The sequence below is a fragment of the Lactuca sativa genome, chromosome 3 (genome assembly GCF_002870075.4).
Source record: "Lactuca sativa cultivar Salinas chromosome 3, Lsat_Salinas_v11, whole genome shotgun sequence".
Taxonomy (NCBI): Eukaryota; Viridiplantae; Streptophyta; class Magnoliopsida; order Asterales; family Asteraceae; genus Lactuca; species Lactuca sativa.
Window position 1 is genome coordinate 6,574,033 of NC_056625.2, and position 72,089 is coordinate 6,646,121.

The following is a 72,089-nucleotide window of genomic DNA, read 5'->3' on the forward strand; positions in this document are numbered from 1 at the left end:
TGTTCTTGGTTAGTCGATCAACGATGACCCATATCACATCAACTCCGTGCGCCGTCCGAGGTAACTTCGTAATGAAGTCCATGGTAATATCCTCTCATTTCCACACATGGATATCCAACACCTGCATCTTTCCGTGAGGTCTCTGGTGTTTGGCCTTGACCTTCCTGCAGGTCAAGTACCTCTCGACATGCCAGACTACATCGTGCTTTATGTAGAGCCACCGGTAATCAGGATGAAGATCTCTATACATCTTCGTATCCTCGGGATGGATGAAAAATCTGGATTTGTGCGCCTCCTCCATCAGGATTTGTCGCACACCGCTCGCGTACAAAACCCACACTCTACGATGGAGTGTCAATAGCTCGTGACTATCATAGTTGAAGGAGGAAATCTGACCCACGATACGCTCACTCTTCCGGTGTTCCTCCTTCATAGCCTCCTGCTGAGCCTCCCGAATCTGCTCCAAAAGCGGAGTCGCTATTGCCATCCTCAAGCAGATGTCTCTGATCGGGGCTGTGAATGCCTTGCGGCTAAGTGCATTGGCCACAACATTGGCCTTCCATGGGTGGTAGAGGATCTCGCAATCGTAATCCTTCTCCACGTCCAACCATCGTCGCTATCTCATGTTCAGATTTAGCTAGTCCATCAAGTACCTCAAACTCTTGTGAAACGTGTAAATAGTACAACGGACCCCATAGAGGTAGTGTCGCCAAATATTGAGGGAAAAAACAACCACCCCTAACTCCAGGTCGTGCGCCGGGTAATTCGCCTCGTGCGGCTTCAACTGCCTCGAGGCGTAAGTGATGACGTGCCCTCTCTGCATCAACGGTGCGCCCAAACCAGAGATAGACGCGTCACAGTATACTACGGAATCTTCAACGCCCTCTGATAGGGATAATATCGGCGCCTCGCACAACTTCTGCCTCAAAGTCTCGAAAGCCGCCTGCTGCTCAGGCCCCTAGCAGAAAGTCAACGACTTCTTGGTCAGTCGGGTCAGTGAAACAACAATCTTAGAGAAATCCTAGATGAATCTCTGATAATAACCCGCCAAACCAAGGAAACTTCGAATCTCGGATGGAGACCTCAGAACCTCCCATCTCATCACGACCTCAACCTTTGCCAGATCGACCAATATACCGTTCTGGTTGACGAGATAACCCAAAAACTGCACCTCGCGCAACCAAAACTCGTACTTGGAGAACTTTGCGAAAAGTCTCTCCCTCCTCAACGTGTCCAGCACATCCCTGAGGTGTTCCTCGTGCTACTCCTGCGTCTTGGAGTAAACCAAGATGTCATCAATAAAGACTATCACACACCGATCCAGCATCGTTCTGCATATGCGGTTCATGAGATCCATGAACGCGGCAGGAGCATCGGTGAGTCCAAACGACATTACCACGAACTCGTAATAATCATATCGAGTCCAGAAGGCTGTCTTCTGTACATCCTCGTCTCTGACTCTCATCTTATGGTAGCCTGATCGCAGATCAATCTTGGAAAACCAAGATGCTCCTTGAAGCTGGTCGAAGTGATCGTCAATCCTCGGGAGTGGGTAACGATTCTTCACCGTTACCTTATTCAACTCCGGGTAGTCTATACACATCTGGTGGGATCCGTCCTTCTTCTTCACAAATAGAATCGGGGCTCCCCAAGGTGAACTGTTTGGCTTGATAAATCCATTGTCTAAAAGCTCCTGCAGCTGTGTAGACAACTCCTGCATCTCGGGAGAAGCCAACCGATATGGCGTCTTGGCTATCGGAGCCACACCTAGAACTAGGTCAATCCTGAACTCCACATGTCTCTTTGGAGGTATCCCTGGCAAATTCTCTAGGAACACATCCGGATACTCCCGCACAACTGACACATCGCTAACGGTCGCCTTATTCTCCTCCCGGGTATCCATAATGTAGGCGACAAAACTTGTACATCCCTGATGAAGGTAATGTCTGGCTTTCGTTGCTGAGCACATGACCAGTCCACACTGCGGTCTTTCACCCTGAATCACCAGCTCTCCCCCACTTAGGGTCCTGACCCGAACCAACTGCTAACAAATAGATAAAAATAAATCAAATGGATACAATGAAATATTATTAAAGATAAAAAGAATTGATTGTTCAAACCTTTAAACTATATTTACCACTCAATATATATCAAGCGATCAATAATAACGAACAAAAAAAAATACAATATAATGATGTTTAATTATTTTAACTACTTAATCAAATAGTTATAAGCTCATATCCATATCTACTATAATAAATGAAGGTTTTTTTTTGCCACATGTCATCTTCTCATTCATTTGGACACATGTCATTTTCTAACATTTTTAAATTTTCTATTTTCCACTTGTCATTTTATTGTATTTTTCATTTTATTAAATTAAAATTCCACATTTAATATGTAAGGTAATATATATGTAAGGTATTTATTAGAAATGGTTTATATATGTAATGTATCTAATACATTAAAGCCTCTTTAATTTTAATAATTCAAAAGATTCTTCATTTTTCTTATAAATTTAAACTTTTCAAATTGTTAATATTTTATATTTAATTTTTTTTAAATAAACCCATGTAATACATGGGTCTCTAGTCTCTTACAAATTACAATCTATTCGTTACTTCTTGCTCGTAGTCCAACCCGTCCATTAGCGACAGTCTCCAGCTCAATTTCTACACTATTGGGCCTTGAAAATAATGGACCATAGAAAGATTTTCAGTTGAAAAGTGTTCTTTTATGTATTATATGCTTTATATTACCACAATTTTGTGAACAAAAACAATTATAATATAGTTCTGTTAGCCTACTTTAAACCTAGTCATTGGTCATCGTTAAAAAGGAACTCATAAATGATATACAAACCGTGCTGGCACGATTGCTATTAAAGAAATTTGGATAAATTACACGAATGGTCCCTGTAGTTTGTAGTAATCTTCACGTTTAATCCTTATAATAACTTTTAATCCAGATTATCCTTATAATTTGTTTTTGTTTCGTAGTTGGTCCTACCAAACCTAAAATGACATTTATACCGTTACTTATCATTTATTATTATTATTATTATTTTAGAAAAAAGATTTTAAATAAAGAAATATATGTGGGTTCACTTCCACCCTTTTCCTCATCTCTTATTATCTCTATGTTTAACGTAACAAGCCTCCCACTCCTTCTTCTTTTCACCTCCTTCTTCTTCTTCCTCCTTCGTCCCTATCCCTCTACCCCAATCTCGTTGGCGAATCCACATGGTTGTTGTTGGTACATCTGATCAAGTGGTTATCTCCTACTTTGGCGTTCCCCCTATCCCTCATCATCTTTTTATCGTTAGAAAAACTCGATTCGTGAAGCTTCCTCGTCTGTGCCGCTCCTATACCTCGATTAGAGAACATTATCCTTTACTCACTAGAAAAACACAAACCAGGAAGTCATCAGACAAACTCGAACCAGAATCATCGAAAAAACTCTTCATCCCTGATAAGAAGTTTTCAGAAACATGATTTGTCATAGGAACAATAAAATAGAAAATTAATTTCTCCGAAAGGGAGGTGCTTCTCTGATGGCGTTTCTACATTTTTTATTTTCAGTAGTTATTAAAACATGATTGTAATCAATTTGAAACAAATCAGTACAAAGTTAAGGATTAAAATATTTTTTAGGGTTAATGGTTTCCAATAAACCTTAACATTCCCATATTCTTTAATGGAGATGATTTTGGTCTGATATGTATTTGCATGTTAACATTTAGCGTTATTGGTTACAAGGCAAGAAGATGAACTCTCTGATGATGTAGTGGTCGGAGAAGATGACTGGACCAGATACGCTCAAAAGAGGGGGAAAAGAAGAGACAAAGGGTATGGGTTTAACCATGGTGGGTTTCATCGATTTTGATTTTGGAGTGAGTTTTTTGGTGGGTTTATCTTTTGTAGTTAATCGATGGTAGATGGTGAAGGTAGAATGACTCTGGATATGGTTTCCTTTTACAACTATTATACTTATTCCCGACCAGAATGAGGCGACTATGGTTGCGATGTATTATGCAGGTTTCCGGTGAAGGGAGGGGAGGGCATGGACGGAGGAAATAAGAGTGTGTGGATGTGGTGGCAAATGAAGTCTCAATGGTTTAGGAGTTTGAAGAAGACGATGGGAATGGTGCGGTGAGGGGTTGGAGGTATTATATGTATTATATGGGTTAATATATATATATATATATATATATATATATATATATATATATATATATATGATTGGTCCAGAATCAGTCATACATACACACAATAGATAGTGAAAACATTTGAACCTAACTCTCTCTCTCTCTCTCTCTCTCTCTCTATATATATATATATATATATATATATATATATATATATATATATAGTTCTAAATATTTGAGAACATTAAATTTATAAACAAATAAGAAAAATAATGAATTATTATAATATAAATTTTTTTTATCTTTTAAATTTAAACAAATCATTTAAATAAAGAAAAAAAAACTAATGAGTTTTAATTTTGAAAATTTTGAAATTAAAAAGTAAGTTTATTAATGAAATTAATATTCATTTATTGCTATATTTATTGCAATTATTAAATTAAAATATTGTGTAAAATTTAATAAAATAAAAAAACTCATAAAATATGATATGTGCAAAAAAAATTAATTTAAAATAACTATAAAATTACATTTGACAAATTGAATGAGAATATGACGGGTGAAAAAAATTCATTTAATAAATCACCTCACACCTACTCTTAGTGCAAAACAAACAAATTGAGAAAATATAGGAGTTGCTTTTATTGGTCGAGATATTTCCCAAGATCAGATAATTGCATTAACAATAATATAATACAATCTACAAAGGGCAACATGGGCTGAGAACTAATGGGCTAAATACATACAAATTCTATTTATACCTAATATACTGTAATAGATTTGAAATAAATAAAGTTTAGCTTTAAAAAATCTAAAAACAAAAGTTTTGTTGTTATTATTATTATTATTATTATTATTATTATTATTATTATTATCATTTACTCTATTTACAATCTTAAAAGATAATTAATCAACTACATACAACATGATTGAGCCAAATTTCAAGTTTATAATTCAACATAAATCGTTTTGATATGTTATTCAATGTTTATTTCATTTATTTTGTTCATTTGAATAAAATTATGAAATGTTAAACAACATATTTTTCTAGAAAACGCAAAAATTACGTATGTTGAGCATGGGAAATGACGCAAGTAGCTACGTAACTACGTGGTGGTGTTTTAGAGAATATTCTTTTAGTAAGTTATATTTTAAATGCAAAGAAGGAAAATAATTTAATTAGTATATAGAGGAGATGCTTAACTTTAGTTTGGTTTGGATCTTGTGGATATTAATCAACAAAATCTTATCAATATTCCGTACATTTTGTTCTTTTGCAAGTGTCACTCATAAGCCACCTAAACCCTATCCATTTGGTATTTTGATTCCAAGCTTGCCAACATTCAGTTTTGTTTCATTTTAAAAGAAAGAATATATATATATATATATATATATATATATATATATATATATATATATATATATATATATATATATATATATATATATATATATATATATATATATATATATATATATATATATATATATATATATAGGGTTAGGTTATTTTTTTTTCACTATCTATTGTGTGCATGTATGACAAATTCTGGACCAATCATTTTAGTTATTTTAAGAAAATAATTAATGCATATTACATGTTGAAGATATAATAGGTATTAATTACATCTTCAGCATTTAATAAGCATTAATTACTTTTTTAAAATAACTAAAATGATTGGTCCAGAATCAATCATACAGACACACAATAGATAGTGAAAATATTTGAACCTAACTCTATATATATATATATATATATATATATATATATATATATATATATATATATATATATATATATATATATATATATATATATATATATATATATATATATATATAATGATAGTGATAAAGAACTTTTAAGGTCTAGTTAATAATATTTTAAATGTTTTTTGTTAAGAAAATATGACGTATAAAAATAAAAGGCACATATTTCGCAGTTCAAAAAAAATTAAATATAAATTTGTGTACACAATATTAAATATGTAGCATACCGAAAGTTGTGTGAACACAAGAAACTTTGCCAATAAAACAAGCACATATTCTATAAACCATACCCTAAAGTGAACAAAAATACTATTTTCTTAAAATATCACGTAAATATCGTCTTTTATTATTATAATTGATTTTTCTTTATTACAAACATATTTCTGTTTTTTTTTTCTTACTTTTTTGTTGTAAAGCGTTTCTTATTACAAACGCTTTTTGTGAATTTACAATAAATTGTTTGTTTATAACATAAAATCAAAATAAAACGGTTCAAAATTTTATTCACTTCTATATTATATTATATCATTAGTTATGTATGTCTTTAAATATGAATTCATTAGTGGATACACCGAAACGATGAACTATCTATACCTAACATATGATGAATAGCTTTGTTTTGATGCCACCGTCCTTCGCTTCTATGTTTACACATGTTGTGAATTTTATTTGTTATCGAAAGGTATAATATTGTTGGAAGAATAAGAATGTTTTCTTCAAGTGGTTAGTTTTTTTTATTAGACTATAAAATGATTAGTCACGGAAAATTAATCCCGTGGAAGTGAAATTCGTTTGTTGTTGGAATCAATTAAATATGTAATTTATTCCCTATTATAGTTGTTTCGGACACAGAGTCATGGACATTTTAAATATATTTTGCAAAACGAAAAGCTCAAATATATAAAGATTGCTAAACCATTTAGAAAAATCTATAAATTTAAAGAATTTTTTTTTCTAGAACTTTTAGATGCAAAATCATAAATAATAATAATAATATCAATATAAACTACTTCTATCATATTTTTCTTTATGTAGATAGTCAAACCATTCAATCTTTTTGTGACACCATCCATTTTTTGATTTGGATTTTCACGAAACAAGCCATGGACGATTATCGAGTATGCTACCTTTTGTCTTAGGACATGTTCTGCACAGAGCGTTTGAGAACTTCTAGTGTTTGACAAAACGTTTCGTTTTGAACAGAAAGTCTCATTTGACACTAAAAACTTTTAATGTTTAGTTTAAACAACACGCTCCAAGAGCGTGTTCGGTAAAAATAGTTGTTAGCAGATAGGTTGTAATGGATAGCTTCTAGCTGGTAGCGTTTTGTTAAACGCTACGTGAAATAACATTTAGATTTGAAGCATTTTGTTTAAAGTAAATGCTAGAAACCCGTTGTGTTAAACGAGACTTTCAGTTTGAAACAGAGCGTTTTGTCAAACACTAGAAGTTAGAAGCTCTCAAACGCTTCGTACCGAACGCCCCAAATCCAAATGCTACTTCACGTAGCGTTTAACAAAACGCTACCGGCTAGAAGTTACCCGTTACCAGCTATTTTTGCCGAACACTCCTTTAAGCTCCAACCATGTATCTAATTTGAACCCTTCAACTATATTTTGTCTTATCCTTTTTTTTTTTTTTTTGAAATTATGGTTATAAATTACATAGCACATAAATATTTTGGATCATTTAAAAAATGGCCCTAAATGATCGTTCATGTTGTTCATCGTCTCAGACGACCTGCATATAATATAAAACACACACACACAAAAAAAAAAAAAAAAAAAGAAGTGGAAATTAGTATATTTCTCATTGAAAAGGCAAGTATGTTGATTACGTTGATACTATGAGACTCATGAATCAACAAAATATTATCAACTTTTGTTGATGATAATTGATGATGAACTTACATCAACATGAGGACCTGTCGGAAAAGTATGAAGGCATAATAAGCATCGATAAGGATAATTTTTATGGTAATCGTTTTGATAAAGATAATTATAGGTTTTAATATTCTAATGATGATAACCTTAAAAATTCTTTTTGGAAGGCCTCCTTCATTACTATTGCCCAAAATCTACACTAATAAAGGAAGTTTTTTTTTATTTTATTTTTTATTTTTTATTTTTTTTTTTCACTTGTCTTACTCTCATTCAATTAACTAAATGTTAATTTTTGATTATTTTGAATTAATTTTTTTTCCACATGCCATTTTATGATTTTTCTAGTTTATTAAATTCCACATAATATTTTAATGTAATAATTACAATAAATATAGTAATAAATTGATATCAATTTCATTAATTAACTTACATTTAATTTCAAAATTTTCCAAAATTAAAGCTTATTAGTTTCTTTTGTTTATTTATTAAATTATTTGTTTAAATTTAAAAGATAAAAAACATTTATATTATAGTAATTCGTTATTTTTTTATAAAATCAAAGTTCTCAAATATTTTGACCATTATATTTATCTTTTTTATTTTTTCTAAATTAACACATATAATATATGAGTCTCACAACTAACTGTTTACAAACTAATGTATGTTTTTCGCGCTTCGCCACCTGTATACATATAGAATAGTTAATAGATAAACTCTTCAATATAGAATAAGTTAATACTTAATGGAGAAAATTGATGAAAACTTTAACTATCATAAACGAGAGCAAATATATATATATATATATATATATATATATATATATATATATATATATATATATATATATATATATATATATATATATATATATATATATATATATATATATAAAATGGGGACGTAAAATATCATTTTTCTAAACCACATATAATATAGGGACAAAAACCGTAATACCATATTGTATAGGGATGAAAAGTTTAATTAGTCAAAACCTGACAAAAAAAATATATATTCTTTTTATTCTAATAAAAGAATAAGTTTATTCTCATTTTGTCATATGTCATCTTATTAGGCCTACTAATTAATGTAATGTCATTTGTTAACCTATTGATTATCCGTTTCAAATTTCAATTTTTTCACTTTAATTACATTAAATTAAAATTTAGAATAAAAATTAAAATAAAATCAATACAGATTATAAGGTGATATAATTTCATATATTTATTTAAATCAACGATTATAATTTTATATAACTAAAAAAATATCTCTTAATTAATAACTTATTTAAAATAATTGATTAATAATTTTGAGTTTTTTACTTTGGAAGTTTCATTTTATAACCGTAGTTTCCACGAGTTATAAACTAGTATAATATATAATATAGGGACAAAAACTATAATTATCATATAATTGATAGATGAAGTGTCATTAGCCTAAACCGAAAACAATTGTATACAATGTATAATGTATTAATATAAAACTATAATTAACCTAAATGTCTAAATATATATAATAATGGGACAAATTTTATTGGATAATAGCCATATTTAAGTCCTTATCTAGTCTTGTGTTTATCCCACATGTTTAGATTAGATTGTTATCAAAACTTGCGCTTCCGAGAATCTTGAAGGATGACAGGTGGCGAACCAAAAGACAAGACGAAGATCAGAGAAGGATCCACTGGAATCAACCATGATTCACCATATTACCTACATCCGTATGACGTCCCCAAACAACTCCATGTCAATGATGTTCTTACCGACAACAATTATACCGATTGGTCTCAAGAGATGGAAAACTTCTTCTTCACCAAAAACAAATTTGAGTTCGTGGATGGAACAATCGAGAAACTAGAAAAGGGTCATCAGAATACATACCATGGATGAGCTGCGATGCAATGGTGAAGGGATGGCTCACTACAACAATGGAGAAAAACATTCGTGACAACATAAAATACGCAAACACAGCGGCACAGATGTGATCAAATTTGCATGAAAGATTTGGCAAGGAGAGTTCCTCAAGAGCTTACGGGCTAAAGCAAAAGATAGATGATACTCGAAAAGAAGACAATTTTGTATCCACTTACCACACCAATCTTCGCACGCTGAGGGATGAAACTTCATCCATCTTACCTCTCCCCAAGTGTTCATGCAACAATTGTACCTATGAAATCGAAAAAAGAATGAATGACTATCAAGAAAAGGAACGCTTGTATCAATTCCTTATGGTATTAGATCTTGAGTTCACCGTGATCAAGACTTAAATCTTAGCAACAAAACCGACACCTTCTTTGGGAACTGTGTATCATTTAGTGGTTGAGGACGATAAGCAGAGCTCGATTATTAATGAGAAAAGAATTCCTTCTGAACCTGCAACGTTGAAGCCTTTCCAAAGAAGAAAAACAAGTTTCAACCAATCAAAATAAAAGAACTCTCAAAAGTTAATCAAATAACAAAGAAAGGAAAAGAAGGAAGGTGAACAGTGCACCTTTTACGGGAAGAGCGGGCATAAGAGAGAAGGTTGTTTCAAACTTGTAGCATACCCAAATTAGTGGCCCAGAAAGAAAGGTGAAAAGACCAAAACAACAGTTGCATGTGCAGAATCCGAGGCTAGTTTGATACCCAAGCTCACCAAAGAACAATACGAGATGTTTGTAAAACACTTCACCTCCACTACCAATAACGACAGGATGGTACACAATGCAAACACGACAAGTTACAAAAACAGTGAAGATGATTGGATCATTGATTCAGCTTCTACTGATCATATAACTTTTATCCCTCACTTACTTGAAAATAAGAAAATAACTCTTTTTGAACCACATGTTGTTATACCTAATGGTGATTCCATCCATGTGGAAAGAAAAAGAGAATGTACTCTCCCAGGGGGAGTAAAACTCTTGGGAGTATTATATGTCCCGGACTTTAAATGCAACCTTCTTTCGGTCGGCCGCATAAGCAACGATTTGCAATGTGCCGTAACATTTTTTTCCCGACTTTTGTGTCATGTATTGACTTCATACGGGGAACTTGATTGCAGTGGGTAGACGCTGAAGGGGACTTCATCGGATGAGGATGATTGAAGAGAAGAAATCCATGGCAACCATGATAGAAAGTTGGCACCAAAGGTTATGTCATGATTCAAAGGAAAAGCCCTCCAAAGTAGATTTTTTGAAAAACAATTCTGTTAATTTTAGCAATGAAACTTGTGATTCTTGTGCTAAAGAAAATTTTGTTAGAACTCCTTTTCCCATTAGTAATAATAAATCCAAAGATGCTTTTGAATTGATACATTGTGATATCTGGGGTGGGTATCGAATGCCATCGTACACAAATGGAAATTATTTTCTCACCATAGTCGATGATTACAGTAGAGCTGTGTGGGTTTTTCTTATTAAACACAAAAATGATGCTAGTAAATGTCTCATCGATTTTCACAAAATGGTTAAGCTTTAGTTTGAGAAAAGTGTTAAAAGGGCTAGGTGTGATAATGGTGGAGAGTTTACATCTAACTGTATGCAAGATTTCTATAGTAGAGAGGGAATCTTATTGGAAACAACTTGCCCGCATACACTACAACAGAATGGTGTTTTGAAAGGAAGCATCACTATTTGCTTGAAATAGCACGGGCAATTCTTTTTCAAGATAACATTCCAAAAAGATCCAAGGGTGAATGTATTCTCACAGTTGCATGCATAATTAATCAACTTCCTTCTAAAGTAGTTGATGACAAGACTCCTTTATGAACTTATTTGGGACGCAAAGCCTCAATACAATAACATTAAAATATTTGGTTGTCTTACTTATCTTAAAATATAAATACGAAGGGAGATAAATTTGAATAAATAGGAAAGTCGAGGGTGTTTTTGGGTTATCCACAAGGTACTAAAGGATATAAATTTATGACATTGAAGCAAGAAAATTGGTAGTGAGTAGGGACGTCTTATTCTATGAAAGTGTTTTTCCTTTCAAGGGAGTTCAAATCTATGGGTTAGATGAAAATAACGTGCCTTTAAAACTCCAAACTGGAACATAGGCAGAAAATCCAACACATGATGAGACTACTTGTAACACCCGTAGATTCGGGCTAGTCAATTTAAAGATAACAGGGATCGAAAACGACTTTTTGACAAAATATGATTTAGAATAAATAATCTTAACTTATTTGTAGAATATGTCTCAAGGGTTCCGTACATATAAAGAACGCCGAAATCCGAGTTATAACGAAGAAGTTACGACTCGTCGAAGTTTTACAGCAAAACCGGCACGACACCGGGAGACGTAAATAGTGAATTTACGATAGATGACTTTTTATCCTTAATGATCTAAATAAAATTTGTAGTATATGTTAAACCGATAACATACAAAAAAGAACACCCAAATCTGACTTCGTATGAGGAAGTTATGATTTTTCTAAGATTCGGCTTAGCAGTGCACGACCCGAAACTTGAATTTTAGTTCGATCGGTTTTTGGCTTACGCGACCTAAATGAGAGTTGAATATCTCATTAATATGAACTCAACGGTAAAAATATAGACGAAAACAGATTCCGTATGAAGGAGTTACGAATTCTTCGCGGTCATTTAGCAGTCTAAACTCCTCCTACTATTAAATTTAAGATCTGTCGAGAATTAGCCAACGGAGTCTAAATGAAAGTTGCAGATCTTGTTTTTACCTACGCGTGGATATAAAGAACGTCGAAAATGGATTTCGTATGCGAAAGTTATGAATTTTTGAAAATCGGCTGATTTCCACCCTGTGTGCGATGCCACGTGTCAGCACCAGGCTGCGCCTGGTTGTAGCCAGCCAGGCTCACGCTGTGAATATTAAAAATTCAAGACATGAACCTTCCTCCAGCCCCTATAAATAAGTGGTGAGGCCTCCATTCATTCCTCACACCTCCCCTCACTTCCCTCTCTCTCTCTCTCTCTCTAGAACTTCTCTCTAGCCCCGAAACCCCCTGAAACACCCTGAAAAGCCTAGGGAACCTCCCTAATGCGAGGCGGAAGCCCCAGAGTGCCCGATGGCTCCGAGAAGAAGACCCTTTCGACTCGGTAATGCTGCTCCAGCGGCGCCCGGTTTTGAGAAAAAACCCGCTATAAGTAAGCTATGCCTACGCTATTTTTAATATAGCTTTTATTTAATTATAGTAACGTTATTATGAACTTATAATAAATACTTGGGCTATTATTATGGGTTATATAAGTATTGTTTAAAGCTTATATAATAGTAATAATAGCTAGACTATTAATTAGTCGCGGTTATCGTTAGACTAAACCCTAGTGGTATTGGTACTAGGTTTTATCGAAGGAAAATTGTTTTGAGAGTATCGAAGCGTTGTCCGAGTGCTGAGTCACCACCTTTTAAGTGAGTGCATAGTTACTTTTAGCTTACTCATAGATATGAAGTATTTTATATAAATTACCTGCTATGTGTGCATATTATCTGAATACTTGCTATCTATGTTGGATGAACATTTTATAAATGTTTTCAATGATTTAAACTGTATATGTATTTTATATCTACAAAATGTGTTGGGTGAAACATGGGTAGATGCAATAGTTGCTGTGTGACAAAATAAAATAATGAGAGGCCTCGTTATAGATGTTATTGATGATCCAGTCATCTAGTGGAGTATAGATGACGACCACAAACTATTCTAGATAGTCCAGTGGAACACTAGCAGGCTCGCAACCTGTAGGTGTTTATTTGAACTGTGTGTTTATTTGAACTATGTGCTCACCAGGTGTACTCCATCCCCCACATGGTTGCCTTAAGGACATTTATTGCTGAGTAATCCCCTTAGCAGTAGTGTCCATCCCGATGATAGTCCTTAGACTAGGTCCCTTGTGTTAGATGTTTTAGGGACGTAAAATGAGGATAACGGAAATGGGTAATCGGGTTTGTTTGGTTTGATAAAGTTAATAAATTTATTTATTGTGGGTTGAAAACCCTATGTGCTCACCAGGCTCCCAAGCCTGACCCACTCAGTTTCTTGTATTACAGGTAGTGGCGCATGAGCATAGATGTGATGTCTTGGGATGAGAGATTAAGGGATTTTAGGCCTGTAAATACGGAATAATGTAGTAAGGCCTATGTTTTATTGTTTATGCTTATGATCTGTATCGAACATGACATCCTGAGTCATTTTAATGAAATACATTTCTATGGAAATGCTTTTGATAAATCTTTATCATATTTTGTTTTGGGACAAATTCCGCAACAGTTTTATTTAAAATGTTACTCTGATTTTTAAACAAAGCATAAACAAAATCGGTCTTTTCTGGCCGTGAAAATGGGGATGTCACACTTTTGAACCCAAATATGTGCATTCTGATGAGACCATGGTCTAAGAACATGAAGTGGTGGACAAAAAAGCCCCTCACCAGAAACTAGCCCATATGACAAAGTTAGCCCAAGTGGATAATCTGGCCCAGTCACAGACACAAATCAAACCAACGAAAATAATGATCCTAGTCACTCAGGTACAAAATTTGAGAGTCGGACCAAAAGCATTGGAACAAGATCACAACCTCAGAAATTTAAAGACTATTTGGTAAAGCTTCCCTCATCGGTTAGTCACGAGCAACCCGTCTCCGATCAAGAAGCATCAACGGTACATTTTATTTCTAATTTTGTTTCTTAAAAAAACTTTTCCACAAATTATAAAGCTTACCTTGTGGCCATTTCTTCAAACAATGAGCCAACCACTTTTAATCAAGATTCTCAGGATAATTGATGGTGTGAAGCTATGAAAAAGGAAGTCAAAGTGCTCGAAGAAAATTGAACGTGGAAGTTGACAACTTTGCTTGAAGGGAAGGGAGCCATTGACTCGAAACGGGTTTGCAAGATTAAATATAAACCAAATGGAGAGGTGGAACGATACAAGGCACATTTAGTTGTAAAGGGATTCACCCAAATGGAAGGAGTGGACTATCATGATACGTTTGATCCCGTTTCCATACTTGTTACTGTACGAACTCTCATGGCGGTTGTCGCTAAAAAGGATTGGTTCATTCATCAACTTGACGTAAAGAACACATTCTTGCACGGAGATTTAGAAGAAGAGGTTTATACGAAAATACCACAAGGATTTGCTAAGGAAAATGAAACTTATGTTTTTCGACTACAAAAGTCTCTTTATAGACTTAAGCAAGCTTCATGAAATTGGTACCATAAATTTGATGGGTTTTAGCCATATGAACTTTCCTATGTGCGCATGCAAAACCCTAATGCTTGGATCTAGGCTTTCTAATTAAACATGCTTTGAATCCAAGACTTCTAATGACTATTTAGGTGTAATAACAATATTGACACAGATCTAGAATCATACCTTTGAATTCCTTGTTGATCTTGTTGTCTTGGAGCTTCTAGAGTCACAATTGTCACTCCTCTAATGGCTTACAAACACCAACTAGCAAGGAGAATGATTTGGGAGAGAGGAGAGGGGAGGAAATCGGCCAGGGTTCTCTTACTTTAGATGAAGTGCCGATTTCCTTATGCCATAGGGTCTATTTATACTTGTAGACTCCTTAAGGGTTACAACCTAAACCCTAATTGGATAATCTTCTCTTAAGGCTATCCAAATCCATTCCTTAGATAACCCCTTGGACGATTTGAAGCAATCCTTAGCTTCTAGAATCCGTCCAATCCATATCTATATGGATTTACATTCTAAAGTTTAACTATCAAACAATTGACAGTTTATACCCTCTTATTTAATTAATCTCTTTAAGTCACCAAATTAATTCCAATTAATTCTATGACTTATATTAATCAAATAACAATATATTATTCTTTATATTATTCTCATAATATACTAATAATATTTACTCTCTCTTAATAAATCATCCTATCAAGTTGCTATGGTGAAGGCAACCCAAAAGGACCATGCACAACCGGGTCAAATACTTGTCTAATATAGTTGCAGCCTTAGACACTATTCCAACAGTCTCCCACTTGGATAAGTCTAGTAACTATATGCACAAGTACAATTCGGTTTGTAATCGTAGCTCTCAAAGACGCTATCAAACTCTGATCTAATCAATCTTGTCCTTTAGATAAGGGATCGTACAGTCCTCTGTTAGATATCATGCTGACAATCCTATGGAATGGTTAGTCAAGCATTTAGCTTTCTCGATCTCTGATTTATTCGACATAGAACTTAATCGAACACATCAATTCAGTTCTGACCGGGCCCGGCACATAAGTCAAATCAAATCATCAAGCGGCCGAGATATCGCTTTTACCTACTTAGATAAAAGTTACAGATAAACTTCGACTTATATGCATTTACTTATTTAATAATCAACTATACACAACAATGTGTTTTATAACATTGAGTTACCAATGCGTTTTCGCATTATCAATGTACAATCAATTAGCAAATAACAAACCATATATCTAGGTTTTAAGACTATATGATATTATCGTCTTGCGATCACCCTTTTATATCATATTCCATAAGGTGATTCCAGCAAGCGCGGGTTTGTTCCAATGCTCAAAACCAGTTCATAAGCACTCATGAATGTCGCAACAACCCTTTGCTATGTCTAATACCATTTAGACAATCTACGCACCGATTCATGACAATCTTCATTCATATCTACTCCCAACATATGAACGATTGTGGACAATTTGAACAATTCGATTATTCCTAATAAACTCAATTATTCTGGAAGTCAAAACATGCAAAGTGAAACAATAGCTAAACAATTAACATAAGATGGTAACATTACTCATAAATAAAACTCCTTTATTTAATCATCAAATGTTAATTACATTTATCTATTACACGTTTCTAATACTATCTAATTTATGCTAATATCATCCTTCGGCCCAATACTCCTAGCATGCTGCAAGTGCTTAACCCTACTCAGTCCCTTCGTAATCGGATCTGCTGGGTTATCTTCTGATGATATCCTCTTCACTACGAGTTGTCCTTCTTCTACACGATGTCTAATGAAGTGATATTTTCTGTCGATATGTAGTGATCTACCATGATCCCTCGGTTCCTTGGTCAAGGCAACCGCTCCTTCGTTATCACAGAAAATCTCCATGGGCTCCTTTATGGCAGGTACAACTCCAAGATCACCGATGAAGTTCTTCAGCCATATTGCCTCCTTCGACGCTTCGCTCGCTGCAATGTACTCTGATTCGCACGTTGAATCAGCTACGGTTTCCTGCTTGGAACTCTTCCATGTCATTGCTCCTCCATTTAGGGTAAAGACCCAGCCCGACTGCGAACAGTAGTTGTCCCTGTCGGTCTGAAAACTGGCGTCACTATACCCTCGCACCTTCAAGTCATCACTCCCTCTGAGGACTAAGAATCATTCCTTTGTCCTCCGAAGGTACTTAAGGATATTCTTCACCGCAATTCAATGTGCTCTTCCAGGATTCCCTTGATATCTGCTAACCATGCTCAAAGCGAAGGCTACATCAGGGCGAGTACAAGTTATAGCGTACATGATTGAGCCAACTGCGGAAGCGTATGGTACTCGGCTCATTTCTGCTATTTCAGCTTCGGTACTCAGACTTTGAGTCCTACTCAACTTGGCATTACTTTATATCGGTAACTCTCCCTTCTTCGAGTTTTCCATACTAAAACGTTTTAGTACCTTCTCCAAGTAAGTGTTCTGACTAAGTCCAATTAGTCTCTTACTTCTTTCTCTTACTATCCTTATTCCCAAAATGTAAGAAGCCTCTCCGAGGTCCTTCATAGCGAAGCACTTCCCGAGCCAGGACTTAACCTCCTGCAGAGTCGGGATGTCGTTTCCTATGAGTAATATGTCATCGACATATAGAACGAGGAAGCTTACTATACTCCCACTGGCTTTGACATATACACAAGACTCATCTTCGCTTCGTACAAATCCAAACTCTTTGACTTTCTCATCGAAGCAAAGATTTCATCTACGAGACGCTTGCTTAAGTCCATAAATGGACTTCTCAAGCTTACACACTCTATTCGGATGCTTCGGATCCACAAACCCCTCTGGCTGAGCCATGTAAACATCCTCAACCAACTTTCCGTTAAGGAAAGCGGTCTTAACATCCATTTGCCAGATCTCATAATCATGAAATGTGGTAATCGCTAGCATCACTCAAATAGATTTTATCTTCGCAACTGGTGAGAAGGTCTCATCATAGTTAACTCCGGGAGTTTGAATAAAGCCCTTCGCAACCAATCGCGCTTTATACGTGTGTACATTTCCATCCACGTCGGTCTTCTTCTTGAAGATCCATTTGCACCCAACGGTCTTACGTCCGGGCACATAATCAACTAAATTCCAAACTTGGTTATCATACATGGATTGGATCTCGCTATCCATTGCCTCTTTCCATTTCGTAGACTCCGGGCCTGCCATGGCTTCCTTATAGCTATTAGGTTCATCAAGATTTATTAGTGTACCATCGCTAATATACGTGTCCCTTTCGGTAGTAATATGAAAACCATAAAACTGGGGTAGAACTCTAACTCTATCGGAACGTCTAAGAGGTAAGGACTCGTCAATCGGTTCAACCGGAGTTTCCTCCTCGGGTTGAGTGCCAGCGGTAGAGGTTCCTTCATCTATCGACTCTTGAATCTCTTCAAGCTCGATTTGCCTCCCACTGTCTCCTTCGCTTATGAGTTCTCGCTCTCGGAAAACTCCTCTCCTTGCAACGAAGACAACATTGTCCTTCGGTCTATAGAAGAGATATCCAAAGGATGTCTGCGGGTAGCTGATGAAAATACATCGCTCACTTCGAGGTTCGAGCTTGTCGTGAGTATCTCATCTTACGAAAGCCTCACAACCCCAAACCTTGATATGTGCCAACGAGGGAGCTTTCCCTGTCCACATCTCGTGAGGTGTTTTGGCAACCTTCTTAGTAGGGACTCGGTTAAGGATATGGGCGGCAGTCTCTAAGGCATACCCCCAAAAAGAGATAGGTAGTGAAGCACGACTCATCATAGAGCGAACCATATCCAATAAGGTTCGATTACGCCTTTTTGCCACACCATTCAACTGCGGTGTCCTAGGAGGCGTCAATTGCGAAACTATTCCACACTCCTTGAGATAATCGTGGAATTCAAGACTTAGGTACTCTCCTCCTCGATCGGATCGAAGCATCTTGATTTTCCTGGCCAATTGATTCTCCACTTAATTCTTGAACTCTTTGAACTTTTCAAAGGTTTCTGACTTTTGCTTGATTAAATAGATATACCCATATCTACTATAATCATCGGTAAAGTCACGTAGAAGCGGTTCCCATCCTTCGTGGTTGATCTAAATGGTCCACATACATCGGTATGTATTAGGTCCAATAGGCCCTCACCCCTTTCACACGTACTTGTGAAGGGTGATTTAGTTATCTTTCCAAGTAAACAAGACTCGCATGTGTCATCTTCCCTAAGGTGGAATGACTCTAACACTCCATCCTTTTGGAGTTGGGCTATGCGTTTCTTGTTGACATGTCCAAGACGACAATGCCACAAGGATGCTTTATCCATACTAGTGGAAGAATCTATGTTCAAAACATCATTTCCTAAGTTATCAACAATCATAACAGTTTCATAAATTCCATTACATGGTATAGCTTCAAAGTAAAAGACACCATTTAGATAAGCCAAAATAGAACCATTCTCATTATTAAAAGAAAATCTAAAACCTTGTCTATATAAACCATGAAATGAAATGATGTTTCTAGCCATTTCTGGCTAATAGCAACAATTGTTCAAATCTAAACATAAGTTATTCCTAAGCACTAAAGAATACACTCCAATCTTGGTCACAGACGACGATCTTCTGTTCCCCATGATTAGATTGATTCTTCCTTGCTCCACATCCCTACTTCTTTTTAGTCCCTGCACATTAGAACAAATGTGGTAACCACAACCGGTATCAAGAACCCAAGAAATAGCATGATTAGAATCGTTAGATTTAATTGTATATATACCTACGAAAGATGGCTTGATCTTTCCTTCCTTGATGGGTTGCAGGTGTTCCGGGCAGCTTCTCTTCCAATGTCCTATCTTGTGGCAGTGGTGACACTCTGCCTCCTTCGGGTTAGGGCAGGGCTTAGCGGGATCAACTTTGGTCCCACTAGAAGAGGAACCATCTCGAGCTTTAACCTTGCGATAGTTCTTAGACGAAGCCTTCCTCTTCTTTCCCTTTCCTTGACCAATAGCCAAGACAGGAGCAGCGGGTGGATTGGGAGTTGGTGCAACAGACTTGCCTTTGAAGTTGCTCTCAGCGACCCTCAAGAGACCTTGGAGTTTGCTTAGGGTGACCTCCTCTTTGTTCATGTTGTAGGTCATCCTAAATTGATTGTACATCGGAGGCAAAGAGTGAAGCACCATGTCGATCGCCAAGTCTTCCCCAAAGTCAACATTTAACTTGCGAAGGCGGTCGACATACCTTTGCATCTTTTGCAGGTGCACGGTAAGAGACTCTCCATGACCCATCTTAGCGGAAATCATGTTAGTGAAAATCTCATAACGCTCTTGTCTCTCGTTTTGGTGGTATCTCTCCAATAAGTCTTGATGCATCTCGTACGGGTACATGTCCTCGTAGGACTTTTGGAATTCGGAGTTCATGGTGGCTATCATGATGCAATGTACCTTCGTTGCATCTCACTCATGAGTTTCAAAAGCGGTAATTTCAGCCGGAGTAGCAATTTCGGGATTAATCTTCTCGAGCTTCTTATCGAGGACATACTCCTTATCCTCATAGCGAGCAATGGTGCGAATGTATCTTATCCATTCGCTAAAGTCCGTTCCATCGAAGGTGACCTTTTGGCAAAGGCTCATCAACGTGAAAGAACTAGCAGCTGCGTTGTTGGCGTTCGACATATACAAATAGAAAGGACAAAGATAGATTAGAATATGAATCCCTAATTATCACCCAATAAGAAAAATTAGGGCTAGGATCCAACAACAACATTTACATATTAGAAAAGGGATGCCGTAATCTAACATGCAAATAAATTGAAGGTAAGTGAATGACGATTCACTAATTCTCCACCATAAAACCTAACTATTAGTCCTAAATGTATTGAGAATTCCTAGGATCGGATGAGATTCATTGAAACTATTCAATGACATGTTTAAATCTCGATATGCCCCTCTTGTTTGTGACTGGGATACCGAGGATCACAAAGCGGGTGTGAATTACCATGTAAATTCACATGGTGCCTTTATTGTAACGATCACCTATTCGATGTGCCGGTAAACCACACACGCTCCATCGAACTATGATAAACAATGAATCACCCTTTGCCACCTTTGCTTAGAACCAATTAGTGTGCTGGTAAACCACACACGCTCCACTAACTTCTTAGAAAGGGTGCAAGGTGTAATTTCATGGGATTGCATCAATTCACTTTTCCTAAAGTAACTAAGATTGGGAAATTTTAAAATATGTGTAGTTACTTTGTATTTCCTATTATACTTTTAATGAGAGGATGAGGTTGCCGTATCCTACCCGTTCGGCTAACAACCCTCCACCGATCAAGCAAGCGGTGGGTGTGAGTGTACACCCATTAAGCGCCATTTTATAGGCCGCAGCCTTATACCCACCTTATAGATCGGCTTCGTGAATGAGGCCTACTAACGGTAAGACTAACATTTTAGTTATACAAATATATATTAATCTTGTAATATCATATTAGTATAGGGTTGTATTTTAAACATTTTAAAATCTAGGGTTTGAAATTTAAATTGTCCAAATTAAAACTTTTAATCACAAAATATAAATTTCAAAACTTGAGGACAAGTTTTAAACATTTAAAACATGGAGGATCAAATAACAAATAATTTCAATTAACAATTAATTTCCTAATTATCTATATTTGATTTATTCAAGATTTGTTGCAAGATAATTACCAAAATAATCAAAATAATTAATTAATTATCATATAAGGAAATTAGATATTTTATTAGTTGATAAATATCTTTAATTAGATCAAGATAATAGTCATATATATCAAAAAAATCGGATTAGGGTTGATCTAATATGATTAAGGTAAGTTTCCATAAGATAATCATGAAGAAATCCCGAATCGGGCCATTCCTGACGCTTGGACTCGCCGAGTCAGGCCAACTCGCCGAGTCCACTATGGAACTCGCCGAGTCCATGACTCAGAAACACAAAAATCGAATTTTGCAGTTTAGTTTCAGACAATTAAGCAACTATTTAATGAAAACCAAGCTAGGCTCTGATACCACTAATGGGTTTTAGCCATAAGAACTTCCCTATGTGCGCATGCAAAACCCTAATGCTTGGATCGGACTCTTGCATGAAATATGCATTTTTTTGAGAGATTTTTAGTCCAAGATATCTAGATAATATTATGTGGCTCTTCAGCACCTTTTCGCGGATATAAAGAACGTCGAAAAGGGAGTGTGAACGAAGAAGTTATGACCATTTGAAGTCAGGGTGATTTTGGGTTAGCCACATATGTTGGGCGTACAGGGAGTACGTTGGGCGTATTAGGCATCCCTTGTACGTTGGGCGTACCAGGAGTATGCTGGGTGTGCATGATCAGAACCCAAACCCTATTTTCGTGGTTTTAGCCCTATTTAAGATCCTTAGCTTCCCCAAACCCATTCCATTCTCAATCTCCACCCCTTCAACATCCTCCCTTGAAGCCCTAACCCTATGTTGAGACTTGTGAGCAAAAAGAATGTGTTTTTAAGTGATTTGGAGTGTTCTTGGTGCATCTTGGAGAAGAAGGAGCTCATTGGAGAAGTGTCGGTTGCATTGGAGCTTGTAGATCCAGACCTTGTTCACCTTGATCTTTCTTCTAGAGGTATAAAGTTTGAGCTTGTAGATCCAGACCTTGTTCACCTTCCCGAGGGCCAGAAGGTGATTTTTTCACCGAATCTTCTTCGTTGGGGTGCAAAGGATTAGTGGGAGTTTGTGACCCATGGCTTTTCGCAGGCTAAGCGAGCCACAGTGACTTGGGAGCAGTTTATGGATATGTTTAGAGCGGAGTATATTCCTGTTGTGGAGTGGGAGAGATTGGCTTAGGAGTAGCTGGATCTGAGACAGACGACCGAATTAGTGATGAAGATCACCAAGATGTTCACTAAGAGGGCTTTCTTCTATTCTGTGCTCGCTACTTCGGAGCAGGTTCAGATGACTCGGTATTTGAGCATGCTCAAGACGGATATTTGGCATTTTGTGTCTACCCAGCAATTCAATACCCTCGCTGATCTTCAGGATGCCCCAATGAGGCGAGAGATTGAAATAGATACCCAGACGAGGGAGCAACGTCAGGCTCCGGTTCAGTCCCTGCCTGTAGCAAAGCGGTTCAAGTGTGCCGACTAGACTTCGGGAGCTGCTGAGTGGAGGTGCAGATCTTTTATATGTCATAGGTGTGGCAAGGGGGTCCATTTTGGTAGCGATTGCAGGTGAAGTGCACGAGTTTGTCTCCATTACGGCTAGGAAGGCCAAATCAGAGCTCGTTGTCCTTTTCTCATTTTCGGTGAGGTGTTGGATCATACACCCTTGGCTTGGCAGTTACCCAACGGTCGTCATGGGATGACCGGAGTCCCGAGGACAGAGAGTTGAGTTGGCAGATCTTCTATTAAGCAACTGTGGTCGCATTGGTATTCATTTGTAATTTTTGTTTGGGTTTGAAAGTTTAGTTGTAATCTTGAATGCTCAGTTAACTGTAATTATCTTATTCAGCTTTATTTAAATTGATTTCTTGTTATGAATGGATTAATCATCTTTCTTCTCGGTTGTATGCACATTGAAATTTATGAATGTTGTGTGGGTTCAGATTCTCCTGCGTATATGGATATAAGTAGTTGGGATCAAGTTGTAGGGTTCAAGTTAGTCTGGGTATCGAAGTATTCTGAATTTTTCAGACTCTAGCATATCTCAAGTGGAGGAGAGTGGAACCTCCTAGTGGGAAGAACTTGTGCCAAGGTTTGGTTCTCAGTCAGATTCTCCAAGTTCAAGACTTCCGCGCAACTACCAAATCTTCCAGTTTTGCATCAAAATCATTCGTCAGCTGTTGGATTTCCCTTCAAGTCATATTACTTTTAGTTGTGACATCACATGTAGGGTGTGTTTGTGGGTTAGACTCTAGGGTGTTAGGACACCATGTTGAGGGATGTGATGAGGGCTTCCTTGTCTATTCTTGTTTGATTGGGGCATGGAGGTCTGATTCATGGCTCGAATACCTGGTAGGATCAGTTAAGTCTTGTTGAGCCGAGTGTTGTTGTTGGTTAGTGGATCGGGGGTAGGCCCGAGTATTGTTTTTGGTTAGTGGATCAGAGATAGGACCAAGTGTTGTTGTTTGTTAATGGATCAGGGGCAAGACCAAGTGTTGTTTCTAGATAGTGGATCAAAAGTAAGTCTGAGTGTTGTCAATAGATAGCTAAGTTGGTTTATCAGAGCTAAGTAGGAGCACGAACTAGTTTGGTATGTGACCAGTTGGTTCTGTCGCGATGGTGCACTTATGTGAGGGATTATCAAGGCGGCGTTTGGTTGAGGAGGTTTAGAGTCAATCAAATGTATGGGTTTTCAGTTAGTATGGTTGATGTGAGGGTCGCATCATGAGGTGGAATCGTGAACTGATTTCGAGGACGAAATCTAATTTAAGTGTGGGAGAATTATAACATCCTATTTCCCTTCATTTCTTATTTCAGGGCCATAGGCCGGACGTCAATTTTGTAAAGGCTTTGGGCCTTAAGGAGGTAAAAATTAGACCCTTTGGAAGGAAGTAACCAGTGCTGTAAAACTCGCCAAGTTGGCAAATTTCTTGGCTGAGTAATCCCTACTCGAATCCTTACCAAGGCAAGTTACAGAATCCGAGTACTCCTCGATCGGTCGCTTACAGAAGCAAGAAGTGTTGTAAAACTTGGCTAACTTGGTGATAAATATGTATATTATACTTAATGATTTATTATTTTACACACATACACGTGATTATTGCTACATATATTTCTTAAATTTTTAGTAATTACTCACAAAGTGAGACCATTGTGTGTTTTTCATTTTTATGTATTCATATGTGTCTAATTTTGTTATATATTTCAATCAACTTATGATGTTGACATATATATTTTCCCTAAAAATATTTCTACATGAATTAATGAATCTGAGTACTCACTGAGTACTCCTGAGTACTTCTTACTTAATAGTCGGTCAAATAGGTACCGAGTAGCGAGTTCTATAGCCTTGGAGGTAATGATGGTTGAGATATCTTACCCTTGAGTTGTGTTTTGGGCCTAAGGCTAAAAAGGGAAAAGTCATAGTCTGGGTTCTTTCATGAAATATAGATTTTGTTCGAGAAGTTTTTAATCCAAGATATCAAGATAATATTATGGGTCTCTTCAACACCTTTCTGTGGATATAAAGAATGTTGAAAACAGAGTTAGAATGAAGAAGTTACGACTGTTTGAAGTCAGGGTGGTTTTGGGATAGTCGCGTACGTTGCGCATACGGGGAGTACACTGGGTGTACTAGGCATCCCCGGTACGTTAGGCATACCAGGAGTACGTTAGGTGTACATGATCAGAACCCAAACCCTATTTTTGTGGTTTAAGCTCTATTTAAGCTCCTTAACTTCCCCAAACCCATTCCATTCTCAGCCTTCACCCCTTCATCATCCTCCCTTGAAACCCTAACCCTAGTTTGAGCCTTATGAGTAAAAATAAGATGTTTTAAGTGATATGGAGTGTTCTTGGTGCATCTTGGAGAAGAAGGAGCTCATCGGAGAAGTGTTGTTTGCATTGGAGCTTGTAAATCTAGACGTTGTTCACCTTGATATTTCTTCTGGAGGTATAACGTTTGAATCTTGATGATGAAATTGTTAGATCTAGCTAGTTTTGGGTGTTATGAGCTTTTGGTCACTTTAAGTGCATAAAGTTTAGATCTTGAAAGTTTATGAGCTTATTATGGATAAAGTTGGAAACTTTATCCATCTAAACATCATATTGATTCAAATCTGAAAGGTTGGAGACTTGGATTTAATGGATTAAGTTGAAAAAAAAATCGCTTTTTGTCCCTTTGAGACTTAAAGAGTAGATCTTGTTTGTTGGGACCATTCTAATGGATAAAGTTGGAAACTTTTTCCATTATGAAGTTATTATGAACTATAAAAATGTGAACTTGGTCCTTCTATCCCTTCCATGCAAGAGTTATGATGTCTTAATGGATTAATAAGTTAGGTTTTTGGCTTTTGGAGCTTTTATAGCCATAGAAAGTCATAAAGGTGGAAACTTTATGATTTAAGTCGATGTTTTGAGTCTAGATCTGAGCTCTAGACAAAATATCTTATATTATAAAGTACTTAATGGAGAAATAAGATCAATTCGCGTACGCTGGGCATACGAGGAGAATGATGGGCGTATGCAACTGTCATTAACTTTGACCTTGTTGACTGTTGACTTTTGACCAAGTTTGACATAAGGTCAAACTTGAGGGTTTTGGACTGTTAATTAAGGTTTTACTTGGTTTTCATGATTAGCAGATTCGTGGGAGCATGCAACACAGAAAGGGAAACGTGTCTCAGTTTTTCGGGTTCCTTCATTTCAGGTGAGTTTTGCCTCATTGTACTTGTGGGTCCAAGGCACCAATGCCGACCCACTAGTTTTTGTTATCTTTTAGTAGAAGGATGTCATAGGGACTGTATATAGTCATGTAGTATAGATTGAGGACTCTTGATATAGGCTTTCTTACCTGTCTGGGTGTCTATCTCACCTCTGAGTATATACGGTCATGTATTCCTTGGATTGTTGGTACTTAGTATGTTGGTATGCTGTAGTGATCTTTCAGATATGTGTCATGGTATATAGGATGTTTCTATGTTGTAGTGATTTGTTATATTTATATCCTGGTATATAGGATGTTACTATGATGTAGTGATATGTTAGATCTGTATCCTGGTATGTAGGATGTTGATATGCGGTAAGGATCTATGGATATGTATGTCTGCTTGTACTTGTTGGTTATCATCTAGTGGAGTGCCCTAGGGACTAGATGTAGTCATGTAGGATAGCCTGAGAACTCTTGATCTGGATGTTCTTGCCCGTTCCTTGTTTGGTTGCGGCTCTAGAGTAGGATCATCTGTTCGGGTGGCTATCTCACCTTTGGCTACTTATTGTTACACATTTCATGAAGGTTAGCTAGTAGTGCGACAGTATGTGGTATGAGGACTAGTAGGTGGTAATGATTTGTATGATTGTTGTTTTCATGTATTATGTGCCTACTTGATCCTGATTCTTTATATGTCAACATTTGGTAGTAGTGGGTTGAGGTGATCCTGCTTTGTGCAGTAGGACAAGATACCCGGTGCGGGCCGGCTGTAAGCCATTGGCATGGAGGCTCGGGATGAGCGGTTAGGTTGATGTGATAGGCCTACAAACCCTAGGTATTCCAACCCAATGGCTGATTGGACCCATTGCATGTTGGCATCCCAGTCTGAGGACTGATTGGGCCTGGGCATTCCTGTAACGCTTGGTTCCTGGTATGTATTTAAATTATAATTATTCACTTTTATATACAAACTCGGTGATTTGGAGGCCCCAAACTCGTCGAGTAGAGATGAATTGGACTGTGGAATTGCAAACCTACTTGACGAGTTGGGAGGCCTCAACTCGACGAGTAGGATGGAAGGAATGAAACCCTAATTACAAAGTTTTGCACTCTATTTAAACACCTTAACCCCAAGGTTTTGGCCTCATTTCCATCCTCATTGTCCAAAACCCTAAGCCATTTTTGGTGATTGTGAGATAATCTTGTGCATTCTTGGTGAGTTTGAGTAAGAAGAAGCTTGAAAGGGAAGCAAGAACGTGTAGGAGGAGAGTAGGTCCAACAGTTGGGCTTCATTTCTGGTTCATCTGAGGTATAAAGCTTCAATCTTGTCTATGGTATGCTTAGATCTAGTCTTAAGATGTTTTGCTTCATGTTTTAGTCCAAGTATGTTGATGGTGGGGATCTGGACGTCCCATTTGGTCAAACCCTTCAGATCTAGGGTCTTGAGGGGACTTCATGGCATAAAGGTGCCAACTTTATGGCCATGGAAGTCCCATTCAACTTTTAGACCATTTTTTTGGTCATTTAAACCCTATTAGTTCATGCATGCGAGTAAAGATGAGAGCTTTACGTGACCAAACTGTCCCTAGCATCGACATCTATGACCTTATGGCATATCTTGAAGTTTTGATGGCTTTTGGAGTTAGATCGAAGCCCTTTTGGGTTAGGGTTTGAGTTTTATGCATTGGGGAAAGGTCCTTAATGGGTAAATTTGGAAAACTTTACCCGTCTAGACGTATTTCCATCTTGGATCCAAAAGATAGGGCCTTGATTTGTAGATTAGGGACTTAATGCATTAAGAAGGTTGACAAACTAAACAACTTGATGAGTTCATAAGGGAACTCGACGAGTTGATTGGAAGTGTCTCAATTTTGGTTATAAAGGACAAACTCAATGAGTTGGGGGGAAACTCGACGAGTCGGCCCATGATATCGCAATTCTGTGAGTTAAGGAGGAACTCGGCGAGTTGGAGGAAAATTCGACGAGCTGGATCATGATTTCATGATTATATGATTCTTGAGTGCTTGGCGAGTTGAAGGGCAAACTCGAAGAGTCGAGTCAACTCGGAGCGTTGACTTTGACTTTGACTTGAGCAAAGTTGACCCGTAAGGGGTTATTAGTATGAAAGGCTAATTAAAGGAAATCTTTTATGATTAGGAGCTTGAGTTGGGTTGATATTCGGAGCCGATGATTTTCAGCTACTTTCCAGTACCCGAGGTGAGTTACCTTCTCGGTATGAGTAGGTCGAAGGCACCAATGTTAGCCTCCTAGTATTTGCTTATAGTAGAGATGATTGTCTTTGTGACAATTGGCTGGTATGCCACTATCTATTATGATTTATGTGCTTATATGCTATGATATTATGTGGTAGTGGTAAGGGGTGAAAAAGACCCCATAACCGGTTGAAAGAGACCGAAGGGGTAAGCCAGCACCCATATATGTTAGGCAGTTACCGGTCGAAAGAGACCGAAGGGGTAGGCCAACACCCTGATATGCTAGGCAGTTACCAGTTGAAAGAGACCGAAGCGGTAGGCCAACACCCTGATATGCTAGACAGTTATCGGTTGAAAGAGACCGAAGGGGTAAGCCAGCACCCGGATATGCTAGGCAATATGTTTATTGTATGGTATGTGGTATGATGGGGTAACTCACTAAGCTTCGTGCTTACGGTTTTCCGTTTTGGTTTAAGGTACTTCTTCTTCGAAAGGAAAGGAGCTGGCATGATCGCAGCGCATCACACTACGTTTTCCGCAGATGAGATCTTTGGGAGTTATATTCTGATGTTGTTTTCTTATAACATGTTTTGATTATTGACATATGGGTTTTGATATGGGATGATACTATTGATGTTTTCAGACTATTGGTTTTATAATTACTTAATTAAAAATAGAATTTTTGGTCATGAATTTTGGGATGTTACAAGTTGGTATCAGAGCCTTGGTTTGAGGGATTCAGATACACCTTTGGGGGTGTCTGGATTGATCAAATCGAGGGTTTGAGAAATTTTTACAAGAAAAATAATTTTTCTAAAATTAAAATTAATGGTTTTTAATAAAGAACAAGGAGTGTGATGTGTGCAATCGGCCGAGCTCAAGTAATTTTTCCCCAAGATAGCCATACATGTTATATTATGATATGAAGTGTGAATATGTGAAATACATGCTAGGTTAGGGCTAAGGATCTAGGAAGGATGCCTTGTATGCCTACTATATGTGCTTATTGAACTGCATGCTAGTACTGATTAGTCAGTGATATGATGGTCTGTTTAGGATATTCCTGGTTTTGGTTACTCAATGCTCGAATGTTGATTGCTTTGTGCTTTTAGGATTTCTAGTTATCTTTAACTAACTAGTAAACGAATACGCTAAGTTACATATTACAAGGACTAATAATTTCAGAAGGTTAGGTCTAGCACTATTTCGTATCTCTCGTCTGATTCCAACCGTTGTAGGGTAGGGCCTCTCATTCAAAGAATTATCGGGTCTTAGTAATATGTAATGGTATTTGTGTGATAGTTAGGAGAGATAGCAGGGTGATGCGTGCAAATAACTATACCTTATTTTATATTTATAACCTAACTAACTTAACTAACTAAATTGCACCTAGGCAGTGTACCTAGTCAAATTATAGAATAGTCGGTTAAGTCGGGTGTCGATCACAGGGAACGGTTTTGACTAATTAATCTATCTACTACTAAATTAACCCAATTACTAACAAAGAAATGGGATTTATCTAATTTTGCAAGTTTAGATAAACTTAATTCTTTATCAAAAATTCAATCAGTAAACAAAACACTTTTGTTAGTTCGAATCCACTTTCCCTCAATGGTTTATAAATTAGCTATGACAATTACTGTTGGTTACCAATTAAGATAGTATTAGCAATTTAGTTCTAAATCTACTAACATTAATTAATTCATGTAAATGAAAGTATGTTCACGCTTAAGTTAACACATAATCAATTATTTAATGGATTGGAGCTATGTAAGATTGGTTAACAAAACACAATTATATTCATCACTTGAGTTCTCTAGCACAACCTAATTCAACAATTAATTGCTTAACTAAGATTGGTTTGATCCTAGCTCTAATAATTTAATTTTCACTAAATTATCAGGTATTCTAATTCATGCAAATTAATGGTCATCAACTACATAGAATAAGAAATCAACCAATCAAATACTAAATCAAACATGCTAGGTTCGATCAATCCAAACACAAGTCTTAACCAACAAGTAAATCTAAGTTAAAGTATTACACCATGAGTTCCAGCTTCATCTAACTAACAGAAGCCGCTAGATTTAGCTGGACATGCTAGCTAAAAAACACAAATAACTAATATCCAAAGTCATGTTTAAAGTGTACCAAATTCTTAAACTAATATGAACTTCTCCTCTCCTTAGATGCTAATTGCCAATTCCAGAACTTTTCTCCTTCTGAAAATCGTCTCCAAGAACCCTCAAGGCAGCCAAAAAGTTCCTCAATTCGTAAGGAGTAAGCATATATATAGCTTCTGATTTTTCCGAATTCACGTCATGAATAGATAAGTCTCACGATATGAATAGTATATATCCGAGTTGGCTAAGGACTCTTCTTCATGATGTCTATCTACTGGGAGATTTATGTTCACGTCATGAATCTATAAGCCTCACGACGTGAAGTCAGCAGATTACGTAAGCTTCTTTCTTCTTTTATTCTCCAAGCCTCCAAAGTTCCATGTTTTGTCATTTTTAGTCCTTTTCTCCAAAAATGCTTCTACTTGGCTGAAAAGAACAATTCAAGCTTATAAGTACCATTATTCAATGCAAATAACCAAAATATCAATAAAAATATAAGTAAATATTGCCTAAAAACATGTATAAATATGGCAATATCACAGGGACTTCTTATGTAGCTAATCGTACATAGTGGGTCGGAGATTACCTTAGGGCAAGCCTAGGAAGAGATTAGTGATGGAAGCTATTTGATTGAGAATTGTATTCATGGATAGGAAGCGACTTTGGTAAACCAAGGTAAACCAGGAGGAAAGTACGGATAGATGTGGAAGGTAGTATGGGCACGTACTACTGAAAGCAGACGATCCGTACTTGACTCTTAGGGAGCTGAGGGGAACCAAGAATGGCAGAGTGTGAGACCTCTCGATGAAATGTATGACCCTGAAGATTATGTGTTTTGTTTCAGAATGGTGGTGACACGTCACGGAGCAGGGGGTTTAGGGTCTAGGTTAGGTTCGGGTACGAGTTCCGAACCAGTTGATTATGGATTGCGCGAGTTTATTGCATCCGATATTACGAGAGGCATCCTTGAGTCAACCCTGGTGATTTTCGGGTCGATCAAGGAGGGTATCATTGAGATGATGGAGGATCGCCTTAGGCATTCAGGAGCGACATGACACCTGGCCATTCGAGTACTCGTACGCTCTCCTTCAAGGTTTTCAGAGGATGCGGAAAACCAGAATTTTGCAGGGTGAAAGACCCCATTGTGGCTAGGCAATGGATCTCAGACATTGAGTCTGTACTGATGACGAGCTTCTGCCCTGAGGGGTCGAAGGTCAAATTTGCTGCTAAGTGTTTGAGGGAGCGAGCTAGAGACTAATGGGAGGCAGTCGGTGATACTTTGGGAGCCCCAGCCATTAAGGCTATGACGTGGTCGGATTTTGTGACCAAATTCCGAGCAAAGTTTGCGCTAGCTGTGGAGGTTCAGCAGGTAGACATGGAGTTTTTAGATATGAGACAGACTACAAAGACAGTGGCAGAGATTACCGCCAAGTTCAGGGAGAGGGCTTTGTTGGTGCCCCAGTATGTGGGTGATGAGAAGATGATGAAAACCCGATACCACAATATGTTGAGAGCTGGCATTCGGAAATATGTCAGCTATTCGGCGTGCCCGACCTTGGATGATATGATAGCCAGGGAATGAGAAAGGGGATTGATATAGAGCAAATCAGGAAGAGGAAGGCGGGGACCGGGCAGACATTTGGGTTTTGGTGAAGAAAACCCAAGGGGTTCGACTCGAGGTCGAAGGGACAGCAGGGCCGGAGCCACTGTAGGAAATGCGGCAAGACGTATGAGGGAGTTTGCAGATTAGGGGGATCAGGCTGCTATAAGTGTGGCAAGTTGGGTCACTTTAGAAGGGATTGTACTGCCCATACCTCCACCATTCAGACATCATACATGCTTTGATTTCATTGTAATCAACGAAGCCATAAAAAGGCCAACTCCCCGAGATTGGTATTAGGAGCGCCAGTGGCGGCGTTAGCTCCATCGACCTTGCGGATCAAAGATGGCCACCAGGGCAAGTCAGATGCTCCTGTGGTGAGGATCCGAGCCCCCCAGCTGACTGTCGAGGAGGCGCATGTTGCACCAGACGTGGTGACGGGTATGTTTTCATCTCCCTAACTTTTATGATGTCAGTTTTGATATTTCTATTCTATGTATTTTGTATAGGATCGTTCCATGTCAGCGGCATCCCTGTACTTGTATTATTTGAATCAGGGGCTACCCGATCATTCGTATCTCTTGCACTCAGCAAGAGATTTGCTGAGTCTTTGGGCATGTTGGATTGTCCTTTAGAGGTCGAGATTATAGACGACCGATCCGTCCGAGCATCAGAGATTTATAGGGATTGCGTGTTGAGGATGTGTGGCGAGTGCTATCTCGTGGATTTGGTTCCCATTCCTTTGCGTGGGAACAAGGTCATCATAGGCATGGACTGGTTGAGCCCTAATAGGGCGGTGATCGACTGTGAGCAGCAGTTGGTTTGGGTTAAGACCCCAAGTAGGGGAGAGCTGGTGATTCAGGGTGAGAGACCACAACGTGGACCGGTCATGTGTTCAGCAGCGAGAGCCAGATGCTACCTTCATCAGGGATGTACATGTTTTTTCGCCTACGTTATGGATACCCGGGAAGAGGGTTAGGCGACTGTGAGCAATATGCAAGTTTTATGGGAGTATCCGGATGTTCTCTCGGAGGATTTACCTGGGATCCCTTCGGAGAGACAGGTAGAGTTCATGATTGACCTAATTCCAGGTGCGGCTCTGATAACCAAGGCACCGTATCGGTTGGCTCCTCCCGAGATGCAGGAGTTGTCTACACAGCTGCAGGAGCTGTTAGAGAAGGGATTTATCAGGTCGAGCAGTTCACCTTGGGGAGCCCCGATTCTGTTTGTGAAGAAGAAGGACGGGTCTCATCGGATGTGTATAGACTACCGGGAGTTGACTAAGGTAACGGTGAAGAATGGTTATCCCCTTCCGAGGATTGATGATCTATTTGACTAGCTACAGGGTGCATCTTGGTTCTCTAAGATAGATCTGCGATCAGGTTATCACCAGATGCGAGCCAGGGACGATGATGTGAAGAAGACAGCCTTTCAGACTCACTTGGTCATTACGAGTTCGTGGTGATGCCATTTGAGTTCACCAATGCTCATTCCGCGTTCATGGATCTCATGAACCGCGTATACAGACCGATGTGTCTGTATTTGCATGTTTCTAGATTACAGTCTGATGTTGGGCGATGCCCGAGGAATGTCTATATGCTTTCCGGATTACGGTCCGATGTCGGGCGGGCCCCGAGGAATGTTTATATGTATAATTCCAGACTACGGTTCGATGTCAGGTGGTACCCGATGACTATGTGCATGTTTAGTTATACTTGTTGTCATTATGATACTTGTATGTGCCTGGTAGGGAGGTGAGTGTGGGCGGGTCCCGTATCTCATCACTAGCTGAGTGTGGACGGGGTTCCATATCTCATCATTAGCAGAGTAAGGGTGGGGCTCATGATATGCGAGGCCTTAAGACTAGAGCATGTAGTACTGTGTATGATTCTTTATGTGCTAGCATGATTATATGATACTGTTTGTATGTGTATAGCAGGCGGGGCCTAGGAGAAACAGATCTGTATACCGAGCGGGTCTTGATGCTAGGTGGGGCCTGATGCCGACACTGTCTGATGTTGGGCGGGGCGCAAGGAAGGGGCGGGGGCCTTTATGTGCTTATGTGTATGGTATGTGGTAGTTTTGGGAGAATCACTAAGCTTCGTGCTTACGATTTTCAATTTTGGTTTCAGATGCTTCCAGTTGCAAAGAAAAGGGCTCAGGATGACTGCATTGCACACACCATGATGTTTAGCATGGGATGTTTACTCTGATGTTTTGATTTGAAAACTATGATAATAATGTTTTGAAATACTTTGACTCATGTTTTGATGGAATGGTTTGATAACTATGGTTTTATTAACAATTAAAAACGAAATTTTTTGTCATGATTTTTGGGATGTTACAATTTATATGTTGTTTCATAGTATCTCCGATGAAAAACCCTTTAAGGGCTTTGATATTTTACCACATTAGGCTTTAAGGTATACTTACGATGCCCTCACAGAGCACCTTCCGCCGCCTCAACAACGCCTCTTCACCATGTTATAAGAGGGATGGGGGTCATCACCCAGAAAAGAAAAGGAAGAAGAAGAGAAAAAGAAGGATGAAGGAGCATTCACACATTACAGCCTATGACAATGACCACGAGTTATCACGCCACGAAACACATGGGTGGTGTATGCGCGTTATTAATGCATGCTACGTAGGCACCATGCTCGTGACTTTACAAGTACAACATATACCACACAACCTTAGGGAATCCACAAGGCATTGAACTCTACATAGTTTAATGAATTGTCACATCATCATTCTACAGTTCATACAACTTTATTGATATTTTCTTAGAAGACATTAAAGGGTCCTGTTATCCCCCCCCCCCCTATCAAACCTATATCACACGTGCTTTTCTTTTTCCATTTTATCAATCGCCTGTTTTTTTTACATACAAACTCTCTATTTTAGACTTATGGTCCCTTTACTTTTGAAGTTTTTCAATTTATTTATAATTATTAACAATGTTTTCATTATTCTTTTATAACACATTTAAGTATTTTAATTTTTGGTAACAAACAATAACTTAAATTTTATATAGCCCTATTAATTTAAAAGAATAACATATCACTTCATATAACTTTTACAAAATTCGAAAAATAATTCATCAGTTTTTTTACAACTTGCAAAAACATCACTTTGTTTATAATTTTTACAAATTTCAAAAAATAATTCATAACTTATTTTACAACTTGCAAGTGAAACACATACTACTGAATATGGCGATATGTTTGGAAGTGAATATCGGTTTCAACTATATAACTCTTTGAATTTCTTTGGCGAAGAAGCGTCGCTTCAAAACTGGATGATTATGCCTGATACAGGTGTCCTAATTGCTTCAAGATATAACATGGTATTACATTGTTTTCGCCAACATGCCAACACAACATACTTACCACTTCGGTCTACTCCACCACCAGCTCATGAACGCATTGTTATTGCAATTGGCCTCGTCTATGGTAATCATTATGTCAAACTAGAGCTAGAAGGAGAGTACCTGGTGCCTCCTATTGCGCTACAATGGATTCATTGCAAACGTCCATGTACTGTATGGGTCACCCCGTATATCGAACGGCTAAATATGTATAATCATCATTCTAGTTCTAATGACTAAATATGTATAATCATTATTATCGTTCTAGTTTTAACGTCTAAATATGTATAATAATTATTATCGTTCTAGTTTTAATGGTTAAATATGTATAATAATTATTATTGTTTTAGTTTTATTGTTTGACAATTTAATTGCAACGTTGATTAAGTATTGATAATTATTTTTTATTTATAATAATATTTATTAAAAAATATACTTATATAATTATATATTTAAAAATGTTATATATATATATATATATATATATATATATATATATATATATATATATATATATATATATATATATATATTTAAAATCTCATATAGGGGAGGGGATAAAAGAGGGAAGAGGGGAGCTGATTACCTGTCCCCGACATTGAACTCTATAAAGTTCAATGAAACGCTATAAAAAAAACTAATGCACAATATTTATTTAAGACTTAAAAACTTTCATTTTTTTCATTTAAAAATCCAATGAATGAGCATTAAATTTTAAGTCCATTGAAGGTTAAAGTGACAATTTACGATCATAAAGTTATATCTATTGAATGACAAATAAATTTGTAATATTATTCAACTGTTTCATTCAACTCACACCTATAAATGTTCTAAGTGGCAAAAAAAAAATTAAACTACAAATCTAACATATTCGTAACATACTCCTTACTTCATCTATGTATCATATGAAACTTTGAATCTTCAATTTTAAAGATAACAACATCTGATATTGTTATGTTAGAAGCATTTTGTTGTCAGTGACAAATGAACTTTCATAGTAGTTCTTTCTTTTTTATAAAAATAGATTGTAATAACTTATCTTACTTTCCAAAAATATTTATAAAAGGACTCTTCGTAATTAATATATTTCCAATTTTTATTGTTAAAAACCCCATTTTAAGTATGATGTTTTTACTTTTTAGGCCATTTCATTTTTTCTAGAAAATGAACCTTAACTAACTTTACCATAAAAAAAGGTGAATGTTTAGAAATGCGGTTTCATGAAAAAGAAAAAACCAAAACCTAATATTCAACCTCTAATTTAATTATTTATTTATTTTTATTTTGATATTGAATAGTAACGCCATTTTAACTGCTCACAATGTTTTCGTTCGGTAAAAAATATACATTTTTCATTTTTCAATTTCTAATGAACTCTATGAATTCAATTAGTCATGCATTATAATGATAAGAATCAAGAGTAAATTTACGAATGGTCTCTATGTTTGGGTTAATTTGTACGTTTGGTATCTAATGTATTTTTTTTTAATTCGAAAGGTCCTTACAATTTGTTTTTGTTGTGTGTTTGATCTCTGTTTTACCTAAAAAGACTATTTTACCCTTTTATTTTTAATTTATTTAAATAAATTAAAAAATCAATGACAAAATAGTCTCTTTAGGTAAGATAGACACCAAACACGCAACAAAAACAAATAGTAGGGTCTTCGGACTTAAAAAAAAATAAGTTAGAGACCAAACATACAAATTAATCCCAACTATAGGGACCATTTGTGTAATTTACTCGAATCAAAATTATAAAAGAAAAGGGGAGCGGGCTTAAAAATAAATAAATACTTCATCTTTTGAGGTTATATAAGTAAAGACGTGTCTGTTGTCCAAAAAAGAAATGGCTACCCAAAGAAATAGAACTGGTTTTCTCACATGACAAAAACCTTTTAGAAAGAGCGTTGATTCCAAGATGTTGCAATCGTAGCGAAATCTTTCCAAAAGATTTTAAGGGATTAAAGCCGAACCATCTTAATCCTCAAATATCATCCAATTCCATCAATCATGTCAATATATGTCATTGTTTTTTCACTTTGCACGTTACTACCTTTTTTTTCCATCATACAAATTAATATATACACATATAATATTATAAAGCAGAGTCAAATTGGTCAAACAGTAATTGTAGTAGATATAAAATAAGTTGTATGTACAAACTACTAACTACTAACTAATGTCTATTAGGGAACAAATGGATGCAAGTGTAAACCAATCACCTACCTAAATAATTACCCATCAATCCATTTCCCCTTCTTCTATCTATGTGTAATGTGGCCCCCTTTCATTTCATCAACCCAAACCTAACATATGTATGTGTCCACCTACTAATCACCAACCTTCACCAATAATATTTCTTTCATCTCTCTTCTGTACAAAACACAAATCTTAAATCTTTTTTCTTTTTTTTTTTTATTCTCAAGAATACGACTTTATCAGCCCTAAATTATAAAGATTCTTTTTAACTAAACTCCCAAGTGACAACAAAACCGCCCCACCAAGTCCACTTCCACCTCCATGTTGTTCTTCATTCTCTCCTTTTTGTTGATTCCTAAATGGTAGTTCCTTTACCCTTAGGCAATCCGACCCGATTCCTTGTCGGACCGATTCTATCATTCTTGAATCCACGTCATTCCCAAGTGCATCCGTCACATAAAATATGTTTAAAGCCGTTCCCATTGTTGTTGATATTTCGGCTCTTGTCACATTTAACGCGTTTTCTCTAAATGTTCGTGTCACTTCTGCTAATAGCCCCGGTCTATCCATCGTACATAGCTCAAGCCTCACACCCTAGAAAAAATATATATAATTAAGCTGACTGTTTCTTTTTTACTTAATGGACTTAATCAGTTAAACAATCAGTGTAAACTTCATACCTCGGATGCTCTTCTCTCAATGGCGGCCCGCAAGCAAAGTGTCACGCGCTGCTTTTCGGCTTCCGAACTAATCGGGGTTCCATCCATATGTCTAATAAAGAATTCCTAAACCATAAGAAACACGGAATATTTAGCAAAATAAACAAAAAAAAAACGATTTTATGCCAAAATGGTATGAGAATATATACCAAATACGCTCCGGTTTCTGTGGTGTTAATGGTTGCGTGAAACACGACATATTGCATATCGGTTAAAGTGCAAAGAACATCGAATAAAAGCTTAGGACGATCTTTGCACTGAATGTTTAGAACCGAATACCCTTTCTCCAAACAATTTTGAACAGAAACCAGTGGCGAATGATCGCATTCGCCACTGGTTTTTATGTTTGCAGACCGCTCGTAATCACGGTCTGCAAACATCATTTGGTGAAGTCGTCTCTCAGTGTGAGTGATTGCCATTGAAACCGAAGTTTTTGCACTTCGGATATCGTTATCCCCTTTAAGTACGTTTCTTAACCTCGCTTCTATTTTCTCAATTTTTTGAGAATCTTCAATCGAGCATCCGGAATCACAATCTTTTAAGTAAATGAGAGCCGCGATCCGGCCATTGTGTGTCCATACTTTGGATTCAACCACATCACATTTGAGTTCCGAAAGAACCGCAAAAACTTCGGAGAGAAGGCCGACTCGGTCGGTCCCGGTTAACTCGATTGCTGTCATTCCATCGATCGATTTGGATCTTGTGTTGCGAATTGTACCGAGTGACTGAAAAGAAATAAGATTATGGTAAACTTAAATATTTTTATTTAAGAAATAAATCTTAAAGAAAAAGGTAAAAGGAAAAAAGTAAATTACATGTTGAATGCAATTGATGATGTTGTTGTCCGTCAATTTGTTACCACCCAAATCGGTAACATGAAAAACTGTAGATAACGAGATGAAAACAGTTAATTATCAACTGTTAATTCTACATGAACAAAATTATCGAAAAAAATAAATAAATATAAAAGCTTAATTACCATCCATGTTCCACCTTCCATCGGATGAGACATAGCCTTTTTTAATCAGAAGATTCAAATCTGTAAGCACTTGAACAGCCTCTAGAAGAATTCTATCTTTTCTGGCACTATCAATCTAAAAATTATTAAAAAAAAGGATTAGTTTAATTGTCGAATTATAAATTGATTTAATATGGAAATTGGTCAACTCTAAGAATTCAAACTTACCATGACTAGGGTTGCGTTTACACAACCGGCATTGTCGATCATGACCCTGAGATTGACAGAAAAAAGTTGATTAAGACTTGTCGTGGGAAAGCATAGCGTGAAAGAAAATTCGAACTTTGAACTGGAAATTAGAGACAGGAAAAGGAATTGGTCTTTGAAAAGTCAAAATTGGATTGTGGAACAAATTAGAACTAATTTTATCTTTACAATTTTGGGAGACTTGGAAAAAAAAAATCAGAAATCAGTTTTATATTATTATTATAATCATCCAATAACAGATCGTTGTTTCCCTTCAAACATACCGTGATTAGAACACTAAGCTTGTAGTAGCAGTTGAAGAAAGTGAATTAAAAATTTCCGGTCGGAAAAACGCAGATATATCAAATATGTCGACAGAATTTGAAAAATTACTCTCGGGTGTTTAATTAGGTCATCAGATTACACATACGGAACTTAATATCTAAGAAGTAACAGAGGAGATGCTGACCTTGGAGTGTTCATTCGCACAAGTAGCTTTTCAAACTCATCCATATAAGGTCTCCTGTCCATCTGCATCATTTTGGCTTCGTCTTCCTTTCAGGAGATAGATAGTATTATGCAGATCAGAAATAAGAGATGAAATAGGTCTTGATTCCAAGTCTTGTTGCTTTGGGAACGATTTAAACAAAGGAAATAGCGGTTTACAGCTAACAGAGAACCCAAAATCGAAGAAATTCTTGACTAAATCGCCATGGAAAATAGAGCTGTTACTTTCTCTCTCTAGGATCTGAACCACGCCTTTGGGTATTATGGCATCCGTTACCTGGTATTTATATTATCAGTTTTTTTTATTAATGGTAATAAAAAGGAAATATTTACTCTTTAAGCATGAAACAGGCACATGGCGTAACATACGCTGCCCGAATCCGAGTGCCCGTTTTTCGAATTTCTTTCTTTACAAGTCAACTTGACACCTCAAAGAAAAAGCCTGGGAATTGCCATCTTTTCAAAAAAAAAAAATTAAATAATTCATTTTAGGTTAAAATTGGGCCCAGTGCCAGCTAGGATGGATGACGCGGCCGTTTAAATCGAGCACCTCCTTTGCTTTACTTCGACTCTAAACACATTGTATGGTGTGACGTGGCACCAGCAGTTATAAAGAAGCAAGTTCTAGTTAAATTTATGTTTAAGGTTAGTTTATAAATTATAATTATAAATTTATAATCACTAGTTACAATGGAGTGGAATTGCCGACCGAAATAATGACGGCAACACGGCCCGCATTTAAGTAACAAACACCGCCTCAATTGGCTTTTCCATTGTCTAACATTTACGCCGGTTGGTTTTAAATTTATTTCTATTAATTCTATTTCATCAAACAATATTTATGGTTACCAAGAAAATGGGCGTCTATGGAATTGGCATTTACCAAAAATATCTTACTCATCATGTAAATTCTTTTTTTTATTTCTTTATACCATAAAAAGGAATGAGAATGGCGTATATGGTAATTATTTATTTATTTATTTTTTCGGTTTGGGGGGAATACCTATTTACCCTTTATTTTATACCATAACAGGAAAAGGAAAATCCATTAAAGATTATTCTCATTACCATTTTCTTGCATAAGGATCTCCTAGTAAAATGGTATGTTATATAGTGTGAATTCGGAATCAATAAATGGTGAATCAAGCATTGAGGCTTATAGAATAATAGAATCATAAATAGCACTAACGAACATATGATATTTGATGGAGATTATTTCTTTTAAAAATATCTATGTATCTTCTCATTATTGAATAATACATAGAAATAGAACAATGGCTACACACATGGCCATGTGCCAAGAATGCATACATAAACACATAACATTATCTACTAACAAATTCATGTAGTTGGGACGGAAGATGGCCGATTGAAAGTTTAAATTGGATCTGCATACCAAGGTGACGCAGGGATATGAAGAACCCGGACATGTCCCATAACTACTGTCTCAAACAAAATATATATTGATCTTAATGTGTTTGGTGTGTAGATACCGGATATGGTTATAGTCTAGGTACATATCGCAAACGTTGTCACCACAAATGATTGTGGCTTTAGTTAGAAAAACAGCATCGCTCGCGTAGTAGATTACGTAACCAACTAATTCCATTAACGATATTGGCAAAACTTGGTATTTGGCTTCAGCGTAGAAGCGAGAAATGATGACTTGTCATTTGGAGGACCAAGATAGCATATTGTCGTCAAAAAATACACAATATCCTGGTGTTGAAGGATTTGTAGTAGGACAACCCACCCAATATGCATCTGAATAAGTTGTAAGCACGTGCGATGGTGACACAAAGATTTGAGTCTCGTAATCAAGAGTGCCATGGATATACCACAAAATACGTTTGAGAACATTAATGCGAGGTTTCTAAGGATCATGCATAAACAAACATATTTATTGCATGACATATGAGATGTCGTGCCTAGTGAATGTGTAACGACCCAATTTTCACGTCCAAAAATTTCGTTTTTAAAACATTACTTTAGAAAGCATTAATAATTAAAAACATTGTTTGATCAAACCACATCACAACGTAAACCATGTCTAAAAGCCAAATCATACAACCAATCGAAATATCAGAGTATAAATCCCAGAGAAATCTCGTAAATGCGGAAACCAGTGTGTGTGCATGATGTGCCGCTACCGCTTTCCCCTTTGATGAAGAGGTACCTGAAACCAAAACTATAAACTGTAAGAACAAAGCTTAGTGAGTTCCCCCCCCCCATCGTACCACATACCATACAAACACATAACATACATACTGCCAGACTATTCTGGGGTGCCTGACTACCCGGTACGGCCATTCTGGGGTGCCGACTACCCGTGCGGCCATTCTGGGGTGCCGTCCTACCCGTGTCAAGCCATTCTGGGGTGCTGACTACCCGTGTCAAGCTATTCTGGGGTGCTGATTAACCGTCGGTCCTGACAACCGATCCTCGGGGACTGTTTCACCCCCTACTGCTACTTACACATATATCATACATAACATATTATCAGACATATCTGGGGTGTCTGGGCTACCCTTCAGTCCTAACAACCGAACTCGGGGACTGGTCCCCTCCTACTACCTCTATCGCATATAACATAACAAGCCAGCATGCAAACATATCATCACATACTGTCAGACATTTTTGGGGTGTCTGAACTACCCTTCGGTCCTAACAACCGATCTCTACTTCTATCACATATAACATATCATGCTAACATAAAACATATCATGTAGTAGCAAACCTAGATGATATCACAAAGACAATCATCTAACATACGACTCCTACTGGTGGGCCGGCATTGTGGCCGTAGACCCACCGCTACTAGAAGGTAACTCACCTCGAAGTAGCTGCTGATCTGATCGGGAACTGACTGTCTACTGCTGTTGCTGCTACTCCGGAAATCCTCCGGTTGTAATTCCCACAACATAGGGATGGAAAAAAGCCCCATACCCAATGGGGAACCCGAAATCCGCACCCGTTTTGACTGGGGAATCCCCAGGTTGACCGGGGATGGGGACGGGGATGGGGAATACCCGAATAAAAAAAGTGGGGATGGGGATACCCTTAATCCCCAACCCTGTACCCGCCCCCGACATATATTAATATATAAAAACAATACAGAACGTATATTTATAATATAGTTTATAATACATAAAATTTGATCTAAGTAACCTAACTCATTAGTAATTACTTGGTTGAAATTATACTTTTTGCTTTTTCTTTTATCTAATTTAAACTCGTGTATATATATTTTTTCTCTTTGGTTGATCTATTTTACCTTAAATATCAATCTGATAATTATTTTCTACTTGATTTTTCATGTATATATTTAAATTTGGTAGAAAATTTATTTATATATATATATATATATATATATATATATATATATATATATATTTATGCAATTTATGTGGCACAATATACTCAATCAAACACTGCTAACTGTCCTTTGGGTAAAATGACCATTTTACCCCTGATCATGCCCCAAGTGAAAGTCAGAGTCAACTTTAGGTTGACCCAACTCGCCGAGTTAGCTCGCCAACTCGCCGAGTCCCTGTCCAATCGACTGACCTGGATCCCGTCTCTACTCGTCGAGTTAGGCGTTTACTCGACGAGTTCTCCTTCCAAACTGATGTTCAAGTCCTTCATCCTACTCGCCGAGTTGTATGAACAACTCGCCGAGTTCATCTTCATCTGATGAACACTTATGCTGCGACTCGTCGAGTTGTATGAACAACTCGCCGAGTCTGATCTTGATCTATGGAGATTGCCTTGAACTCGCCGAGTCAGGGCAATGACTCGCCGAGTTCCTTCATGGATGAGTTTGGCTTCCAACTCACTGAGTCACACCCCGTGACTCACTACTCTACTCGACACAACGAAAAAGGGGACAAACTCGGAGACTCGCGAGTAGACTCGCCGAGTCAGATGAACGACTCGTCGAGTCGCTACCATGCAGTCTCTATATGGTCGATTTTGCTTGAATCCAGCTTATGCTATCCACAGATCTGGGTTCCTAGAGCATGAATAACACGTAAAGTTTCCAACTTTATGTGTAGATACTCACTAAAGAGGGTTTTAGGGCTCAAAATGCACCAAAAAGGGTAGATCTAGGGTGTACATGCAACATGGGTCCATAAAGGCAGTAGATCCAAGCTCCTGGAGCTCGATCTCACCTAGATCTAGAAGTTACCCAGCTTATTACGAGTCCACAAGCATACATAAGCTTGGAAATGGATCAAAAAGGATTTAATGGAGTTATAAGGAACAATAAGCATGAAAACAGAGGGGGAAATTGAGTTTTACCTCAAGGGAAACTCTGAGATTGCTCAAAGATGGCTGACCTCCTCTTCTTCTTCTTCTTGATCCACTCTTCTCCCTTCTCCAAAACTTCAAAACACACTAGGAATGCTTCAAACTCTCAAGGAATAAAGCTTTGAACGAGGGTTAGGGCTCTGAGGTAAATGGGGCGGAGTTGGGGCGCAAATGGTCGTTTAAATAGGGTGCAAACCCTTGGAATTTCGGGTTTCATCAGACAGCGCGGACTCGTCGAGTCCATAATATGGACTCGCCGAGTCGCCAACTTAACCGCGTCCCAAGTCTCGTCTCTGCTCGGCAAGTCGGGCCTCTAACTCGTCGAGTCCAAGGCCAAAATACAAAATACTCAGATAAATCTTACATACCAGGAACCAGGTGCTACAAATCTCCCCCACTTATTTTAGACTTCGTCCTCGAAGTCTGCTGCTCGATCCTGAAACAGCTCGGGGTAATGCTCCATCATCTCTTCCACCGGCTCCCAAGTCCACTCTGATCCCTTCCGGTGCTGCCATTGCACCTTCACGAGTTCCACTCGCTTGTTCCTCAAATCCTTCGACTTCCCGTCGAGGATTGCGACTGGGCGCTCAATGTAATTCAGGCTGTCATCAACCTGTATATCCTCTATCGACACCACTACTGAATCGTCCACTAGGCACTTCCGCAACTGAGAAACATGGAAAGTGTTGTGGATTTGGCTGAGCTCGACTAGCAGATCCATCCTATACGCCACCTTGCCCACCCGGGCTACAACCCTGAACGGTCTGATAAATCTCGGGCCCAACTTGCCCCGCTTCCTGAATCGAATGACGCCTTTCCAAGGCGACACCTTTAGGAGAACCATATCCCCGACTTGGAACTCCAAGTCGGATCGACGCTTGTCGGCGTAACTTTTCTGTCGACTCCGAGCAGTCTGAAGCCTGCTCTGAACCTACTGGATCCTCTCGGTCGTCTTGAGCACCACCTCGGTGCTCCCCATGACTCTCTGGCCAACTTCACCCCAGCATATCGGGGTCCTACACCTCCGACCGTTCAACATCTCGAATGGGGGACGGTCAATACTCGCGTGGTAGCTGTTGTTGTATGAGAACTCAGCCAAGGGAAGATAAGTATCCCAGCTACCACCAAAGTCTAGCACGCACGCCCGCAACATATCCTCCAGAGTCTGGATGGTCCGCTCGCTCTGACCATCTGTATGCAGGTGAAAGGCGGTGCTGAAATGCAAACGAGTGCCCAACTTGTCATGAAACCTCTTCCAAAACCTGGAAGTAAAACGCACATCCCTGTCCGAGATAACCGATACTGGCACCCCGTGTCGCGCCACAATCTCCCTAATATAGATGTCGGCCAATTTCTCGGCCGATATGCTCTCCTGAATCGGAATAAAATGAGCACTCTTGGTCAACCGATCCACGATGACCCAAATCGAATCTACTCCAAGCGCGGTCCTGTGAAGCTTCATGATAAAATCCATTGTGATATCTTCCCATTTCCACAACGGGATGTCCAACGGCTGCATCTTGCCATGCGGTCTCTGATGTTCGGCCTTAACCTTCCTGCAGGTTAAGCACCGCTCGACGTACCAAGCCACATCCCGTTTCATGTAGGTCCACCAATAATCTAGACGAAGATCCCTATACATCTTCGTCACCCCTGGATGAATAGAGAATCGGGATTTATGCGCCTCCTCCATCAAGATCTGGCGCACGCCTCCGTGATATGGCACCCACACCCTACGGTGTAGTATCAATAGTCCTCGGCTATCATAATCGAAAGAGGTGACTTGACCCACTATGCGCTCACTCTTCTGATGCTCCTCCTTCATAGCCTCCTGTTGAGCCTCCCGGATCTGCTTCAACAGGGGAGTCACCACAGTCATCCTCATACAAATATCCCTGATCGGCGCCGCCTTGCGGCTAAGTGCATCGGCCACCACATTGGCCTTCCCTGGGTGGTAAAGGATCTCACAATCATAATCCTTCACCACGTCCAGCCACCGACGCTGCCTCATGTTCAGATTCGGCTGATCCATGAGGTACCTCAAACTCTTGTGGTCCATGTAGATGGTACATCGAACCCCGTAGAGGCAATGCCGCCAAATCTTGAGGGCAAAAACCACCGCCCCCAACTCCAAATCATGTGTCGGGTAGTTCGCCTCGTGAGGCTTGAGCTGCCTCGAAGCGTAGGCAATGACATGCCCCCTCTGCATCAGTACCGTGCCCAACCCTGAAATGGACGCGTCACAGTAAACCACAAAATCCTCTACGCCCTCTGGCAGGGCTAAGATTGGCGCCTCACACAATCTCTGTCTCAGTGTCTCAAATGCAGCCTGCTGCTCGGGTCCCCACCGAAAGACCACGACTTTCTTCGTTAGTCGTGTCAGGGGTACGATTATCTTGGAGAAATCCTCAATGAATCTCCGATAGTAGCCTGCCAATCCTAGGAAACTCTGAATCTCAGATGGAGACTTCGGAACCTCCCACCTCATCACGGCCTCGACCTTGGCCGGATCGACCAGAATCCCATTCTAGTTGACAAGGTGTCCGAGAAATTGCACCTCGCGCAACCAAAACTCACACTTGGAGAACTTGGCATACAAGCTCTCCCTCCTCAGGGTCTCCAATACCTCTCTCAGATGCTCCTCATGCTCCTCCTGTGTCTTGGAATAAACCAAGATGTCGTCAATGAAAACTATCACAGATCGATCCAGCATTGGTCTGCACACGCGGTTCATGAGGTCCATAAACGCAGCAGGAGCATTGGTGAGCCCAAACGGCATCACCACGAACTCATAATGGCCATAGCGCGTCCGAAACGCTGTCTTCTGCGTATCCTCCTCCCTGACCCTCATCTGATGATAACCCGAACGCAAATCAATCTTGGAGAACCAAGATGCTCCCTGAAGCTGGTCAAAGAGATCATCAATCCTCGGGAGTGGGTAACGGTTCTTCACCGTTACCTTGTTCAGCTCCCGGTAATCTATACACATCCTATGCGACCCGTCCTTCTTTTTCACGAACAGAATCGGGGCTCCCCAGGGTGAACTGCTCGGTCAAATGAATCCCTTGTCTAACAGCTCCTGCAACTGTGTAGACAACTCCTGCATCTCAGGAGGAGCCAACCGATACGGTGCCTTGGCTATCGGAGCCGCACCAGGAACGAGGTCAATCCTGAACTCAACCTGTCGCTCCGGAGGTATTCCAGAAAGCTCCTCTGGAAATACATCTGCAAAATCTCGCACCACCGGAACCTCGCTAACGGTCTCCGTACCCGCCTCCTGGGTATCCATCACGTACGCAATATACCCTGCACATCCCTGCTGAAGGTATCGTCTAGCCCTCGCTGCCGAACAGACTGTGGGTCCACACTGTGGCCTCTCGCCATGTATCACTAACTCTCCCCCACCTGGGGTCCTGACCCGTACTAGCTGCTATGCGCAATCTATCACTGCCCCATTAGGGCTCAACCAATCCATGCCTATAATCACTTTGTTCCCACGCAACGGAATGGGAACCAAATCCACCAAAAAACGCTCCTCGAATAACCTCAGAACACAATCCCTGAACACTGATGACGCTCGCACCGATCGTTCGTCAGCAATCTCTACCTCCAAAGGGCAATCCAACATGCCCGAAGACTCAATGAACTTCTTGCTAAGCGCAAGAGAAACAAACGATCGGGTAGCACCCGAGTCGAACAACACCTGAACTGGGATACCGTTCACATGGAACGATCCTACCACACACAAACACACACACACACACACACACACATATATATATATATATATATATATATATATATATATATATATATATATACCGAGCACATATCAATATCATAACATCATAAAAATAAAATAGAGGGAAAGAATCATACCCGTCACCACATCGGGTGCGGCGCGTGCCTCCTCGGTAGTCAGCTGAAATGCCCGACTCCTCACCACTGGAGCCTCTGCCTTGCCCTGTCGGCCATCAGTAATCCGCAGGGTCGCTGGTGCTGGCGTCTTCACTGACGCTGTAGCTGTCAACTGGGGACAATTGGCCTTCTTGTGGCCTCTCTGGTTGCAGTGGAAACACAGCAACTCCGATTTCTGTAACACAGATGCAGGGGCGGTACAATCCCTGCTAAAATGCCCCATCTTGCCGCACTTATAGCAGCCTGATGATCCCAGTCTACATGCCCCCTCATGAGGCCTGCCGCATTTCCTGCAGCGGCTCCGTCCTTACTGGCCTTTCGGCCTACCATATGATCCCTTGGGCTTCTTCCCCGAAGCCCCTCCTGTCTGTCCCTCCTCTGACTTCCGTTTCCGGATATGCTCCAAATCTATCTCCCTCTCCCTCGCCCTAGCAATCATGGAGTCCAAGGTAGGGCAAGCTGAAAAACTAACGTGCTCCCGGATATCAGCCCAGAGCATGTCGTGATAGCGGGTCCTCCTCATGTCCTCATCGCCCGCATACTGGGGCACCAACAGTGCCCTCTCCCGGAACTTGGCGGTGATCTCCGCCACAGTCTCCGTCGTCTGTCTCATGTCCAAAAATTCCCTGGCCAGCTGTTGAAGCTCGACAGCCGGCGCAAACTCTGCCCTGAACCTGGTTACAAAGTCCGACCAAGTCATAGCCTCGATCGTTGAGGCTCCCAACGAGTCACCCACTGACTCCCACCAATCTCGAGCTCGGTCTCGTAAACACCCTGCTGCATACCTCACCTTCCACCCCTCGGGGCAGAAGCTAGTCAACTATGCAGACTCGATGTCCGCAATCCATCGCCTGGCAGGGGTCTTTCACCCCGTGGAAATCCGGCGCACCACTACCCCTGAAGTCCTTAAAGGACAGCGTGCGAGATCCCGACTGGCCAGATGCCATGTCACTCATGAACGCCCTGAGGTGATCCTCCATCAACTCGATGATCCCTTCCTTGATCGACCCGCAGATAATGGGGGTCGACTCAAGGATACCCCTAGTGATCTCTGACGCGATGAACTCGCGTAGTCCCTCATCTATCGGCTCGGAACCTGATCCCGAACCTAACCCCTCTCCCGAACCGCCATCTATCGGCCTCGATCGAAGTACCACCATTCTGCAATACATAAATAACAATTATTAGCGATACTAATACTTCTTGAGGGATCACATCTACTACAAGTTCCCTGGTCTCATCTTGGCCTCCCTTGGTTTGGGTACGGATCCTCTACTTTCAGTAGTACGGGCCCATACTATCTTCCACATCTATCCGTACCTTCTTCAAGGATTGCCTCGACTCCGCCAGATCCCTTTCACTATTGCTGTCCTCCGCTATACTCATCCTAGGCTTGCCCTAGGGAAATCCCTGACTCTACTCCATCCAGTCCTCAGCTGCTGCAGGCCTCCTTGTAATGCCAATTAGCCATTACCTGAATACCATCATATGTGATGAGGCTCAGATAATCCTTCGAGTAACAGACTCATCCCTACAATGGTTGGAATCAAACAAGAGCTGCACAATAGGATCAAATCCAGCACTCTAAGATTATTCAACCCTGATCACATGTGATGTGACGTATTCACCTAATGGCTAACTCCCATTATTCAGAGTCCCACAAAGCACGAAGCAAGTAGCATTTAGACAAGGGTAACAATTTCAATCAATCTCTATCTGCTTACAGGAACTTGTACTAGCATACAATGCTAAGTTCATACTATCATGCATAACCTAATCAGGCTATCCTACTTGCTGTCTACTCAACACTAGCATGCAATTTCTCATACAGCTGAAACATATAAAGCAGGCACATAAGGCATCACTCCTAGATCCTTAGTCCTATTCTAGCATGTTGTTCTACAAAAGCTGATAAACATAGCATAAACTTGTATGGGTACTTTGGGGAATGCTTACTTGAGCTCGGCCGGTTGCGCACATCACACACTTCGTTCTTTCTCAAAACTCTTTTCTCAATCTGTAGAAAACATTTTCTTTTTGGAAAATCTTTTAATCCCTCTATTTGAGTTCAGACACCCCCGAAGGTGTGTCCGAATCCCTCAAACCAGGGCTCTGATACCAACTTGTAACGACCCAATTTTCACGTCCAAAAATTTCATTTTTAAAACATTACTTTAGAAAACATTAATAATTAAAAACATTGTTTGATCAAACCACATCACAACGTAAACCATGTCTAAAAGCCAAATTATACAACCTATCAAAATATCAGAGTATAAATCCCAGAGAAATCTCGTAAATGCAGAAACCAGTGTGTGTGCATGATGTGCCACTACCGCGCCAGCTCCTTCCCCTTTGATGAAGAGGTACCTGAAACCAAAACTGTAAACTGTAAGAACAAAGCTTAGTGAGCTTCCCACTCCATCGTACCACATACCATACAAACACATAACATACATACTTCCAGGCTATTCTGGGGTGCCTGACTACCCGTTACGGCAATTCTGGGGTGCCGACTACCCGTGCGGCCATTCTGGGGTGCCGTCCTACCCGTGTCAAGCCATTCTGGGGTGCTGACTACCCGTGTCAAGCTATTCTAGGGTGCTGACTACCCGTCGGTCCTGACAACCAATCCTCGGGGACTGTTTCACCCCCTACTGCTACTTACACATATATCATACATAACATATTATCAGACATATCTGGGGTGTCTGGGCTACCCTTCGGTCCTAACAACCGAACTCGGGGACTGGTCCTCTCCTACTACCTCTATCACATATAACATAACAAGCCAGCATGCAAACATATCATCACATACTGTCAGACATTTATGGGGTGTATGAACTACCCTTCGGTCCTAACAACCGATCTCTACTTCTATCACATATAACATATCATGCTAGCATATAACATATCAGGTAGTAGCAAACCTAGATGATATCACAAAGACAATCATCTAACATACGACTCCTACTGGTGGGTCGGCATTGTGGCCATAGACCCACCGCTACTGGAAGGTAACTCACCTCGAAGTAGCTGCTGATCTGATTAGGAACTGACTGTCTACTGCTGTTGCTGCTGCTCCGGAAATTCTCCGGCTGTAATTCCCACAACATACTCAATCAAACACTGCTAACTGTCCTTTGGGTAAAATGACTATTTTACCCCTGATCATGCCCCAAGTGAAAGTCAGAGTCAACTTTCAGTTGACCCGAATCGCCTTGTTAGCTCGCCAACTCGCCGAGTCCCTGTCCAATCGACTGACCTGGATCCCGTCTCTACTCGTCGAGTTAGGTGTTGACTCGACGAGTTCTCCTTCCAAACTGATGTTCAAGTCCTTCATCCTACTCGCCGAGTTGTATGAACAACTCACCGAGTTCATCTTCATCCGATGAACACTTTTTCTGCGACTCGCCGAGTTGTATGAACAACTCGTCGAGTTTGATCTTGGTCTAAGGAGATTGCCTTGAACTCGCCGAGTCAGGGCAATGACTCGCCGAGTTCCTTCATGGATGAGTTCGGCTTCCAACTCACTGAGTCACACCCCGTGACTCACTACTCTACTCGACACAACGAAAAAGGGGACAAACTCGGTGACTCGCGAGCAGACTCGCCGAGTCAGATGAACGACTCACCGAGTCGCTACCATGCAGTCTCTATATGGTCGATTTTGCTTGAATCCAGCTTATGCTATCCATAGATCTGGGTTCCTAGAGCATGAATAACACGTAAAGTTTCCAACTTTACGTGTAGATACTCACTAAAGAGGGTTTTAGGGCTCAAAATGCACCAAAAAGGGTAGATCTAGGGTGTACATGCAACATGGGTCCATAAAGGCAGTAGATCCAAGCTCCTGGAGCTCGATCTCACCTAGATCTAGAAGTTACCCAGCTTATTACGAGTCCACAAGCATACATAAGCTTGGAAATGGATCAAAAAGGATTTAATGGAGTTATAAGGAACAATAAGCATGAAAACAGAGGGGGAAATCGAGTTTTACCTCAAGAGAAACTCTGAGATTGCTCAAAGATGGCTGACATCCTCTTCTTCTTCTTCTTGATCCACTCTTCTCCCTTCTCCAAAACTTCAAAACACACTAGGAATGCTTCAAACTCTCAAGGAATAAAGCTTTAAACGAGGGTTAGGGATCTGAGGTGAATGGGGGCGGAGTTGGGGCGCAAATGGTCGTTTAAATAGGGTGCAAACCCTTGGAATTTAGGGTTTCATCAGATAGCGCGGACTCGCCGAGTCGCTAACTTAACCGCGTCCCAAGTCTTGTCTTTACTCGGCTAGTCGGGCCTCCAACTCGCCGAGTCCAAGGCCAAGATACAAAATACTCAGATAAATCTTACATACGAGGAACCAGGTGCTACAGAATGTGAGATATTGTGAAGCGTCGTATATACCGCGGTACAATGTGGGATTGACAACAGAAGGTCTTATATCATCAATTTTTGCAAGAGTATTGGCTGTTATATCAACTACATACTTTCATTGGGACAAAACATGTCATTTTTGTCACAAGATACAACGATAGCAAAGAAATAGTTGAGACTAGGAGGCGATGTAATGATAACAATGTTGTCGATATACAAAAAAGGTATGTTGTATCAAGTCTTCTATAATAAATGAATAGTGATAGGTTTGATATGATATGAGTAAACCCAAGGTGAACCGTGAACAGAGTAAAATGATGAAGTCATGCTTGTGGTGTTATTTTAAAACATATAAATGCCATTTTAATAGACGGATATTGTTAGGATACCGATGATGACAATAACTTGGAGGCTGAAAAATGTAAATTGTCTACTGTATATGATAGTGTATAAAGGTTTTTTCACATCAATCTGGTGATCTGGCCAATAATGTGAAACCGTGAAGCTGAGAACTATGTGTTTAGTTGTTACTTCGACAAGCGGTCTAAATGTCTCATTATAGTCGATACCTAGTTAATGGCTATTTTCATTAGCTACAAATTGTGCTTTATAGAAAACAAGAGATTTGTGTTGTAATTCTTTTTTAATATGGATATATAACTAACAACATTGGTTTCATGGGTCGATGAATGAGCACCCACATGTAATTAATAAAGCATTAAACTACTCTTTCATTGTATTGAACCTGTGCGGATCTTAAATGTTTATAATTAAGAACGGGGGACCGGAAAAGAGAAGTGGACATGAAGGTTGGGTTTTTAGATAGTCTTGGAGATCCTGTGGTTAGCCCGATAGGCATGGAATGAATAGTTTAAGGTGAACAACGATCTTGATGGTACCGAACTGAAATAGTATCATATACACACATACGAGTTGGTACTTGGTTTGTTCAAATGAAGCAAAATAGTTCTGAGGACTTTCAGTATTTGGTGTTTTAGGTTTGGGATTTTACCAGAACCAAACCAGTATCATATTCTGACTCTCATAGCTCTTTTGTATGAGCTCTGAGCCTCTGAATGAGCTGGTTTTCCTTGCCTCATTTTCTTATTTGTCTTGGACATATGTTAGGCTTAAGAATGGATTGATTTTGATGAGTATAACGTGAATTACAAAGCCCTAAACATCATTACTTAAATTTGTTAGTTTTCTAGGCCTAGTTTTTTTATTATCACAAAATGTGTATAACTTTTCTTCAGCTTTGAACAACCACAACTCTTTCATATGAACTTGGATTGGGTTACCTGTTCAACGTGTATCTTTGTCCCTGTCATGGCTAATTGTTAGAATCAGTAATCAATTATTTTGATAAGTATATCTTGAGTTAGTATAATATTCGTCTTTAGGGCCTAGTAATATAAGCACTTTTTGTAGATAAATAAAATTTTGGAAAATATGAATAAATAAATAATATAAGAAAAAAATAAAAACAATAAATAATAATCAAAGGAAAACAATCAAATAATAAAACAATGCAATATGATTAAGGTAAAATTTATCAGAAAATGGCTTAACTTGACAATTTGATAAATTTAAGTTTGACCAATATCACTGACTAAATGTTTAGTTAAGACCTAAATGTTATGTTATTAGTTTAATTACCGTTCTCTGTGTTCAATACCCTGCTTATTCAACTATACCACCAATTGACAAGTCCACTGCCTTTGTTTATCTAAATTATATCTTAAAAGTAGGACTAAAACTAGTGCATTTATATACACATCAAGTTTTTGGCGCCGTTGCCGAGGAAAGGTTCAAAAATTAATTATAATCACTAGTGTTATCGATCCTTTGTGTGAGATCTATCTAGCACAAAGTTACTGCTTTAGTAATTTAGTTATTAGGATTAAGTATTAGGCTTTTCTGTTTTTAAGTTTTTGTTAAAAAAATTAATGTCTTAACCTTGGACTCGCCGAGTGCAGTCGAAGCTACTCGACGAGTCCAAGGCGAATTTCCATTTTCGTCTTCTATTTCATTTTTGTTCTTTTTACGTGTTTTTCTTGTTTTGATTGCAGGAATTACATGAACCAAGGTTCGAATACACCTCTGGTTCCTCCACACAAAGACCCGGAATCCGCTCTTAGGAAGAACAAGGATAAAGTCGTTAAAGACACAAACACGCCAAAGAAATCACCTTTCAAGGACCTTAAATCAGTCTTTGGAAAGAAGAAAAGCAAGAAAGCAGGTGAGGCTAGCAGTCAAAAGAGCGAAGAAAGCAAGCTTGAGAATTTTGAAGAAAACCCTTTGCCAAAAGAAACTGAATACGAGTACGAGTACGAGTCCGAATACGAAGAAGAAAGCAACTTTGAAGGAGAACTTGCTAACACAATGGAAAACATCGATGAAGTCCCCATGGGTGAATGGAAGAAAAGGATACGAGACGATACCGTCTCAGGACTTGTGCAACCCGTGATTCCTGCAACCGCTACCTTTGAACTTAAGGGCCACATACTTGCTCAACTTAAGGAAATACCATTCTTCGGGAAGGATCACGAAGACGCATACAGGCATCTAGACGAGGTCAATGACATAGCCGATTATTTAATGTTCCTAATGTGGCCCGTGATATTGTTTTGCTTTGTATGTTATCGGTCACATTTAAGGGAGCGGCGAAAGATTGGTTGAAATCACTCCCTCCAGGATCCATCACTACTTTGGTTAAAATGCATGAAGAATTTATTGATCAATTTTACCCCCCCCCCCCCCTCAAAAATAGCAAAATTGAAGAAAGCCATAGCCAATTTTGAGCAACAAGCTAGAGAGTCACTTTATGAGGCATGGGAGAGATACAAAGGCCTACTAAGGAACTGCCCACACCATGATCTAAACAATCAACAAGAAGTATCCATTTTCTATGATGGAGTGAATGTAACCACTAGCCAACTCCTTGATTCGCAAGGACCACTCACAAAGAAGCCACCCCCGGTGATAAAAGAACTAATTGAAGAATTCTCTAAACACTCTAGAGAATATCATAACCCACAAAATGACTCAACTAGAAGGATGGTGAATGCTGTTTCGGATGACACGGCGGCATTGATGGCGAAATTAGAAAGCATGGATAGAAGAATGACTAAGATGGACCAATCCATCCATGCCATTAGAGTGGGATGTGAAAACTGTAGAGGGCCCCACCTTACTAAAGACTGTGACCTTGACGAGAACGGGAACCGAAAAGTGCAAGTTTGCTACTCAAGCGGTGATAGATATGATGATGGTTGGCGCAAACCCAAGAAAGAATGGCTACCTTATGAAGAGTACAAGAAAGCTAAGGAGGAAAAGTATAAGCAAAAAAGAAGAGGTTTTTATCAAAAAGAGGAATCGGTGTAAGAAAAGAAGTTAGATTTTGAAAATATGCTTACGAGATTTGCAGCCACATCCGAGAAAAGGCACAACGATATCGATGCTGCAATTAAGGAGCAACAAAACTTAATGAAACAACACCAAATCATGACGAAAGACCAAGCAACCTTGCTTAGGAACCAGCAGGCTTCCATTCTCAATATTGAAAAACAGTTAGGCCAACTTGCATTACAAATCAATGAAAGACGACCGAGTGGACTTACTAGTAATACCAAAAAAAATCCAAAAGGCGCACATATAAACATCATGACAATTAGTAGTGGGAAGATTATAACTCCTTTGGCCCCTATTCAGAAAGAAGATCCTGAGATGGTGCAAGAGGAAGAAGCAGAAACTAAAAAATCGCAAATTATCGATCCAATTCGCCGAGTCCCAGATATGGACTCGACGAGTCCCCCACCTGAACAGAAAAACAAACCTACTATTAAGCCATATCAGTCTCCACTGCCATTTCTAGCTCAAGCCAGACAAGAAAAGCATGATGTTAATTACAAAAAGTTTCTAAAACACGTAAAGGCCCTTCAAATCAATATGCCATTCATCAAGGCGGTTGCACAAATGCCAAAATATACCAAATTCCTAAAGGAGCTATTTACTAATAGAAAGAAGATGGAAGATGTGAAGAAAGTGGTCGTAAATGAAAATTGTTCAGCTGCCATGTGGAACAAATTACCTAAGAAGAAGGGTGATCCAGGAAGCTTAACCTTACCTTGTCAATTCGGAAACTTAGATACTATTTACGCATTAGCTGATTTAGGGGGCAAGTGTAAATCTCATGCCATGCTCATTCTTCAAGAAATTAGATCTTCCATATCCACGACCAATTCAAATTGTAGTTCACTTAGCAAATAAAATAGTCACATTTCCAAGGGGAATATGCGAAGATCTATTGGTGAAAGTTGATAAGTTTGTATTCCCCACAGATTTCATAGTACTAGACATGGAAGCAGATCCTCAAGTTCCGATCATACTTGGAAGAACTTTCCTCAACACCGCGAGTGCTATAGTTGACATGCGAGATTCTAAACTTACTCTTCAGGTGGGAGACGAATCGGTTACATTTGGAGTTGATCAAGCGATGAAGCATGCAAGGAATAGAGATGACACGACATTCTTGGTTGATATGTTGGAAGAGTTAATGGAGGAATGGAAAGAAGACGAGCCAAACAAGTCCACTGTCACCTTTGAAGAAGAATTTGATGTTGAAAGACCTGATGGAGATAGAGAGACTTCTCGAGGAAGCTGAATATAATGATCTAATCAGAAGTGCAGAAAGCCCGACTCACCGAGTAACATTTACCGACTTGACGAGTCAATTCGAAAAAACCCAATCAGTCGCGAATTTAGGCCAAGACTCGACGAGTCCCCTCACTGGACTCGACGTGTTCAACATTCAAGACACAAAATATGAACTAAATATTCTACCGGATCACTTGGAGTATGCATTTCTTGAAGATGGCCAACAAAAACCAGTAATTATAGCTGCTGATCTAGCCAAACATGAAAAAGAAAGCCTTGTTGGAGTACTAAAGAAGAGGCAAGGATCCATAGCATGGAAGATAACCGATATCAAGGGGATTAGTCTAGCTTATTGTTCTCATAAGATTAACTTAGAAGATGGAGCTAAACCTATAGTTCAACGCCAAAGAAGACTTAACCCAAACATGCAAGAAGTTATGACAAAGGAGGTGGTTAAACTGTTAGATGCTGGGATCATTTACTCAATCTCCGATAACCCACGGGTAAGTCCAGTGCAAGTGGTACCGAAGAAAGGAAGCATGACGGTGGTTACCAATGAGGAAAACAAGTTAATTCCAACAAGAACAGTAACCGGGTGGTGGGTTTGCATCGACTACAAGAAGCTAAATGATGCTACATGCAAGGATCACTTCCCGTTGCCGTTTATTGATCAAATGCTAGAAAGGCTTTCCGGTCATCTATATTATTGTTTTCTCGATGGATTTTCGGGATATTTTCAAATTCCAATCGACCCACAAGACCAAGAGAATACCACTTTTACATGCCCAAGTGGAAAATTCTCATATAGAAGCATGCTTTTTGGGTTATGCAATGCACCAGCTACTTTCCAAAGGTGCTTGATGGCCATCTTTCACGACATGATCGAGAAATTTATGGAGGTCTTTATGGATGACTTCTCGGTTTTCAGGTCATCTTTTGAAGATTGTTTATCCAATTTGGATTTGATGCTAGCTAGATGTGAGAAGACCAACCTTGTCCTTAATTAGGAGAAGTGCCACTTCATGGTAAAAGAAGGAATTGTGTTGGGACACAAAGTTTCAAGAAAGGGGATTGAGGTAGATAGAGCAAAAGTTGATACAGTAGCTAATTTACCCCCTCCAACGAATGTAAAAGGGGTAAAGAGCTTTCTTGGCCAAGCGAGATTTTATCGTCGCTTCATTAAAGACTTCTCGAAGATCATTAGGCCTTTGACACAACTACTCTTGAAGGACGCACCATTCGATTTCTCTAAAGAATGTGATGAAGCATTTCATTTATTAAAAGAAATATTGACCACTACTCCCATCATGATAGCCCCAAATTGGGATCTTCCTTTCGAGCAAATGTGTGATGCTAGTGACTATGCAGTGAGAGTTGTTTTAGGGAAAAGGGTTGATAAACATTTTCAACCTATCTACTACGCAAGCAAAACTTTGAACCCAACTCAAGAAAACTACACTACTACCGAGAAGGAGCTACTAGCGGTGGTATATGCTTTTGATAAATTTCGACCACATTTAGTCATATCCATGACAATAGTTTTTACCTACCATTCTGCCCTTAAGTATCTTTTTGCTAAACAAGATGCTAAGCCAAGATTGATATGTTGGGTCTTGCTTCTAAAACAATTTGATATTGAAATAAGAGATAAAAAGGGAATGGAGAATGTGGTTGTCGACCATTTATCAAGATTAGAAAACCCGCATTTGGAGGAATTGGAAGAAAACAAGATTGGAGATGATTTTCCCGATGAATATCTTTTGGTAATAGTAGGAGAGGTGCCATGGTTTGCGGATATCTAATTATTTAGCAACCAAATATATTCCAAAAGACTTCACCCGACAACAAAAGAAAAAATTCTTTTCAGAAATAAAGTATTACTTTTGGGATGAACTGTACCTTTTCTGAAGCTACGCGGATGAGATGATACGAAGATGTGTGTTCGGGAAAGAGAGTCGGGAAATCTTGGAACATTGCCATAGCGGGCCCACCGGAGGACATCATGGAGCACAATATACGGCTAAGAAGATTTTTGATATTGGTTTCTATTGGCCTACAATTTTCAAAGATGTTGCTCAATATGTCAAAGAATGTGATTCGTGCCAATGGACGGGAAACATATCATCCCGAAACGAGATGCTCCAACTTAATATTCAAGTTTGTGAAATATTTGATATTTGGGGGATTGACTTTATGAGACCTTTCCCAATGTCAAAAGGGAATAAATACATCTTGGTGGCAGTCGACTACGTATCAAAATTGGCGAAGTCACAAGCATTACCTACTAATGATGCCCGAGTGGCAGTGCATTTTCTCAAAAAGTTATTTTCAAGGTTTGGAGTTCCTGAAGCTCTTATTAGTGACCGGGGCACTCACTTTGCAAATGATCAATTAGTTAAGGTGTTAAAAAGATATGGTGTACACCATAGGTTTTCAACATCCTATCATCCACAAACAAGTGGAAAAACTGAAGTGACGAATCCGGCATTAAAAAGATTTTTGGAGAGATCGGTTGTAGGAAATAGAAAGGAGTGGTCAGATAAGTTTGATGATGCACTTTGGGCTTTTCGAACAGCTTTCAAAACACCTATTGCTACTACACCATATAGGTTAGTATATGGAAAAAAATTGTTACTTGCCGGTTGAAATAGAGCATCAAGCATTTTGGGCTTTAAAGATTTGTAATTTTGAGTTGGCTGAACTTCGTACCAACCGGTTGATGCAAATGAATGCCCTTAAAGAACTCAGAAATGAAGCATACACAAATTTCTTAATATACAAAGAGAAGACTATGAAATGGCATAACATGAGACTAAAGGGCAATAAGGACTTTCATGAAGGACAACATGTGCTACTTTTCACTTCAAGGTTAAAGCTTTTTCCAGGCAAGCTGAAAACAAGGCAGGATGGGCCTTTTGTGGTTAAACAAGTTTTCCCACATGGAGCTATCGAGCTTTTATCAAAAGATGGAACCCCTTTCAAGGTTAATGGGCATCGGGTGAAGGTATATGAAGAACGAATCCCAAAAGACGAAGGACTTGAAGAAGGGATCAATTTAGAGGAAAGCACTGCAACGTAGCACGGGAAGGAGTCCAGCTAACGATTCCTCAAAAAGAAGCGCTTCCGGGAGGCAACCCGATTTTAGAGTTTGCTTTCTTTTTACGTTTCTTTTTCATTTTATCTTTGTTTTTTTAGGATTTGTCTGTTTCAATCTTATTCTTTGCATACAATGATTACTTGAGGGAACTCAAAGCTCAAGTGTGGGGCATGGTGGCATAAAATTTAAGAACTCAAATTTTTTTCAACCAGAATGAAAACCTCGTCGAGTCCATTTCCTACTCGGCGAGTCCATTTGAAAAATCACGATATTACGCATATTCGCGTATCTACTCGGCGGGTAGGTCCCCTACTCGGCGAGTCCACGTATTAACCTGAAAAAAAAATTTACATTCTGTAAAATAGGGTTTTAACCTTAATAGTAAAAACACTTTATCATTCATCAAGCCACAACCGCGCTCGTCGAGCAACTCTCTCAAGATTTCATCTCCAATTTCATATGTTCCCCTCACAATCTCACCAAAAAGGTAACAATTTTCTGCCTAATCCTATTAAAGGTCACACCTTTGGTAGATTAATGACCATAATCTGTGAAAAGTCGGATTTTGGAGTTTACTCCAATTTTAGGGTTTTGATTTTTGGTCAAATTAGGTTGTTATAGACGAAATTTTTTGTGGAATAATGCTTAATAGACATACCTAGACAAACCCCTAGACTAATTTATAGATTGGAATGGTTGATTTTGCCCGATTCAAAAGAGCGACTCGCCGAGTCCGTTCTTGTACTCAGCGAGTCCATGATGTAGTTAACATATTTTTTTATTTTAATGTCTTGTGGTATTTTGGGTTGTTCTATGTCGTGGGGACATCCCATGGTTAAAATTCCCACAAATTACATCAAAATCCTCATTAGCACGTGCTATGAATAAGCTGGAAACACTTAAGAGAAAGGAGATCTATGTTCCTAACGAGATCGATTGGCCTTGCATTGGCCAGACGGGATTGGAGGAGGAACTAAACCCGTACTTGGTCAAGACCTTTGAGAAAAATGGGGTGACAATCCATTGTGATTGGTGGAGCCGGTTGTTTAGAATCCAAGAACCTGTCTATCAGGAGTTATGCTGGGAATTTTTCTCTACCATCTCCTTCCGAGGTGGTAGCGATTATTACAATACGAGTATCATAACTTTATGTCTTGGAGGGGAGTGCCACCAGTGCAGCGTAGTTGAGCTTGCGCGGAGGATAGTGATTCATGACCACAATGTGGTCATGTTTGAAGATTTCGAGTCGTTCCTTGGACATTGCCACAAAGACCTGCCCGAGGAAGTGGTTGTTGCTACGTGGTGAAACACTATCCCCAACCGGGTTTACATTCCTTCCTCTGCTCAAGAGGGAAGCATTCGTTCTCCCATTCATCGTTTGATCCACCGTCTTATCGCAAGCACCATTAGTATGCGGAAGGATGATGACAAAGTCCCGACCCTCGACATTTTCTACTTGTGGAGCATCATTACTCTCGATGTTTTTTGCAATTTGCCTTACTGTTTGGCAAAATACTTGGCGGAAGGGGCAGTTAAAGAGAGGATAACCTCTAAAATTAATGGCAGGATGTTTGTGACCAAGTTGGCTAGGACATACGTGATATTGGAACAAGGGGCCAAAAACTTTTTGACTATGGTTCCTACCCCTCCTTTTAGCATTACACTATATAGAAGGGCACGAATCATTGAGGACTATGGTTAGGGGCACATTGGTATTCCACATACATATGAGGTTTTGGTACCCGAGGAGCCGGGAAGGCGGGTGAGACAACGAAGGGAACATGTCCGAGAAGACCCACCGGTTATTCCGGTGGATGACGAGCTACCTATGGACTGGTACAATGTGGAGATGAGAAGGTACCAAGATGATCTTGGACGGAGCATGAATTACCACCATGGGTCATTTGTTTACTTGTTTGAACAAATGAATATTACGCCAAGACTCGGGACCGAATATCCTTATGTACAACGTTGGTAAGAAAGGGTGAATCAAAGGAGGAATCAAGCCGGTGGTAGCAGAGTTGGAGGAGAAGAAGATGGAGATGAAGATTGAGTATCCTGTGGTTTTTGTTTGTTTGGTTGTTTAAAGACTAATTTTATTTGTTTTTGTGTGTTTTGGTTGGTTCTTGAACTTATAGTAATTAGGTTTAAGTAGGAATTTTTATTGTTATCTATCACTTGTGGTTGTCTTTTCAGTGTGAATCTTAGGATGCATGCAAGAGTCTATAGTCAAAGCTAAACAAATGAGAAATCGAGTCTAGGCGAAAGAGAGAACGAAGTTTGAGTCATATTATGAGTCCGACCGAGAGAAGAAGTAATAAGTGATTATTTTCTGAAGCAAAATGAGGGAAAATATTAGTCTAATATCACCCACATACCTCAGAATTGGACCTGGGCAGAATTCACATTTTTTTCCACCCATCGATCTACTCGCCGAGTGCACTTTATGGACTCGGCGAGTCCAAGTGAAAAACCGTAACTTTTCTTCCAATTGCACTACAACTCGGCGAGTCTACATACCTACTCGACAAGCTGTTCATTATTTCACTTTCAAGCCTATGATTTGATGACATTTGATATGAGCATTGGTTATTTGCTTTAAAGATCATTTTCCGGGCAATTTTTTTAGACTATTTTCCGACATATTTGGAGCTGTACCACACGAGATATGACACCCAAGACATGGATGAGTTGTTCCCATGTCTAAAGTCAATTGAAGATGGAGCTCAAAATAAAGAAACATCGACCTCTACACTACTATCCTAGGGGAGTTTGTTCCAATTCCCTCTTTACTATGTCATTTTCTTTATCATCCATAATATGCAATGATGGCATTGCATAAATTAAGTGTGGGGTAGGGGTTGATTATATTAGTTACATTAGAATCCTAACTTAGGTAAAATTTTGAAATTTTTGCATTAAAATTGCTAGGATTAATTTAGAAAATTTTGGTAAAAAGCAATTAGGATTCCATGTTAGTATTATGTTTGATGATTACATGAAGACCCAAATGTTTAGTTGAGCCTATATACGTTCTAGTGCATTTGTGGGCCCCTTTATTCTAGTGAAATAATGGGACAAAAATACAACCTCGCTTAGTTTGAGGGATGCAATATGTTTAACATCGTGTACTTGAAATGTATCCATGGAAATTAATATCTTTAACCAATAAATGTTGAAGTTGAGCGCCCCTGCTTAAGCATGTAGGTATTGAGTGAAAAAAAGTGAGATACATGTTTAAAAAAAAAGAGAATTACAAGAAAAGTTGTAAGAATTTTGGAGCAATCAAAGTGAAGATCAAAAGATCAAAGTTCTAAAGAAATTCAAAAAGTTTAAGATACGAAAAAATCAAACTACAAGGTGGTGAATTCAAAGAAATGAAGAATTCTAAAGAGCTCCATAGTGGTATAAAAAACATGTAATTGTCTAGATTAGGAAGGGTCCAATTAATGGTTTGGTCTAGGCTTTTGTTGTAATAGGTTCTTTTGGGTCGATATGCAGTTTTGGTAGTTTTGTTTGTAGTTTACGGCCTGGTTATGAGTTTACGGCTGTAAACCCAGAGTTGGCCCAAGTCCACTATATATAGAGGCTATGTAGGTAATTTAATGGTTGTTGATGCCATAGAGTCCACGGTTGTTGTAAACAAGTTGTACCAGACGTTTTTCGTTAATAGAAGCGTGTGCAAGCTGGTTCTTGATTTTGTTTCTACTTCATTCTCATTATAATCAATTGTTTTGTTTGCTTGATCACTAGTAAGATCCGTTTCAGGACCTTACAATTGGTATCAGAGCAAAACTAATGTCAAAGCATCTTACAATCGAGTTTTTGGCCATATTCCACACTGTTTGAGAATGGAGTTGGTGTTTGCTGCGATGGGGAAGCAAGTTTATCCAAAAATCATGATTTCTTGAATTTCTGGGAGTTTACTGCCTAGAGTTTACGGCAACAAACTCAGTTTACGGCCGCAAGCTCAAGAAATTTCTTGGACCGTAAGCTCAGTTCTTAGACCGTAAATCAAGTATCTTCAATAACCGCAAGCTTAGATGCATAAACCATATTCAGAAACCGCAAACTCACGACCGTAAACTTTCGACCGTAAACTGAGTTTACGGCCACAAACCCATCCTTGACCGTAAACACTTGTGTTGACCTGAAACACAATTTAAAAAAAAAATTAATTTTTTTAAAAAAAATTAATAATCAATGGATTCACAAAGTCAAACACATCACCATGAACTGGACTCTGTCATGGGCACAACTACTCGCATTCCAAGACTCTTGTCTGCAGATGGTTTTCCTGAGTGGAAATATCGGATAGAGAAGTACATTAAAATGAAGGACTTCAAAATTTGGAGAAGCATCATCAAGAATCCCGTCAGAATAACCACAATTGTTGCAGGGTAAGTAGTTGACAAAGAGGTTAAGAATTACACTGATGAAGATTTTGAGAAGGTTGAGGAGCAAGAACGGGCTTTGGCCACTCTGACCATGGCCCTGTCTCCGGATACAACTCATGGTTTTAGGGAGTATACTTCAGCAATGGCTTTGTGGGAAGCCCTAATTGAGGTATATGAAGGGAATGAAGGTATGAAGGAGAGTCGCCAGGACATGTTGCGGCAAAAATTCAACATGTTCAATTACATTCCTGGTGAGACCCTGGAGGCACAGCTACAACGATTAACAACTCCCACCATTGAGATGAGCATAGCTGGAATCTTCTTGACAAAGTCTGAAATAAACAAGAAGCTAGTAAATGCTCTTCCAAAGTCATGGGACATGAATGTAGCTGTTATCAAGAAGACCAAAGACCTAAATTGCCGTACTCTTGCTGAAGTGATGGCGATCATCAAGGCTTGTGATATTGATGATAAAAAGCGGGAGATAAACCATGTGAATTCATATTCAGCTGTAATCTTGGAATTTCATCTAACAATGCTCTTTCAAATCTCACTTTTCCCTCTACAAGTCAACCTTTTACTGCTCAGCAAGCTCAGACTCAATCCTTTTCCACTTCATCAGCTACTTCACTTGCTACTGCATCATCCATGCCTCTTCCTCAGAACCCATCATTTGCTGCTTCTCAAGTTGCTTCTTCTTCCAATGGGACTTCTTCCTCAAGTGCTAGGGAGTGTGATGAAAATATTGCTCTCGCCATAGGACTTGTTAACTGCTACAATGCTCTTGTAGCTGGAGATCTTCCTCCATAATTGTCGATTGTTGATCTGGATCAGATTCATCCAGAAGACGTGGAAGAAATGGATATTACATGGCAAATTGCCATGGCAGTGTTCAGGGCGAAGCAGTTCGCTAAGAAGACCGGGAAGAACAACTGGGGTATGAGTGCCAATAAGAAGGTAGGGTTCAACAAAGGAAAGCTATGTTGTTTCAATTGTCACGAGCCATGTCATTTTGCTCATGAGTGCCCGATGCCGGATCGAAGATTAAACAACGACAGGACAATGGTTGCGATGGGAAACAATCGGGGAGGTGCTCAGGTCAACAACGAGAAGGCTATGGTTGCTCAGTCATTTGACTGGGAGGACCAGATGCAGGCCTTGGATATTTCAAAACCTGAAAATGCTCACCTAGCCCAAGTTAAAGATGAAGCTTCCATGGAGAGTGTTGCTGCTGCAGAAAAGATGATGGAGCTTTAGTTTGTGTTGATGGTATCTTTTACTTCTGAACCGAAGAAAAATGAGGTAAGTTTTCCTTCCTGCTCTCAAGCTTGTATTGATTATGTTAAAATTCTCCATGAAGAAATAGAAACATTACGTAGAGAAGTAGAGGACCTTAGATATGAGGGTTATCAACTTAGAAAAGGACCTTACACCATTTGACTAATTAAAAGACAAGGATTTAGGAGAAATTAGTTTATTAAATTTTCATTTTATGATAACTTGATTTGGCATTTTGAACGCAAAGTTGTGTTATGGGAGGCTATTACTTCTGTCCATGGATTGTTTATGTCTATGGTAGCACCATTGAAGGCATTTGGTCAGTGGATATATGGGAATTGCATGATTCTTCATGCCCAAATATGTTCGTGTCACCACCAGGTGGTCTGGTTATGTTTATTGATAGGTCGATGACATGAGTGGCATATTTGTTGGCATTCCAAAGCCACCACCCAATGAAATGGAAGCCAAACTCAATGATGGGTTGGTGTTGGATGCTCAACTACTTGATCATGTTTTAAAACTACCTATCCCCACCATCAAAAGCATCCTTGATAACTAATGTATGAATTTTTCTGAGGCTTTGAAAGCAGCCCTTCTGAAGGTGGTTGCTCATCTCGGGTTAGTTGAAGCGTGGGTTGCATTGCTAATTCTTCAATGGTGTACTCTTCAGTTGCTCAGGATTAAGAATAGCCAAGAAGGTAGGTGTGGGAATATAAAGTCCTTGCAACATCATAATATTGTAAGCACATTAGCTACATGGGGCACAGAAGACGGTATATCCAAGCTTGCTAAAACATGGTTAACAATGCAATCCTAGAGCAACATGGCAAAAAAAAGAGTACACTCAGGAGGATTGAACACGGGGCAGCACCAACATCAGACAATGTCTCAGTAAGGTTGCAGATAGGCATTTCATAGTAGTAGTGGCGGTATTATGTTCCTCGGGGGTTGCTCCATATGATGATGATACCAACGAAGGCATTGGAAGATAAGCATCCACATAAGCCACTACCATCCATGTCGAGTGCCATATTTCCATAACCTTCCCTTATAGGGTATATTGACAATGTACTTGAGGGCATTAAATTGTTCCCTAAAGGAAGCTTCTGTGGGGGAGATGGGTTAAGAGCTTAAAATATTTTGGATGCTCTTTGTGGAGAAGGTTCAGCTATATCCAATGACATCTTATGTGCTATTGCATTTATGGTTAATCTATGCCTAGGGGGAAGATGCCCTTTGAGTTTGGCAAAATTTGTTGCATCTTCTCCTCTTACGCCGCTCTTAAAACATGACAAGGGAATATAAGCTATTGCAGTAAGAACTATATGGAGACATTTGGTTTCCAATTTGGCCATGAAAGTTGTTGATGCCATAAAGTTCACGGTTGCTGTAAACAAGTTGTACCAGACGTTTTTCGTTAATAGAAGCGTGTGCATGCTTGTTCTTGATTCTGTTTCTACTTCATTCTCATTATAATCAATTGTTTTGTTTGCTTGATCACTGGTAAGATCCGTTTCAGGACCTTACAATTGGTATCAGAGCAAATTTGAAACTGCGGATTTCGATTTTAGAAAAGGACAAAAACCCCTTAAGGCCCAGTTAGAAACTAAAATAAAGGACTTTAGAAGACTTCAGGAAGACTACAGTAATAAATGTGAGAATTATGACTACATAAAGAGACAGAACACTGAGTTAATTACTGAACTTGAGACATTAAAGAGCAAATTTGAAACTGCTGATTTCGATTTTAAAAAATTTGATGTATCAAGTGAAGTAGTTGCCAACATGATAGACCACTGAATGCAATTTAAACATAATCAGTAAAAGGGTCTAGGGTATGATAAAGTGCCTCCTCCTTTCAAATATTCATATCAGTTTCAACCTTTTTCCAAGGAGGAGACTGCCAATGAACCATTCATGGTTTATGGCAAGCCATCTGGTTTTGTTTCGGGAGGATTTATTAATGTTGAAAGTACTAAAATTTATACTTCTCCTGTAGATCAATCCTTAAATCAGTCAAAGCACAAAGTTGAAGGATCTATTTCTGAAAATAATACTGAGTCTGAACCTGAAGTTCTAGTTTTAAATAAAGACTTTAATTTTTCTGATGTTGAAAGTGACAATGTTTTTTGTGATTTTTCTGCACCTTCTGATACTGGTTTGAATGTTTTTAAAGTGTTTGATAAGATTGTTGACAGTTCTGATGTTTGTGATGATAATAATAAAAATCCACCATTCTCGCAAGTTTCACCATATGATACACCCTCACTTATCTCACAACTTACTTCTTGTTCAATTGTGGTATTGCTGGTCATATAGTTAGGAATTGTCCTAATAGAATGTTTGTACATTATATGTCACAAAGAAGAGAGAACGAATTTAGAGGAGGGTCTTTAACTAGAAAGTCCTCTAATATTCGTTCTCAGAATGACGATTGGAAGGATGATCGTAGTAGAAAATAGGGAGTTTTTCAAAATAATAAAAAGGTCTTTCAAAACAATGTCCCGAACAGTTTGCCAAAACCGAACATGGCTCAGCCAAGATTAGTTTCGTTAAGGAGCAGCTCTGGGTCTTCAACCAATTCAGGTAGAAAACCCAGGTGCTCAAGGCAAACTGATAAAAATCATATTTCAAAACCATCGTTGACTGTTAGAAAACCTAATTATCAATGGCTACCCAAATTAAGTTCCAATCCATCATCAGTATCCTCTGGAAAATTAGTAAATAATGATAAATCTGAAAAGGCAACGGGTTAACCCAGGAAAATGATGACCTGGGTTCCCAAATCTGAATGATCCCACACATTTTGCAGGGACAGTTGCGGGGGAATGTCGTCAGACCTTGGTTCGTTGACAGCGGCTACTCCCGGCATATGACAAGAGATATCTCCCAACTGAACAACATTCAATCTTTTAATGGGGAATATGTTTCCTTTGTGGGTGAAGAAGGTGGCAAGATCACTCAGAGAGGAACCGTTACAAATGGAGTATTAAGTTTCGAGAATGTCAACTTTGCTCCCGAGTTAAAGCATAGTTTGTTGAGTGTATCTCAGATATGTGACAAAGGCTATTCTACACATTTCACTGACAAGGAATGTATGATTCTCAATCCAGGCATTGTCATCCCAGAAGAGTGGATTCTTGTCAAATCTAAAAGGGATGGAAATGCTTACATTATTTATATGAATAGCAATCTTCCAGAACAAGTTACGTGCCTTTTTTCAAAGATCTCAGAACAAAATGCAATGCTGTGGCACCGAAGACTTGGGCATGCTAATGCCAAAAACCTAAATCGTCTTGCAAAGAATGAGATGGTTCGTGGTTTACCTGTCAGAGATTTCACAACGTTTGAAAAATGTGTGTCATGTGCCTAGGGTAAACATCACAGAAAACCACACCTGCCAAAACAGGTTAACTCAATCTGTCAGCTGCTCCAATTATTACATATGGACTTGTTCGGTCCAGTCAACGTCCTTAGCATCAACAGAAGTTCATAATGTCTGGTTGTGATTGATGATTTCTCTCATTTTACGTGGGTCTTCTTCTTATCCAACAAATCTGGGGTTGCAGAATTGATAAAGAAGTTCATAGTGCTAATTGAGAACCAAACCAACAATCGGGTAAAGGCGCTTCGTACCAAAAACGAAACAGAGTTCAAGAATTCTATTCTTGATCATTTTTGCGCTGAAAGGGGGATTATGCATCAATACAACTCCGCTCACACACCTCAACAAAATGGTGTTGCTGAAAGGAGAAATAGAAGCTTAAAAGACGCTGCAAGGATGATGTTGTGTGACTCCGAGTTACCAGTTTTCTTTTAGGCCGAGGCGATCAACACTGCTTGCTATGTTCTGAATCGTGTGTTGATCAACAAAGCTCATATGAAGACTCCGTATGAGATTCTATACGGTCACAAGCCATCAGTTAGTCATTTTCGCGTATTTGGCTGCCCTTGCACCCTTCTTCACCTAGAGTCCAACCCAAAGTTTAATGCCAAAGCCGATGATTGTTACTTCGTAGGGTATGCTGCACGCACCGCATATAAGGTCTACGATAAGAAGACGAAGCAGATTGTAGAATCCTATGACCTGCGCTGGTTGGAGGAGAACGCAACGGATGCTCGAGTGGTTCCGGATTGGTTATTTGATTACACATCGCTTTTCAAGTCCATAAATGTGTCTTCGTATAACTCATTTGGGTCTTTCTCTAGTTCGAAGAATGTTTCTGAAGACGGTGACGAAGAAGTTGTCTACAAACCCCCAACGGTATCCTCTTCACCATCTGAGGGGGAGTCATCTGCTTCTCCTGAGGGGGAGTCATCTGTACCACCTGATAGTCTAAAATCTCCAGTTCAGAATGATACTACTGATGCTGAGGCTACACCACTCACTCTTGTTGAAAGAGATTTCATGTCTAGAGATACTTCCGCTGTCACTTCAACTTTTATGGAACTACTCTTTCCCGAAGGCATTTCTAATGAGTTTGTAGCAGAGCCATCTGGTGTGGAACAATCAGAAAATGAAGGAGGTGTCAATATTCACAATCTTCCCGTCTCGCTTAGTGATATCAGCCAAGAGATATCCTCTAGAATTCAACGTGATCATCCAATAGAGAACATCATTGGTCAGCTGGACGATGGAGTTAAAACTAGAAGTTAGAGTGGAGATGTCAATACATGTCTCTACTCTTGCTTTATCTCTCAAATAGAGCCCAAGAATGTTGAAATGGATCTGAATGAGCCCAGATGGGTAGATGCCATGCATGAAGAGTTGAATCAGTTTGAAACACCTGGGGTTTGGAAATTGGTTGAGTTACCAAAGGGCAAAAAGTGTCTTGACACACGCTGGGTCAATCGAAACAAGCAAGATGATTCAAGGGTCATAGTGCGAAACAAAGCTAGATTGGTGGTTCGCGGGTTTCGACAAGTCGAGGGTCTTTATTATATTGAAGTTTATGCTCCAATAGCTCGCCTGGAGGCTATTTGTCTCTTCCTTGCATATGCCTCTTACATGAACTTCACGTTTTATCAAATGGACGTTAAGACTACCTTCTTGTATGGCAAGGTGAAGGAAGAAATCTATGTTGATCAGCCCCCTGGGTTTGTTAACTCGAAGTTTAATAATCATGTCTACAAGTTGGACAAGGCATTGTATGGGTTACATCAAGCTCCTTGAGCGTGGTATGCGACTCTAACAAAGCACTTGCTCGAGCAGGGATACTCTCATGGCACTATCGATTAAACTTTGTTTATCAAGCATGTTGGTAATGATCAGATTCTAGTTCAAATCTACATTTACGACATTATCTTCGGGTCTACCAGTCCGCAACTATGCAAGGAGTTTGAAGGTGTTATGAAAAAGCGGTTCGAGATGAGTTCGTTGGGAGAAATGACCATGTTTCTGTTGGAATAGTGTCTAAGGCTGCAACTATATTAGACAAGTATTTGATCCGGTTGTGCATGGTCCTTTTGGGTTGCCTTCACCATAGCAACTTGATAGGATGATTTAATAAGAGAGAGTAAATATTATGGGAATAATATAATGAATAATATATTGTTATTTGATTAATATAAGTCATAGAATTAATTAGAATTAATTTGGTGACTTAAAGAGGTTAATTAAATAAAGGGGTATAAACTGTCAATTGTTTGATAGTTAAGCTTTAGACTGAAAATCCTTATAGATATACTAGGGACGAATTCTAGGATAGCTAAATTCGTCCATGGCTTATCTAAGGAAAGCATTTGGATAGCCTTAAGAGAAGATTATCCAATTAGGGTTTAGGTTG

At 39.0% G+C, this 72,089-nt stretch overlaps 1 protein-coding gene and 1 non-coding gene across 2 annotated transcripts; both read right to left on the minus strand.

Moving 5' to 3' along the window:
• Window positions 1-37,748: 37,748 nt before the first annotated feature.
• On the minus strand, window positions 37,749-40,538 carry LOC111877637 (ACT domain-containing protein ACR8). The gene is made up of 7 exons (XM_023874152.3): window positions 40,227-40,538; window positions 39,740-39,785; window positions 39,533-39,647; window positions 39,369-39,436; window positions 38,703-39,278; window positions 38,515-38,619; window positions 37,749-38,428 (listed from the first exon to the last, which is right to left on the minus strand). Exons 1-7 carry the CDS (start codon window positions 40,295-40,297, stop codon window positions 38,057-38,059), a joined length of 1,353 nt encoding a protein of 450 aa, XP_023729920.1. The 5' UTR covers window positions 40,298-40,538; the 3' UTR covers window positions 37,749-38,056.
• A 15,106-nt stretch (window positions 40,539-55,644) lies between these two features.
• LOC111877693 (small nucleolar RNA R71) lies at window positions 55,645-55,751 on the minus strand. The gene has a single exon (XR_002845510.1). It is a non-coding gene; the product is annotated as a small nucleolar RNA R71 (small nucleolar RNA).
• Between the last annotated feature and the right edge of the window lie 16,338 nt (window positions 55,752-72,089).

What these genes read in the sequence shown, in the direction of transcription:
- LOC111877637 (XM_023874152.3), bottom strand. Translation starts at nt 40,297, where the DNA reads ATGATGCAGATGGACAGGAGACCTTATATGGATGAGTTTGAAAAGCTA. An exon ending in GTGCGAATGAACACTCCAAG is followed by an intron (nt 39,786 to 40,226) that starts GTCAGCATCTCC and finishes TGTCAATCTCAG; the next exon opens with GGTCATGATCGACAATGCCG. An exon ending in TTGAGAGAAGAGCATCCGAG is followed by an intron (nt 38,429 to 38,514) that starts GTATGAAGTTTA and finishes TATTTTTTCTAG; the next exon opens with GGTGTGAGGCTTGAGCTATG.